This window comes from Symphalangus syndactylus, chromosome 10, assembly GCF_028878055.3.
Source record: "Symphalangus syndactylus isolate Jambi chromosome 10, NHGRI_mSymSyn1-v2.1_pri, whole genome shotgun sequence".
Taxonomy (NCBI): domain Eukaryota; kingdom Metazoa; phylum Chordata; class Mammalia; order Primates; family Hylobatidae; genus Symphalangus; species Symphalangus syndactylus.
Window position 1 is genome coordinate 130808150 of NC_072432.2, and position 67580 is coordinate 130875729.

The window sequence follows — 67580 nt, forward strand, 5'->3', positions numbered from 1 at the left end:
CCCTCCGGAGGCCACTACCTTTCATTTTCTTGCTCCCCAGTCTCTGTGCCCGGAATCACTGTCTGCCAGGCTCTGGCCAACCTGTAGCCTCTCCGTGCTGAAAACGACCCGCTAAAAAAGCCAAGTGGGAAGGACCCAGCACACAGCCGTGAACCACATATACACCAAGAGGTAACTCTAAACTCCAGAGCTGGGCCCAGGAGGAGGGGAAGGGTGGAGGGGGGATGAGGTTTTTCCACTTCCATTCGCAACTGTCAGGCGGGTGATTAATGACCAACAGGTTTGGAATCGCCTCTATTGCCAGATCAGTATTGTTGCCCGTGACAGCTAATGAGGTTGGACAGGCTTCTCCACACTGAGCTTTACGGGCCCGCTCCCTCCCCTGCAGAGCTCACAAGCCCTGCCAGCTTTTGTGCACTGGAATGTTCAAGCCCCACCCCCCTTCATTCCTTCAACACCACCTCCCCCCAACTCCCTGAACCACCATCTCACCCCAGAATCTTGCCCATCCACCAAGGAAGCTGGGTAGTGAGGCTTCAAGCTCCAGCCTGCTCAGAGATACCCATCTGTTACACCCACACCCCCAAAAGCCCCTTTCCCATTCCCAGGGGAGCTTGAACAATGGGGCTGGAAGGAAGGAAAAAGAACCAAAGCGAACACTTCGGCCCTTGGGTTTAAGATGACAGAAGGATCTCTGAACACTTGCTTTGGACAGTCTGGCCAGCAAGTTTAACAAGGCCATTCCACAGCCAGCTGTAAAATTCAAGAAGTATTTTATACACTCACGGCTTCAATCTGGCAGATGTGCTAAGGGGGTGAGGATGGAGGAGCGAGAGAACTTGGGAAAGGTGATTTAATAACAGTTAATAATGATTTTTAACCAACCACCTTACACCTACATACACAAAGCCAGGTGTCAGTGCAGAAATCAACCTGGTCCTAGGTCTAAGGGTAAGGAAATACTGGCTTTGTTTTCTGCTCTCTTCCAAATAATATTTACCTTTGTGCTAGTTCACATCTTGATACGGTTAAGCACATGTTTGCCTGTGGTTTAATCTTTGAAGGAGTTGAAGCAACATAATAAGCAAACAGCATAAAAAGCCCAGAAAGACCCCCTCAGCTTAAAAATCTATTACTTTTCAGTGTGATATAAATGTATTTTGCTTCTGCTCAGAGCAATTTCCTAGTTTACTCTTATTAAACCAGAAGACGGCTTAGCAGAGTTCTTGATTTATGAAACACATACTAGATTCATTAAAACCTTAAAAGATTTAATACATTTTATCAGGACATTAAATCTGTGCAGGCTTTTTAAATCAAATACCTGCCATATTTCATCCCCCACACCCTGCACACTTACTTAAGAACACTAAAATGTGGACTGACAAATATTATGGGTGTTTCAGGCCTGATTTCTAAGTGGCAGTAAAGTCCTCCCTTCCAGGATTTATAGCCTGGCTTCTCCCCAAGTCTGATCTTCCAAAGAACAACTGACGCTCCTCTTTAGAATTTGGTTCGGTAGGATGAGCTGAGATCTACATTTCACACACATACGCACACACATTTCTTCCTCTCCCATTGCATAGCCAACGTTCCTATTCTCATGGGTTCTCTAGGACCCCACCCTTCAACACCACTCGCCCGTCTTCTATCTTCTTCCAGAACTCCTACTGGCCTCTGCTTCCATGCAGACACACTCCTAACATCTCCTTCTCTCCCTCCCTACTCCCCTGACTCTTAGCCCATACAGAACTTCACTCATGGAACACCTGCCATGCTTTGGGAAGCAAAGCAAAGCAAAGCCCTCTTATTCTTAATCCCCTCCTTTTTAAGTCTATCCACACCACAGCGGTTCTCAGCTGGGGGCAAATTTGTCTCATGCACACACAACTGGGGACATTTGGCAATGCCTGAAGACATATTTGGTTGTCACAACGAGGTGGGGGTGTTGCTACCAGCATCTAGGGATAGAGGCCAGAGAATCTGCTAAACATCCTACAATGCACAAGCCAGCCCCTCTACCCCACATCGTGGAAAAAAGAAAGAAAAAGAAAGAATGAAGGAAAAGAAGGAAGGGCCAGGCACGGTGGCTCACACCTGTGATCCCAGCACTTCAGAAGGCCAAGGCAGGAGGATTGCTCGAGGCCAGGAGTTTGAGACCTGCCCTGGATAACACAGTGAGACCTCATCTCTACAGAAATAAAGCCGGGCATGGTGGTGTGCACCTGTAATCCTAGCTACTCAGGAGGCCGAGACAGGATGATCACTTGAGCCCAGGAGTTCAAGGCTGCAGTGAGCTATGATTGTGCCACTGCACTCCAGCCTGAGTGAGAGAGTGAGACCCTGGATCTCAACTAAGTAAATAAAATAAAAGAGAGAGGGGGAAGGAAGAAAGCGAGGGAGGGAGGGAGCGAGAGAGAGGGAGGGAGGAAGGAAGGGAGGGAGGGAGGGAGCGAGGAAGGAAGGGAGGGAGGGAGGGAGCGAGGGAGGGAGGGAGGGAGGGAGCGAGGGAGGGAGGGAGGGAGCGAGGGAGGGAGGGAGACTGTGAGTGTCTAGAACCTTACCAGGAATAAGTGGTCTCCTCTACTCTCCTTCATTGCTTTCACACTTAGGATTGTGGCTCATAGATAATAGTTGTTTCAATAAATGTTTAAAGAGTCAAACTAAATCTCTGTCCTAACACACTGACATTTTCCAAAATCACAAATGTAAGGAAAAAAAATATTGGATTTACAATCAGTTGATCTGCCTGTGACCTTGAGGAATAGCTGAAGTCCTCTCTCCTGTGTGTCCTTATCTGTGAAGTGGAGTTGTGGTGCTATTACCCTCATGGACTATTATGAGCATTCAGTGAGCTGGAGTAACTGACAGCGCTTTTACGTTCTAAAAGGTCATGGGATGTTTATTATTTTTGTTGACAAACACTTATTGAGTGTTTATTGTATGCCAGGAATTATGTTAGACCCTCGGGGGGTGGGATGGGTGATGAACAGACAAACCTCCTGCCCTCGCAGATCTTAGTCTTGCAAGAAGCACAGACAAAAACTAGAATGTTTCAGTGTATTATAATGAGTGTCGTATGACAAGAATGCACAGGATATTGTGGACACAGAAAAGAAACACCTAGAAGGGTCTTGAAAGATGAATAAGGCCGGGCACAGTGGCCCACGTCTGTAATCCCAGCACTTTGGGAGGCCTAGGTGGCTGGATCACTTGAGGTCAGGAGTTTGATACCAGCCTGGCCAATATGGTGTAAACCCCGTCTCTACTAAAAATACAAAATTTAGGCAGGCATGGTGGCACATGCCTGTAATCCCAGCCACTCAGGGTGCTGAGGCAGGAAAATCACTTGAACCCAGGAGGCAGAGGTTGCAGTGAGCCGAGATCGCGTCACTACACTCCAGCCTGGCCTGGGCGACAGAGAAAAAAAAAAAAGAAAAAGAAAAAAAGAAAGACAGATGAATAAGAGCTGGTCTAGCAAAATAAAAAAAAACTGCAGAATAAGATCATAAAAGCTGCAGGCATAGGTAGGGGATCACATTATTAAAAATCTTATATGAAAAGTTAAGAGGATTTGAACTTTTTTCAGTAGGAAATCTATTATGGTGTTTTTAAGCAGAAAAGGTATCCATCAAAGAACACATGGGGGGTACACTGTGGACAACACACTGATTTAAGGGTAAATGGAAGGTGGGGTGAGGAGATGGCTAACATTAGATTATTACAATAATCCAGGTGATAAAGCCCTGAACTGTCCGGAGAGGAAAGCACAGGGTCAAGGAATAACTACGATGGATGGGGAAGATTAAAACAGTGGCTGAGTGTCTAGCCTGGATGGTTGAATGAATGGTTGTGTCTTTAGTGGGACGAGGATGTTTGAAGGGAACTATGAGTTCCGTTTTAGAGATGATCTGTTTCTCCCTGTCCAAAATCCAAAGAAATGGTCTTCTAGTGTGTAGCTTGTGGTTATCAATATGCATTTAGGAGCATCACCAGCGACCACATAATTAGAATATGGAGAACACAAGAGGCCTTCCAGAAAGACACGACAGAGAAAAGAAGAGCAGTAGGGGCTGGGCGTGGTGGCTCACCCCTGTAATCCCAGCACTTTGGGAGGTCGAGGCAGGTGGATCACTTGAGGTCAGGCATTCAAGACCAGCCTGGCCAACATGGCGAAATCTCGTCTCTACTAAAAATATAAAAATTAGCCAGTCATGGTGGCGGGCACCCTGTAATCCCAGCTACTCGGGAGACCAAGGCAGGAGAATCACTTGAACCCAGGAGGCAGAGGTTGCAGTGAGCCAAGATTGTACCATTGCACACCAGCCTGGGCGACAAGAGCGAAACTCCGTCACAAAAAAAAAAAAAAAAGAAAAGAAAAGAAAGAAGAGCAGTAGGTCAAGGACACAAGGACAGAGTTCTGAGGAATAGTTGAGGATGAGCTCAACTAGAGATTAAAAATAGGAACATTCAGACAAGTAGACGGAAACCCAAGAGGGAGTGAGTCATTCACAGAGGCCAAGGGAGAAAGAGTCTAAGAATTCAGGGGACAAACCAATAGCACCACGTGCATCAGAGAAAGCAACTGAAGGGTTAAGAACAAGGGAATGGAAAGTGAGGAAGTAACGACATCAAGTGTAGGCTACTTTTTCCAGAAACTTTGCTCAAAGGGAAGGAGACAAATCAGGTAAGAACTAGAGGCTTACATAGGATCAACGGAGAGGCTTAGAGGGAAGGGTGTGGAGAAATTGCACAAGATTATAGGCTGTGGCTAAAGAACTGGTAGAAAGAAGAGATAATTAAAGGCTCTCGGTCCCTGAGGAAAGAGGAGGGATGCGATTAAGAAACCAAGTGAAAAAAGACTGGCCTAGAATAAACATGGGTTACCTTATCCTCTGAGACTCACATCGCCGTATACAAGGTAACTCCTATGTACAGCAAAAAAGAAGTCTATCAATGACATAGAGAGATGTGTAGATAAATATATGCAGACAAAATTTCATACAGTCTTTAAAAAAAAAATGCCTGTTACTATAAGTTCAGAGTTGGAGGGTTAGAGATGTCAAAGGAAAGATCATCCCAAGCAAATCAGGCCAAGCCAAAATGCAACTGCCAGGCTTGTTGGAACACAATCTCAGGGTCACAGGCTACTCTTCTCATCACCCCTCAAATGCAGTAGGAACCTTAGCCAAGCCCCCTTTCTGAAGACTTCTTCTCCTTGGACTTCCCTACAAGTAAAATAAATGGGTTGGATTACAATCATAGGCAATAACCTATCTGTCCATCAACAGGTGAGTGGATAAACAAATTGTTGTATAGCTACCCGATGAAACACTACACAGCAATAAAAAGGAATGAACTCTTGAGAGACTCAACAGCATGGATGAATCTCAAAATAATTATTCTGGGTTTTCAAAAAAGCCAGACCCTCCCCCACAAAAAAGGGTACATACTATACAATTCCATGCATATAAAATTCTACAAAATACACACTAGAGTGGCAAAGGCAGATCAGTGGTCTTTTGAGAATCAAAAAGGGGGTGTCCCAAAGAGGGGTAACAGGGAGAGATTACAAAGAGGCATGGGGAAATTTGGGGCCATGATGCATGTGTTCATTATACTGATTGTGGTAATGGCTTCACAGGTATTTGCAAGTCAAAATGTAAATTGTAGACTTTATGAACAGTTTATTACATGTCAACTACATCTCAATAAAGCTGTAAAAATATGTAATCACAAAAGGACTTTTAGGTGCCTTCTAGCTGACTTTCAACTCAATTTTTTTCCTGATGGCTCTTTGATCCCTTTACCCAATTGCCTTGAAGAAACATCATTAGCCCCAAGCAAATATGCTTTTGTTCTTGGAAGGCACCAATCCTGGTTTTTGCAATTGAAAAAAAAAGAAAAGAGGAAAATTTTCTGAGCCCCCTTAATAACTAAGGATACACTTCACTCCTCTTCCCATAAGCTCACCAAAATCTTACTGGAATCAAATGTTCTAAAAGATTATTTCTATTCCCTGTTTTAGGGCCTAAAGTAAAAAAGATAAACTTTAAATCAAACAGAAACTTTTTCCAGCAACTTCCACTCTTGTGATACTGAACTGAACTGAAGCAGAAGATTTTGAGTTGCCTGAATCCTTTGGAGTTAACCTGGTTATTGACTTAAAAAGTCTAATTGTGAAATTGACTTAAAAATCCCTAATTGTGAAAGAAGGGGTCTCTTCTCTCTTTGGAATGGCACTCTCACTAACAATTTTCTTGATAAGAGGACCCAACAAACAGCAATAGAAATAGAAAACTATGGATTGCTAGGTGAGAGTATTTTTTAACCTGCTTCAACCTACAACTGCAAAATGAACTGGTCCGATTTAATCAGAAAAATTTCACAATTTCTGACCACTGATCTACATTACTGAAAGGTTACATGTGAAATAAATGTGGGGGGTGTGTGTGTGTTTATGTGTGAAATTGAATCATTTTCTAACTCATTCACTATAAAAAAGAAATAGACTTGGGATCATTTGAACTCTACCTTTGCAATTTATCATCTTTGTGATCTTAGACAATCTCTTAATTTCTCTAAGCTTCAACTTTCTCCTCTAAAATGGAGTTGAACTCAAAGGGCTGACCTAAAGATTACATAAACTGAGAAAAGGTAAGGTACTGGGGCTGATTACATAGACAGTATTCAATAAAGCTTTTGAAATCTGTATTGTAAATATCCATTGAGGTATAATTTCAGAAGCCTTTATCTCTTCTGCTGATAAGCCTTCATTTGGTTATTATTTGATACCATACAACTTAAAGTTTATCATTCTCTCACCCTGTGTCACATTAATAATCTGCAATGATAACCTACAAACATGCAAGAATACATTAAGAGAATTTGCTATTTAAAACAGCAACAGCTAACACTTGGTGAACACTTAAAATGTTCCAAATGTTGTATATGCTTTTCACAACAGTCCTATAAGTTTCATACCATTATTACTTTAATTTTATAGATGAAGAAACTGAGGCAGAGATAGATTATTTTTCCAATGTTACAGAACTAATAAGAGGCAGGCTCCAGGATTTAAACGAGGCAGGCTGACTGTGAAGTATCTGAGCTAAATCACTACTCTATACAGCAAGGTTTTTTTAAAAATAAAATTTTAGCCGGGAGCAGTGGCTCACGCCTGTAATCCCAGCACTTTGGGAGCCCAAGGCATGTGGATCACTTGAGGTCAGGAGTTCAATACCAGCCTGACCAACATGGTGAAACCCCATCTCTACTAAAAATACAAAAATTAGCCAGTCGTGGTGGCATGTGTCTGTAGCCCCAGCTACTCGGGAGGCTGGGGCAGAAGAATCGCTTGAACCCGGGAGGCAAAGGTTGCAGAGCCGAGATCACGCCACTGCAGTCCAGCCTGGGTGACAGAGCGAGACAGGAAGGAAGGAAGGAAGGAAGGAAGGAAGGAAGGAAGGAAGGAAGGAAGGAAGGAAGGAAGGAGAAAAAGAAATTGTAAACATTTTTGTTAAACAAATCATCACAAATGTATCTGCTGGGTAACATAAAAATCACAGGTCTCTTAAGAAAGAGATTTTCAGAAGTACTAGATCATCATGTACTAGTACATCATGAAGTCCACCCCCCTGCCTTTAGGCACGTCCACAACTAAATAACTCAGGTCTGGTAAAATGACTCCTAAGAACAAAATCCCAAAACTTCTACCCACAATTCACTCCAAAGTTTAATGTGAGGAAATTTTTGTGTTTTTATTATTTTTAATTGACACATAATAATAGTACATATTTATGGGAAGGGGAGGGGAGACGGGGGTTGCCAGAGGTTGGTTAAAGGAAATTCTTAAATTATAAGTAATTTAAATACTTGATGCTGCAGGCTAGTCCCCATTTCATGGGTTGATGAACCCTAATATTTCCATTTTTTTTACTCAATTATTAAATGAACAAATAAATAAACTATTAAATAAGCATGCCCAGCTGAAGTTATATCACTGAACATGGAGAGAAAAAACTCAAGTTCTGATAGGATTGATCAAGAGATTGGCCAGCTGTGTCTGTTTGGGGTGGGGGATGCAGGGACAGAGTAGGGAGATGAAAGGCCTTCATTTATGGAGATGAGCACAGAGCTCCCAGGCAGCACCGTGTAACCCTCGTATGGGCTTCACCATGTAATGCTGAAACATCCCAACACCCAGATCAAACCCAGGAAAGGCAAACGGGCCAATCCCAAGCAGGCATGCCTGGAAAAAACCACACTTTCCTTTTCCTGAGTCTTAAATCTGTCTAACACCACCAGCTTGCCATCTTCCCAGTGTAAAAGTTTTTCTTCTACTGAAGGCTATAATTAAGTGGACTCTTTCTCTCCTGCAAACAAAATATTAATAACTTCAGTGGCTGAATTAGAAATGCCCCAATGTGATGCTGGTGAATAGGACAGGTTGAGGACAACGTGAGGCCCTTAGACTAAGAGACAAAAAGTCTGGATTCCGGGCCTGGTCCCACGTTGCCTTCAGTCTGTATTTACTGGGCACCCAAGCCCCGGGGGTGCGGAAGGAAAATCGGTCTCTGCTCTCCCGGTAACGTACAGTTTATCTAGAAAGACGAAATGCACTAGCCCCTGTGCACTGTGGCAGGAGTTTAAAAAGCAGTAAACTCAAGATACTAAGGAAACACCAAGGGAACTTTCCTTGGCTTTTACCCTTGAACCTCGCTGAACTTCTTAGATTCCGTTCATTAAAATTAGAATAATAATTCCTTGTTAATATACTTTGTGGTGTTGCAGGATCGCAAGGGCCAAAGCTCCCAGAAAAATATAAAGAACAATTCAAGGTAGGGATTTTTGATTAGTGAGGTAATGATGCTAATCTGTACACTGAAAAGACTGTTTAATTTCAGCTGTGCTGTAGGAAAGCAAACAGTTGCAACTCACTAGTACCTTATCAAGGCGAAAAAAAAAAAAAAAAAAGGCCGTGCGTGGTGGCTCACGCCTGTAATCCCAATAGTTTGGGAGGCCGAGGCAGGAGGATTGCTTGAAGCCAGAGTTTGAGACCAGACATACCGAGACCCTGTCTTTACTAAAAATAAAATTGTCAAGTGTCGCGGCGTGCGCCTGTGGTCCCAGCTACTCAGGAGGGTGAGGTGGGAGGATCAATTAAGCCCAGGAATTCGAGGCTGTAGTGAGCTATGATCGTGCCACTGCACTCCAGCCTGGGTAAAAGAGCGAGACCTTATCTCTGAAAAAAAACCAAAACGAACCAGGTTCGGCCTAATGCGGAGGGAAATCCGGAGCAATCCCCAAAGTCAACGTCTTGGAAAGGAACGCCCTGGGTCTCAGTACTCCGGGCCACGCGCGTCCTGCCGCCCCCTCTCGGGGCGCTCCCACCTGCATCGCCCTCATCCCCAGCCCCAGGCCGGATACCCAAGACCGAGGTCCAGGACCGCACCGACCAAGTCGCGGGCGATCCCTGGCGGCCAGCTACGGCCATTGACCGCTAGGAGCCAGAGGGGCGGGGCGCAGAGCGAGCGCGGGGCGGGGGTGTGGTCTTCTCGCGTGAATTGATGGCGTCATCGAAGCGACGGCCCGGAAGGAAGTCGCGTGCTGAGGGGTGTGACGGTTTTCTTGCTCGTGGGCTCGGACGAGTACGGAGCGCCTGCAGGGACAGCCTGGTACGCGGCCCCCGCCCCTTCGTGTGCGCGCTGGGCCTAACTACCGCTCCGGGTCGGGGCTGACCCGTCACCTTCGGGAACCTCAGTCCCAGCAGCTTCTCTCCCTCAGCCGGCCCGCGCCTGCAGAGAGACAGAAACCCTTTTCTGTCGCGTCCTCTCCTTGCGAGCCGCAGGGCTACCGAGCGAAGGCTATTGGAGCCGCAGCCCCAGACCAGGGCGCTTGACCCTCTCTCGGAACGGGGCGGGGAAGGGGCGCGAGTGACCTCGGGGAGGGAAGGGCACTGGCAGGAAAGGACGCAACTGCAGATCGGTAGCCGGAGGCCGCCACGGTAAAATAAGCGCCTCGCAGATGTCCGCGCCCCGGTTACGTTAGACCTGGGAGGCAGAATCCACGCCCTGCGCTCACGGGCCCACGCACGCACAGCTGAACTTTGCAGTCAGTCACGATAGTTCCAGATCATTCAGCGTTCAGGATCCAACTCCTCCGCGTCCTGGTGCCGGAACGCGGTTGGACCCAGGAGCCCAGAGGCTCGCAGTTTGGGACATTGCCTTTTTCTCTGACCACGGGCTTGGGGATCTGTCAGGTGCAAAGTGCCAAAGTATATGGGGGGGAGTGTGGCTTCAGGCTTGTTCAGAGCCCTGTCCTGTTTAGGGCCAAAGGAATAACTGGGAAGGTGGATGCGAGGCCAGCGAATCCTACCTTGAAATTCTGCTCGCCTGCTGGCTCTGCCACTCCAGCATCTGAAAGGAGTAAATAATGGTTTCGTTTGAAACTGCAGGCAATTAGAAGTGGGAGACTCTGACCAGAATTACATAGCCACAACTGCCTGTCATTTGGCATCCTCTGTAATTTGGGCCAAAGCTGCCTCTCTTCCCTACTACTTGTATGAAAGGTTCAATGACAGCACATTCGTGTTCACAGGAAGACAAGGCTGTGTTCTGAACCCTACCCAGCTGGCACGGGTTCTCCCTTGAGCAACGGCTGTATCCGGAGCCAGTGCTTCCTCAGTGCGGTGGGGGCTCTAATTTTACCCTTAAAGAAAGGCGAACGTTGACAGAGAACGAGGAGGAAGCGAGTTGTAGATCTAGCCTTGTGTTCACACGACACCAGGCTGGATATGAGTCACTCGCAGGGAGCTCAGCTTGGTGAGGTCCTCTCGCTGTTGTGGGCTTTTCTCCTGCACGTTGGACCACACACGTTTTCCCGTGTCTTTTCCCTAGGATAAAGGCTCACTGATGGCTCAGTTGGGAGCAGTTGTGGCTGTGGCTTCCAGTTTCTTTTGTGCATCTCTCTTCTCAGCTGTGCACAAGATAGAAGAGGGACATATTGGGGTATATTACAGGTAAGGCAGAGACAGGGAGAAGCCGGCAACTTCCTGTTAAATAGCTCCCTTTCCTGGTCATTGCTTTCCTAGCAGATTCTGCTGAACATCTCTGTTTATATTTCCTTGAATAGGGGAGCCTTTTCAGATGGAACTTTTTATGTCAGTAACCATGGGAAAGAGAATACACACACACACATATATATATATGTAAATTTAGAACTTCGCTTAGTAGTCTAAGATGATGCCATGGGTGGTGATTAATAAATGTGTATATAGATTTAGAGACAAAATCTAAAGGAAACTGGTGCTCCTCATTGATCATCCCTAAAATACTGTTTTCTCCTACATCCCTCTGGCAGTCTTAGCTCTACATTGCTAGGTTACCTTTACAAAAGCCAGCTGAGTCTCAGTTCTTGATGGCAACTTGAGAAGGTAGCCTACTGTGCTAATTTGGGATGCTCTTTTAAAATTAACATTTCAGCCAGCCTGGGTCACATAGTGAGACCCTATCTCTAAAAAAAAAAACAAAAAATAAAATTTTAATTTGCCGGCTGTGGTGTCACACACACGTAGTCCTAGCTACTCAGGAGGCTTAGGTGGGAGGATCACCTGAGCCCAGGAGATTGAGACCAGCCTGAGCAACATAGTGAGAGCCCATCTCTACAAAAAGTAAAAAATTAGCCCAGCATGGCGGCACGTGCCTGTAATCCCAGTTATTTGGGAGGCTGAGGTGGATCACTTGAGCCCAGAAGTTTGAGGCTGCAGTGAGCTATGATCACACCACTGCACTCCAGCCTGGGTGACAGAGCAAGACCCTGTCTCTAAAAATAAAATAATATTTCAAGAAAAATGAAAGAGGCTGCAGGTTGACTTATGTCAATCAAAGCAAGCCTTAGGATAGTGGTTCCTACAATAAAGGAGCCCATTATGTCACTGTTTATTTTATTGGTTTTTTTTTAATTCTTTGCATAATATAAAGCAAAGAAGCACTTATAAGTCTTGGGTTGCCTTCTTTTTAGTAACCTCCATGACCAAGTGTTTTGCTTTATGTCTTTATGAACTCTTCTTATATGTGCTGTTGTGATGCTTATTTCTGGATTGCTAACAGCAAGTTCTAAAACTCTGATTGGAATTCCTGTCTCCTTTAATTCTTTCTCCCCATCATCTGCTTACATGTTCCCCAAAGAGGCTTTTAACTTTATCATTTACATATAACTTGATTAGAAAGGTAACTCTATTGCCAAAACATATATTTCAATTATTTATAAAGTACTTCAAATTATTCTTTGGTTGGTCATGTCATTGGACTCCAGCATTAGTGCAGGTAGTTGATAACCATATTACTGGACTTAACTGCCCTAATGGATTGCCAGAAGCCCAACAGATATGACAAAGTAAAACAGACTTCCTCTTATCTTTTTTTTTTTTTTTTTTGAGACACAGTCTCACTGTGTTGCCCAGGCTGGAGTGCAGTGGTGCGATCTCGGTTCACTGCAACCTCCGCCTCCCGGGTTCAAGCAGTTCTCTGCCTCAGCCTCCCAAGTAGCTGGGATTACAGGCGCCTGCCACCATGCCTGGCTAATTTTTGTATTTTTAGTAGAGACGGGGTTTCACCATGTTGGCCAGGCTGGTCTTGAACTCCTGACCTCATAATCCACCCACCTCAGCCTCCCAAAGATTACAGGCGTGAGCCACCGCACCTGGCCAGACTTCCTCTTATCTAAATATACCCATGGATTCTGCTGTCTTTTTTTTTTTTTTTTTTTTTTTTTTAGACAGAGTCTCACTTTGTTGCCCAAGCTGGAGTGCAGTGGCAGAATTATGGCTCACTACAGCCTCAACCTCCCAGGCTCAAGCAATTCTTACATCTCATCCTCCCAAGTAGCTGGGACTGTAGGCATACAACCACCACACTTAGCTAATTTTTTTCCTTTTCTTTTTTTGTAGAGACGGGGTCTCATTATTTGAGACAGGTTGGTCTCAAATTCCTGAGCTCATGCAATCCTCTCACCTCAGCCCCCCAAAGCGCTGGGACTGCACTAGTGGATTCTGCTGTCTTTATTCCATTTAGCCTGTGTGCCTATTTTTCTCCTTGCAAAAGCATGAACAATGGTTTTATGTTTTACCATCAGGCTTCCTAGAATATTAGGATCTAGCTGAGAGGAAGAAAGGGATCTGTGGCCATGGCTCCAGCACATGTCACTCTCTATTATGTGTTTATAGTGCTGAAGGGAAAGTTGACCCTCATGATATTGATCTAACAAAGCCTTCTTGCCAAACTGAAGCTGCCTCTCTCTTCCCCCTCCTCTGCAGAGGCGGTGCCCTGCTGACTTCGACCAGCGGCCCTGGTTTCCATCTCATGCTCCCTTTCATCACATCATATAAGTCTGTGCAGGTATGATTGGCCTCTGTGGTATGGTTGGACAACTGCAAATTTGGGCTGTTAACTAGTGCATGATTTGAAATTATTTAGCCATTGGATGAGTAAAGTGCCATTCTAGAGAATGATACAAGGATAATATATATATTTTTTATATATATAATGAGGCTGGGAATTATTCCTTCAAGATAAAGCCAGAGAAGAACCTGTTCTGAGTATATGGAAAGAAAAGTCAGGGTTTATGTGTATGTTTTAAATCACAAGCTACCATGTTAGATGGAAAGAAAACGTAGTAATTTTGCTGATTCTTACTTGCATTCAGAAATATGAACATAATTTTTGCAGCAAGTGGGGAGGAGTTAAACTAAGTGAGGGGAAGTGACATCTAAACTAGGAGTGAGGTTAGTTGTGGCAGATCTAAAGCCTGGCTAAGTTAGACTTGCCATCTCTGAAGTATGTCCAGCTAAGAATAATAACAAGATTTTACACTTTACACTGACCCAGGAGAATGTCTTGGGATACCTGCTAGGCATTTTCCCTGTAAGTTTCGTGTGCTGTTTACCGGGCTTTGTGGCTTTCAAACTGCATTCAGGTACATTGTCTCATTTGAGTCTCGTAGTAATCCTGAGAATGGGCTGAGCATGTGCTAGGGTCTGAGACAGGTTAAGTAAGCCCTCCCCCTTATCCACTATTTCACTTTCCACAGGCTCAGTTACCCACAATAAACCATGGTCTGAAAACAGGTGACTACAGTACAGTAAGATATTTTGAGAGAGACCACCTTCAAATAACTTTTATGACAGTATATTGTTATAATTGTTCTATTTTATTATTGTTGATCACTTACTGTACCTAATTTGTAAATTAAACTTTATCATAGGTATGTGTTATAGGGTTTGGTACTCTCCCCGGTTTCAAGCATCCACTGGGGGTCTTGGAAAATAAAGCGGTGCCTACCATAAATAGAAGAGGTAGAAGCAAGTACAAGTCTTAAGATGCCCAATCCAGTTCACTAAACCATTGTTACTCAGCTTGTTCATGTGGTGGTTCACTTATAGTGAGGCTGGGGCAGGGGCCTTTGCTTGGCTTAGCAACCCTGTGAGGAAGTAGGATTAGGTAGGGTAATCATGTTTAATGAAGACAATGCTCAACCCAAACAGTTATCCCAGGACAAAGGCATTTAGGATTCTGAAAAGTAAGTTACTTTGTCACTGCCCATCTTCTAGCACTTTATGTTTCCTCTGTTTCCAGACCACACTCCAGACAGATGAGGTGAAGAATGTACCTTGTGGGACTAGGTAAGGTACCCAAAATAAAGCTTTTAAGCCCAAATAAGTCAGAGAAAAGGCTGTCTGGCTGGCTGCAGGAAGAGACAGTGAAAAGGGAGGCACCCTTTCTTGGTTAATTCCCTGTTTCATAGCTCCCTAAATTGATTTGACCAGGTGATGGAGTGCAGTAGAGGAAATCATAGAAGTTTCAGGAGGGGCTAGAATGCTGTATGTAAGAAGGAGTTTGCACTTACTGTATTAGAAGTGAGGATCGGCCGGGTGCAGTGGCTCACACCTGTAATCCCAGCACTTTGGGAGGCCGAGGCAGGTGGATCACGAGGTCAGGAGATCGAGACCATCCTGGCCAACATGGTGAAACCCCGTCTCTATTAAAATACAAAAATTTAGCCGGGTGTGGTGGTGCACACATGTAGTCCCAGCTACTCGGGAGGCTGAGGCAGGGGAATCACTTGAACCTGGGAGGCAGAGATTGCAGTGAGCCAAGATCACGCAATTGCACTCCAGCCTGGCGACAGAGCGAGACTCTGTCTTTAAAAAAAAAAAAAAAAAAAAAAGAAGAAGTGAGGATCACTATTCACAATAACAAAGACATGGAATCAACCCAAATGCCCATCAACGATAGACAGGATAAAGAAAATGTGATACATATACACTATGGAATACTATGCAGCCATAAAAAGGAACAAGATCATGTCCTTTGCAGGGACATGGATGGAGCTGGAAGCCATTATCCTCAGCAAACTAATGCAGGAACAGAAAACCAAACACCACATGTTCTCACTTAGAAGTGGGAGCTGAATGATGAGAACACATGGACACATGGAGGGGAACAACACACACTGGGGCCTGTCAGTGGATAGGGGGTGGGGAGAGGGAGAACATCAGAAAGAATAGCTAATAGATGCTGAGCTTAATACTTAGGTGATGGGATGATCTGAGCAGCAAACCACCATGGCACACGTTTACCTATGTAACAAACCTGCATATCCTGCACACGTACCTCTGAATTTAAACACTGGAAAATAAAATAAAATTTTAATGTTAAAAACAAAAAAAGAAGTGAGGATGCACAAAGGTTTTTAGCAGATAAATGACCTGATACAAGAAGATAACTTGTGCATAACTAAAGAGAATGTCATAAAGGTAGGGGAGACCTCCAGGGCAAAGAGATCCGAAGAGAACACTGCTACAGCGGTCCCACTGGAAAGCAAAGAGAATTTAAACTGGGATAGAGTAACAATACCACAAAGAAACACTCTGACAAATCTGGAATTGGAACATTCCACAAGATCACAGCCCTGATCTCTTCACAAAGTGGTTGTATTTAGAGGGATGCTGGACTGGACAGAGACTTAAAAGAAACATAAACAGAAGCAAGGGTGAGCATTGATTAGAACCTGGTTCAAAATTAACAGCTATAACAGATACGACGAGAACTGTGTGAGTCCACTCAGGCTGCCATGACAGAGGACTACACACCAAAGGACTAAAATAATAGATATTTTCTCACCATTCTGAAGGCCCAAAGTCCAAGATCAGGGTAACAGCAGGGGTAGTTTTGGTGAGACCTCTCTTTCTGGCATGCAGGTGACCACCTTTTTGTCATATCCTCACAAGGCCTTTCCTCTGTGTGTGCAAGAAGAGAGAAAAAGGTCTTTGGTGGATACCAGACCTTTTGGATCACAGCCCACCCTTATGACCTGTTTAACCTTAATTACCTTCTTAAAGGTCTAATCTCCAAATACAGTCACATTGGGGGTTAGGGATTCAACATATGAATCTGGGGGCGAGGCATACACGGGTCAGTCCCTAACACAAACTGTTGGGGAAATCCAAATAAGGACTGGGTGATATTACAGAATTATTGCTAATTTTCTTAGGCTTGGGAATGATATCATGAGTGTGTAGGAGAATGATTATTCTTAGACAGTGCTCACCAAAGTAAAGGAGTAAAGTATCCTAACTGCAGCTTACTTTGAAATGTTCAGAAAAAAAAAGGTCAATAAATAAGGTAAAATGTTATCAGTGTTGAATTCAGGTGTCTGGATATGGATGTTAGTTGTACTATTCTTTCAGCTTCTCTATGTTCGAAATCTTTTTATAATATTTGAGGGCAAAGGGCGTGTGACACTAAAGGAATAGTGAAGACAGTTTAAGAAACATTGCTCATAACATTCCACAGTAACCTTCTAAGTTCTGAAAACTTCACCTTGACCCTCCTTAGTCTTTTCCGTGCAACTGATTAATCAAAAGGCATTGCTGATTCCAAAGATATGAGTTACTCTTTCGTACTGGTCCCCAAAAGTCTCACTTGTGTCTTTGTAGAGATGTTCCTAGGCAGTGTGATTTCTCAGGAGAGTATGTTGTTGCCATGAGCCCTGCAGAACCTCCCACTTGGAGATCCAAGCTGCCTTCCAACTTCCCATGAACTCTTCTACTCCTTTTCTGCCAAGCCCCATATCTTACGCCATCGCCCTGGGGGACTGCACCATATTCTAAGGCTTCCCAGTGACTTCTTGTCCATTCTCCTTCCAATAGTGGTGGTGTAATGATCTACTTTGACAGAATTGAAGTGGTGAACTTCCTGGTCCCGAATGCAGGTACATCTTAACAGTTTATTCCCACCACCAGCTCACTTTCCCCAGCATGCCACTCCTGTGTCTGTTGTAGCACTTTGGAAAAGCAGAGCTGCTGTGTCTGAGGGCATTTTGAGTCTTGCCTTTTCTTATGTCAAGCCCTCTCCTTCCCTCTCAGTGTATGATATAGTGAAGAACTATACTGCCGACTATGACAAGGCCCTCATCTTCAACAAGATCCACCACGAACTGAACCAGTTCTGCAGTGTGCACACGCTTCAAGAGGTCTACATTGAGCTGTTTGGTAAGAAACTCTCTCCTGAGCATGCCATGCTTAAGCAGGGTTCCTGGAACCCCGCATCTCTCCACTGCCTAATGCCTGGCTGCCTGCAGGGTGTGATGGTCACTTATGGACAGGAAATGTTAAAGAATCTTGTGCTCAGGAGCTGGTCACAAAGGAGTTCCTGGAGAATGCTGATGGCAATGCAACAAGATCCTTAGAGGGCTGGAGCTTTGGGCACAGGGATCACAGTGGAGTAGAGTATTCACTTCTCGCCTCAATCAGAGGCTGGAGTGGAAATGTGTTCCCACTGTCCCTAAACTATCATTCTATAATGAAGACAAGGTCCATTCTAGAAGAACCGCAGAGATTGTCTAGATCAGCATCCTCATTTTAAGATGAGGGTACCGTGACCCAAAGCAAGAAAGTCGCAGAGCCAGGTGCCAGTTAGTAGTGGGGCTGAAACAGGAGCCTTCCTCTCCTGGCTCTTACTTCAGCATTCTTCTCACCATGCCACACTGAACGGAGGGCCCCCAGGAATGGGTGATGAAAAAGACATGATTCGTAGTTAATTCTAGAAGTGAAATGAGAACCATAGCTCCTTCCAGTTCTCAGAACCTTTGTGATTATTTTTTTTTTTTACTCTGTACCTGTAGCAACGAATAGAAAAACACTTTAAACAAAAAGATTCCACATGCCTAAGTAGATATGTTTTGTCCTTTTTACCTTTTTCAAAGTAAAGGCAACCTGACTTAGCAGCAAAGGAAGGACACAGTTGGGTAACTGTTATAACTTGTTTGCAGTCAAGTATTCTGTTTAAACTCGCTGCCAGAAATTCTCTAATAGCCAATGCCAAAAGTAAATGAATTTTTAACCAATAGTATAACTGTTCTTGACACTAGGACTGGAAAATGATTTTTCCCAGGAATCTTCATAAAAGGGACCCTGAGCAAGAACATTTTTCATAGCAGACAGGAGGTCTCATCCACATTGCCAGCAATCATAATTAAGCAAATTGCTTTTTGCACCATTTAAGATTTAGGAAATCATCCAAATTACTTTTAATGTTTCTGCAGTAGAAAATGAATCTAAATTCATTTTATAGGGTTTGTAGTCTTTTTATCGGTTTTGGATTCACTGTGCTTTTAAGAAAAAGTTGGTAAATTTGCCACTGATTTTTCTTTTTAACCTCAAACTAATAGAATTTTATAAAATATTAATTTTCTGTAGCCATTGTCTTAGGACTTGTGACATTACATGAACATTTCAAAGCACTGAAAAAAGACAAAGGATCCCTAATGTCCCTGAAGAGGAAATTAAAATACAAAGTTGTTTTTCATTAGAAAACTTATTACTTTCTTACAGCTAAACTTGGTAGTTTAGTGAAGTACAGCTGCTTGTATGGAGGAGCTGGGGAAATATATTTGCTTTGAAACTTTTTTATTTTTACATCTCAGTCTTGCTAGCAAGCACTACTTGGCTTAGAATCTGTCATATCCATAAAGGAGAAGCTCATGTCTCTAGTCCTGGCCCTTCAACTCAGAAGGTTCTTCTATACTTTCCTTCTCCCAGGACTCTCATAACCCAGACTTTAAACATGAAGCTGCATAATTTTCATCACTTCTTACTCTGCTGCATCCTCTTTGCCCATGTTGTTAAAGTATTATCTAATACTTTGAAGTTTACCTGAAGAACCTCTTTGTGTGTACTTAGTAACACAACTTTTTTTCCTGTCCCAACACCTTGTAATACAGTTGAATGGATAGAAACATGGATACAAACACATGGATATAGGTATCACTGAAGCAGTGTGACATAAAATAATACCGATGTATACAACACTCCTCTGCAAATAGCAAACGTAAAGTAAAAGATACACAACAGATCATTTTGTTTATCTCACTATCATTTATTAATCTATATGTCTCCCTCCCATGTATCCATGCAAGGAAGCAATACTAGCTGCCCGACTAGAGGGCAGCTCTCTTGGGTTACTTATTCAGACCCCATTTTCATTGGGATCTGTCCTACCCCCTCACTGCAATTTGGCTTTTCCTTCTTTGAATATAAAGTCTGACATGGGATGGCTCACCTATAGCTTCAGTGTGTTAAGTAAAGAAAGCTTTATGCAGATTCTGGCTTTTAATCGGTCTCCTCTGACAGTAGAAAGATTCAAACCACAGCCAATTCCAAGAACCCTTCTAAGAACAGAGACAGAGTCACTTCAAAGGATCTGACTTGCTATACCTAAATATAATTCACGCTGCTTTTCTCTATGACACACCATAATATTTTGTCCAAAAATCTTGAAACATGTTATTAACTTTGAAGAATAAAACCAGCCACTTTAGAAACCGGAGACTCTCAAGCACTGATCTATTCATAAAGTTTCTACATAGCTGAAGAAGTTTGCATCAAATGGACAAAAAATAGTAAAGAAAACCTAAATACAGAAAAAATTAGAGAAGAATCCATCTCCTAGAAAGCAGGTCAAATGGACTCAGTTAAAGGCCTCACTGCATGTAGGAGAATCAGTAGGAAACAACATAAAGCCTTCTGCTAGGACATAAATAGGAACCAGTCTATGTGATCAAGAAATTACTTTGTCTCCTGATCTACATGTTTGCCTCCAGTCTAGGGCTCAGAAAAAAGCCTGGTTATTTGAACTGGTTGTCAATCAAGGTCCCCTTCATTTTCACTTTCTTGGCTTCCCATTCAGCCAGCTCTTGCAGTCGCCTCTTGCTCATGCCTTTGCGCTCCAGCTGTTTTTCAATCACTTTGGCGTTCTGTGCATACGAGTCAGCAACTTCCCTAGCCTCAATCTCCTCTTCCTCTTCATCAATGGTAGACACAGTGACAGAACTGAACTTGCCCATGTCTTTGGTCCGTTTGGTCATCATCACCTTTTTAGGAGGCTCTTGTTTCTGAGTATATATGTTCGTTTTCCCAAAGCCCTGGCCAAACTTGACTACTGCTCCATCCACAATGAAGGTAACGGGAGCATTCTTCGGCTGGGATTGGTAGAAGAGCAGCAGTCCACACTTTGCACATTTCTTTCTGTACTGTAGTTCAATGCCTTCAGGTCTCCGCAGATACATAGTCTCTTCGTCTTCTGTGTTACAAAACTTATGGGCATGTTTGGCGGCATCAATTACACGGGACCGGTCCCGGGGCCTCATGGGCAATTTCTCTAACTGACAGTCCAGCACTAGGACCACCTGGCCGCACAAACAGTAGTACACATGGAGGGGCTTCTCACCGTCGTCATATTCCTCCCGGTCCCGAGTGTCAGAGCAGACTACTGACCGAGACACTACTTTCGGCATGGTTTCCAGGAGCAACCTAAAAACTCTACGCCAAGAAGAGGGTCGCGCCGAAATGACGTCACGAGCGCGCCTTGCGCCTTTTCCCTGCGGCTACCTTAGTAATACGATTTAAATGGCATTTATCAACATTTCCATAACATATAAACATCAATATTACTAAAACAACTTGAAAAGTATTTCTTTCACATTTTTCCGCTAAGCTACTAGCCCAGGGCCACAGGTTTCCACCTTGACTGAGATATAATTTGGTCTGATGAATGACGTTATTAACTTATGGAGGACACGGGCCATTTAAAGTTTGGTTGGTATTCTACTTAAAATATGAAATGTAATATTTAGTTCTAGTTGTTAAGTTGGTTGACCTCTAGCAGGTGTGAGGTGCCGACTTGATGGCATTTCTCCTTCGGTGCTCAGAGGCTTGTGAGAGCACATCCTGTATGTAGAAACGTTACCGTCCCTTGTTTACTGATAGTACTGTCTTAAAATCCTAATAATCAAGGCCCACCGGTTAAACAAGCTTGTTATTTTTGCTACTAGCCAGCTTCCATGGGCCTCCGTTTTGGCATCGTAAAGGACGGAGACTTTCTCTTCCTCAGAGGCTCTTATTCGAGCGCAGGTGACCACGAAAGGACCACTTAAAGCAGATGGCAGCTGACAGCAAAGGAGAGATGCAGTGTACAAGTCCCAGCCTGATTTCACTCGGTCTTTTTCTCTAAGCCCCTCCGGGATCTTATCGAGGATCTCATGGGCAAAAGGCAAGGAAGAGGATTCTAAAACCTGAGAAGCCCAGGCCAGAGAAGGCAGCTTTGGTGCTGCTGTTCTGAGATTGCAGCTGGAAAGGAAGGCGAGGGGGAGAGTCAGTTACAGCTGTTTCTACATTTGTCTGTGAAACAACTCATGTGGATTCCAGACAAAGAAATCAGGACCAAAGCAAACAGCACATCAAAAGCCTGGGGCTCGCTTCCAGAACTGTAAATTTTAATTTTCCTTTTGTGTTGTTTGATGGAGTTCCTAATAGAAACAGTCTTCCTTGGGGCTCTCCTTGACGTCAAAGTCTGTTTTTCTTTTAGAAACTTCTAAAATTACTAGATTTAATGTGCTCAGCTCTTTCCACAAAACCTAAATAGCCATTCCACCTTCTTTCTCCGTGGAAACTGTGAACCTTCCTTCTCTTTTGCTGCTATTGTCTAGGGAAAGGCTGCTGCCTCGCGCAAGAAATGTACTAGAATTGTTTGTTCTTCCTTTTTTTTCTTTTTAAGCTCTCACCCCCTGTAGGGCATGGTTAGTATTTTCAGAACAAAGGTTGAGTTTTATCTTGAGGCACAGAAAGAAAATGCCCTTGCGTTCACCATTTAGAGGGCTGCCTGCGCAGGCTGCTTCAGAAGTTGGGCAGGGGATCTTTAGATTTGTGGGCTTTGATAAGCACATTCCCTTGGGAAGGTACATTCTTGAGCTGGTGATTGAGCTTGCACTTTACCCTCATCCTGCCCTCCCTCATCTAGAAAGTGTAACAACTCCTTTTTCTCCATTTTTTCTTTATTCCAGATCAGATTGATGAAAATCTCAAACTGGCTTTGCAACAGGACCTGACCTCCATGGCCCCTGGGCTGGTCATTCAAGTAAGCGTTGCTGCATGGGAGCAGCCCCTCTCTCTCTGACACTGCTTCCCTTCTCCCAAGGGATGTCCATTTTATTCAGGAAGATCAAGGCCCAGTGGGAGCTGCGTGTGTCCCTCACTACCCTCACTTTCCCATCAGCTGCTGTTTTAATCTCTCTCCAGGCTGTGCGGGTAACAAAGCCCAACATACCAGAGGCAATCCGCAGAAACTACGAGTTGATGTGAGTATACCCTCCGCCTGGGCTGTGACCACCAGTGCCTCCCACCTCCCACCTCATCCCATCCCAGAGGTAACCGAAGCTGCCAGGCTTCTCAGTTATCCGCTTGCTGGAGGATTTGCCACAGCCCACTGCACTGTAAGATTGGGCAGGCGAGTCAGGGCCACCACTGGGGCTCCCTGCCTGTGATTGAGAACCCCAGGATGATCCCTGTAAAGCAGCAATGTTTTGAAAAGGGCCAGGAGGCCTTGTTTGTGTTCAGTGACTCATGCCCAAGGTGGAGACAGGAGCAAGAGACCAGTAAGTGGACAGGCAGGTGTATTTTACTAAATTATGTTTTATTTCCCACAAATGAGTTATTTGGGAGGAGAAGAGCTATGTTACTGTCGACAACAGATCAGCTTTTACCTGGGCCATGGAACAGCCTTCCAGGAGGAGTAGGAAATGGGAGTTTGCCTCTCTTCAGCAGAAGAATTTGACTTTCATGGGGATAGTGAAGCTCCTGAGTTTTCCATAGCTGCCTCATGGCTTTTTCTTCTCTTCAGGGAAAGCGAGAAGACAAAGCTTCTCATTGCAGCCCAGAAACAGAAGGTGGTGGAAAAGGAAGCAGAGACAGAACGGAAAAAGGCGCTCATTGGTCTGAATGTGGTTCTGTGATCCCCCTTTCCAGGCAGAAGGGCTGGGGGTGGTGGGAAAATGCAAGGAAGCTGAGGCCTGGTGAGACCCAATGGTCCTCCAAACCACTTCCACAGCGCAGGTGTGGCAGGTGGACTCCCAGAAGCAAAGTTGAAATTGTCAGATCATGGCCAAGGGTAATGAGTTTTTTGAGTTTCCACTTACCTCTTAAATGAAAGAAGCCCCACCTGTTAATTCTTTTTTTTTTTTTCTTTTGAGATGGAGTCTTGCTCTGTCGCCCAGGCTAGAATGCAGTGGCACGATCTCAGCTTACTGCAGCCTCCGCCTCTCAGGTTCAAGTGATTCTCCTGTCTCAGCCTCCTGAGTAGCTGGGATTACAGCGGGTGCCAGCATACCTGGCTAATTTTTGTATTTTTAGTAGAGATGGGGTGTCACCATGTTGGCCAAGCTGGCCTCGAACACCTGACCTCATGATCTGCCCACCTCGGCCTCCCAAAGTGCTGGGATTACAGACGTGAGCCACCGTGCCCAGCCTGTTAATTCTTAATAATAATGGCTAACAATTAAGCACTTACTGTGAGCCACATACTTTTCTAACCACTTAATATGTGGGTTAAGTCAACCCTCACAACCACTGTTTGAGGTAGGTACTGTATTATCCTTAACCTCATTTTATCGAACCCCAAAGCACAGAGGGGTAAAATACCATGCCCAAGGGCATATGGCAAGTAAGGGGTGGAACTGGGGTTCAAACCAAGGACACTGACTCTAGAAGCTATGTTCTAAGTCACTGCACTGTATTATCAACAACCAACCTGACCCGTCTACAGTGAAGGGCCAGGTAGAACCCTACTAGAATACTTCAGTCTTACAGAATATTCCTTTGGGAGAAGTTCCCTTGTGAAGTTAGGGCTCATGCTTCCTATGTTGGGCCCAGCTCTCCTCGGTTACCGTCTCACACTGATGGAAGGGGACTGTGCTCACTGGCATATCCCACTCTGCCCTTGTGTGTCCCCACAGCTGCCCTCTGGGGGCTCTCCAGCCAAGCTGGCCCACCAGGACACTCAGCTCGGGTGAAAGGTGAAATTAGTCAAACTCTGAAATGCCAGAATGGTAATCCTCACTATCATTTATTCAGAGGCAGAAAAAGTGGCCCAGGTGGCTGAGATCACCTACGGGCAGAAGGTGATGGAGAAGGAGACTGAGAAGAAGATTTCAGAAATTGAAGGTAAGCAGAAGGGGCAGTCATGCCTGAGTCCTCCTCAGACCCCGCCCTGTGGCCAGTGGGTCGGGGAGCCATTGTCTTTGCCCTTTAACTGCGCTGAAGGATGTCATGATCTCTGTGCAACAGCAGCATTTCTCCATGTGGAGACTTGAGTTTTGAGGCGATTGTGGCCAGGCTAGCATCTGTTTTCTACTTCAGAGAGCATTTGTTCATTCAGCAAATGTGGCTGAAGTGCCAGTATGTGCCCAGGATTTTGTTAGGCATGAGAAAAAGGAAGTCCCGTAGACCCTGCTGTCTTGGAGTACCCAGGCTAGCAGGGCCTTGGAGCGGTGGGAGCGTACTCTCAGCAGTTGGCTCTCCCCCTTGCCTTAGATACTTCTGCTCCAAAGTTGGTCAGCGCCACGGTTTTGGGCTCAAAGTCTGTTCTCCAGGTCTATGCAGATATTAAGCCAGGTTTGAAGAAGACAGATTTTCAGCACCTGTCAGACAGGAGCTGGAGAGAAAGGTTTTCTTTGCTGGCTTTTCTGAATATCATTCACCTTCTGTTCCTGCTCCTAAGCCTGCACCTCCTTCCCACTGCCCACCTCTTCTTGGGGTGGCTTATTTCAAGCAAATTCCAAGGCACAACTGGGACCTCAAGGCCCAGCTTCAGGCTACAAAGTGTTATGTCTAATTATACTCATTATTGGGCCTGTCAGGCTTTGCAGGGGCCCATAGAAGAGCCAGTTAGGATTTCACAGATCAGTGGCTCCTCATTAGGGAGCTCTTAGCAAAGCAACACGTTTTTATTTCTCACAAATACATGTCATCAAGTGCTCAGGCCCACTGAGGGGGCCCCACAGCAGCCATGGACTGCAGGTTCCTTCCACACGGGGTCACACTGCGGGCACTCAGTGAAAACCCACCCACAGACTGACCTTTCTCCAAGGCATGTTGCTACATATATTACTCACATGAGGCTGGCCCGTTCCCAAGACAAGGAGGTAAATATCAAAAATTTTCTATCAGCTTGACAGAAAGCTAGTCTCAGAGCTGATTAGGGAAGAATATGGCTTGCACAGAGGAATTAAATAGGTCTTAATCCAAACACGTGTTGGTCTTGACCATGGCATGTAATTCTCTCTCAGAATCACACCAGCTTAATCACTGTTAATTAGGACCTTTTTGAAATGATTGATGGAAATAAAAGGGAATTGAAGTTGGAGAGGGACTGAACTGTGTTATGTTCATGGCATTCAGTTTTAGGGTGGATCGACCTCTGGCCGTACTTAGAGCCACCTTTGAGCTTTCCTGCTTTTGCTGTGTAGCACAAGAGGGAGGAGTGGAGAGCTCTGGCCTAGAGCTTGAGGCAGGGTCCCACTGCTGTGCTTCACAGACATGGATCTCCAAAAGAAGTAAGACAGGAAGCGCTTCTGGCTAACACTGCTTTCTTCCGTAGTGCTGTCAACATGTATGTTTGGGCCATAGCCACAGACTTGCTGTCCTTGTCATAGGGAGATGCTTTCAAAACACTTTTTCATCTTAGGTGATCCTTACAGCAACTTGTACAATAGGGGAAAATGCACGTAAAACACAGAGGAAAAAGCAGTCTCCCCCAAGTCACAGAGGCAATCGGGACGAAGTTCCAGGGACCAGAACAGAGTCTTCCCATAGCCTCTGCACTTCCCGCAAAGAACTCAGTTTTAGCACTTCACCAAGTCCACTGCACTCCTTCCCCCTCAGATGCTGCATTTCTGGCCCGGGAGAAGGCAAAGGCAGATGCTGAGTGCTACACTGCTATGAAAATAGCCGAAGCCAATAAGGTAAAGACCCCGCACAGCCTGATAAAAAGGAGTCTTTGGGTCTGGGTCTGTATTGCGGGAGAGTTTCCAGTGTTGAGTGCCTGCCACCACCCAAGGCCCTTCATGGGCAGAACTGAGGACGCCTGTGCTGTGTGGTCCAGGTACTTTCCTTCTCCTTGGACATGCCTTGACAGAACTTTAGTTTAATTTTGTGTTAAACATGGAAACGTTTAACTTTTGCACCTCTGCTCCAAGATCTGAGATGACTGTCTCTTACAGAAATGTGACAATGAGACCACAAAAAGTAGGTAGGGGCATAAATATAGGAAAATTGAAGGGGCACCACCCCCCATCCTCTCTAATGTGGTTCAACCTAAGTCTTCCATACTTTTTTTTTTTTTTAACAGCTGAAGCTAACCCCTGAATATCTGCAGCTGATGAAGTACAAGGCCATTGCTTCCAACAGCAAGATTTACTTTGGCAAAGACATTCCTAACATGTTCATGGACTCTGCAGGCAGTGTGAGCAAGCAGTTTGAGGGGCTAGTTGACAAGCTAAGCTTTGGCTTAGAAGATGAGCCCTTGGAGACGGCCACTAAGGAGAATTGAAAAAAACTTGATACGACTGCAAATGATACTTAAGCAGATCTTTATTTTTTAAGATGAATCAGAATGTTCCTCCCTCCCCCACTACCTTCTCTGACTGTCTTCCAGTTACTGTGGTGAAAAAGAAGAAATGAACTTAAATCCACTTCCTTTCCAGGGAAGGGAGGGTGGGGACTGATGATGGGGGGTTTTATTTCAGGTAAGCAGTTTATATGACTTCCAATAAGATTTGTAAACCATGGGCTTGACCTTTGACCTCTAGACACTAATTTTATCCTTTAAGGCTGGCTTAATTAGGGATGCTATCATTAAGGAGAGGGAGAAATGTAGAGTGTTACTTCCAACTCATTTGATTTCCCTTACTTGGGAAAATGCATCCAGTGTTCTCACCTCTGCCTCCGAGGTGGGAGATGTCTGTGGGTGAGGCTCAGCAACTGAGCAAATATGTGCCTGTGAGTTTGCCAGTAGAGCTGTGAAGAAACAGCTGCAGAGAACGTTCAACCTTCCTGGCATTCTTGTCTGCATGTGTGTGAGTTATTTTAGAGGCGTGCTTTCTTGAGTCCTCATAAGGAAGTACTGGTGCTAGGTTTTGCAAGATTTTGTATACACTTTGCTCCTTGCCCTAGGGCTCAGAGTGGCGGTTTCTGACTACATTTCTAGAGTCAGAGCTTGATCACCACCACTCAATTGTTTCAGCATCTTTTCACCTATCCTGTGATTTGTTTTTTTTTTTTTTTCTTATCAAAAATTCTGTTCATTGGTTCCACTCAGCATCAAGAAGACAGGGACAAACAACTCAAGTGTCTTAACAGCTGCTGGAGTGGGATCCTTGTTATCTCTTAGCCACTGCAGGACCTGCCTGACAGGTTATGTGTGCACCTCGAGATGAAGTGTCTTTCTGTTATTGTAGAGATTCTGCAGTGAAGAGGTCTGACACCATGTGTGGAGGAGGAGGAACGATCAGTCAAGAGATGTCCTGGTCTTAATGCCTGTGGCTTGTGCTGGGAGTGGGTCTGACTTAGTGATAAAAGGACTCTATTCACTAAGTAGCCTGGGTTTTTAAATCCAGGGCTGCAGGCAGCAACACAAGTCAGGCTGAACATCCAGTCTCCAGAGACAGCTGTGTGGGGCAAGTCAGAGTTCATGCCCAAGTCCCCGGGTTGGAATGACTGTGCCAAAATCCATTCAAAGGGTTTTCTTTTTCATTACTAGGTCAGAACATTTTGAGTCACCTTGGGAGATTCAGGATGGGGAGAGCAAATTTGAACAAAAGGTTTTTCTTATATCCTGAGATTGAGGGGTAGGGGGTGTCCAACCTGTATAGCCCACGGGTTGTATCTAGAATTAAGTGGAGGGCAGCTCTCTGGAGTTAACTTGCGAGCATATTGGTGCCCTCCATGACCACCTCTGGCTTAGGACTCCAGCCCTGTTATGAGCTGAACCCCCCTCCAACTCCTGTACCCCTCTTCCCTAGGTGAATCTGTGAATGTCCTTTCTGGCAGCAATCCCTGCCTTCTTTTTGGGCCCATGCCCAGACTTCTGGTTTAAGGAATGGTCCCAGAGCTTGGGCCAGCTTGCTCAGGAGTTTTGGGAGCATTAAGCCTGCCTAGAAAGATACAGTGTTAGCTCCCCTTACTTGAAAGTTGCCCTTCTCTGTTCTGACTCCTGGGACTTCCGGTCCTGGGCACACTTTTTGCAGGCAACAAAATGTGCCTGGGAGTGATGGATTTTAATGTGCTCCACAGTCCTTTCAGAAGGTGGTCATTTCCCTTGGCTGGGCGCGGTGGCTCACACCTGTAATCCCAGCACTTTGGGAGGCCAAGGCAGGCGGATCACCTGAGGTTAGGAGTTCGAGACCACCCTGGCCAACATGTGAAACCCCATCTCTATGAAAAATAGAAATATTAGCTGGGCATGGTGTCAGGCACCTGTAATCCCAGCTACTTGGGAGGCTGAGGCAGGAGAATTGCTTGAACTCGGGAGGCAGAGGTTGCAGTGAGCCAAGATCATGCCACTGCACTCTAGCTTGGGCGACAGCGAGCCTCCGTCTCAAGAAAAGAAGGTGGTCATTTCCCAAGACTAGCATAGGGAGTATCCATTTAAAATACATTCGTCTTCCTCCCATTTCCATGCTGTTAATCACTTGTTAGAGCAACACGACATGCCCAGCATCCCACTTCCCAAAAATGTCTACTCCTTCTACTCTGAGCTCTTGTTGCCTAGACCTCAGAAAACACCAGTTCACCACAGTAGAACCGGGAGCAGGGATAGCTCAGCTTCTCTGAATAGCACACTTTGCTCAGGTCTTAACTTGAGGGCCTCTCCGGTACTAACATCCTGCGATAGCTTGTCCCATGACCACAGAAGAGCCTTAATGGAGTCAAGTCCTGCTGCAGCTGCCCCGCCCCAAGTTTCTATCATTTCCTCTTTAAACAAAAAATATGTTATCCTACACATTAGTGTCAATCCAATGGTTGTCTCTTATCTGTCAAAATAGCAAAATCATGGAAATCAGCTGCTTTATTTGCATAGGACAACTAACCCATCTGTCTGTGTAACTTTGTTTTTATTTTAACTCTTACTAGAAAATCTAATCTTAAAACATTTGAATTCTAAACATGTAAAATGTGACAGCCTGCAATTTTGTAGACAGTGAAGTAATGGCTGCTATTTATAAATGGAACGTCTATCAAAATAAGTAACTGTTTATAAAATTCAGTTTTTGTAGGATTTTCCAAGGGAAAATCACCTTGGTTGAATGTTTCTCACTCATTAAACTTTGCAGAAGTGATTCATATTCAGTACTGTTTTTAATCACTTTTTAAAATATAAGGACCGAATGTTTGCAAGGAAACCAAAGTTTATTAATAATTTTTATATAACTAAAATAAAATAGATGTGGAGGGATCTGTGATCATATAAAAAGGGAGGGTTACTGAAAGAATTTTAACAATATATTGATTCAGGAAAAGGAGCTGTTTTATAAATGATGATTCACTGTTCCTATGGTTCTATGTATCTTTCAAAACCGATAATATCTTTACTATTTAAAGAGTAAATAGTGAAAGTAAGATGGTCATACTTACTGACTTTATCTATTTAAGTTTGATGGAGATAAACTATATCTTGGCTAGTGGCTACTGTGTCTGTGAATGTAACCAGTACTTCTTTAAGCTCTATTCAGTAGGGTTCTAGCCACTGCTTTTTTGTTGTTTCTAGCCACTGTTTTTTTTTCTTGTTTCCTTATAAAAGAGGTAATAACCAATCATTTTGTGTTTGTATTTCTATTCCTTTCTATTTCTGCCTTTGTGTAGACTGATGATTAGGTAGTCAAACTACTTCTACTTTCAAAGGCCCCAAGGGCTTAATGACCCCATTTGTAACTGAGAAATGATTCTTGTTTTAGTAATCATTCTATAAATGATACTGCTGGATTGATTGCCGTGGGTTGATAGCTGGAGGAATTGTTTTGGACAATACTAACAGTCCCATGTGAATTTATGTCTTAGTTTTATTTGCAGTCTTGCTAAGTAAAATGAGTCTTTGTATCTACTTTTTTATTAAAGTGAAATTTAGCAATAGTTAATATTAGGTGACATAAAGAAATAAAACATCCCCGACTAGTGAGTTAAGTACAAGATCTCTCTAAAAATAAACTGAGATGAATATCCCCATTATCGATACAGAATTTGTGAACGTGGCATAATTCTTGGGTAGTGCTATAGAGATTTATCATTTTAAACAATTCACACACCACTGCAATTCTGCTCCAAAGGGCAAAGATATTTTCAAGTGAACCAAAATTCATTTTGATATCAGTTCATGGACGAACTCCCAGTCTTCACTCTGGAAAGCTGCCCAGCTTAGGGTTGCCAGATAAAACATAAGATACCTAGTTAAATATGAATTTCAACAATGTACAATTTTTAGTATAAGTATTATATGTCCTAAACACTGCATGAGACATACTCATACCAAAGTATTTGTTGTTTATGTGTAATTGATATTTAACTGGGTATCCTGTATTTTTACTTGTTAAGTCTGGCAACCCTAGCCCAGGCTTTCTCAGGTTTTTTTTAACAGGGATCCCAAGCTTTTTCTATTGGTTTGAGAGCCTGCTACACAAATAATATGATCTTAACAATTGAATAGTTACATTAAGAGTGTAGTTACTGGAGTTAGACTGCCAAAGTTCAAATCACTGCTCTACTACTTCTTAGGTGTGTGGTCTTGGATAAGTTTTTTGACCTCTCTAAGCCTCAGTTTCTTCATTAATAAAATGAGTTGCGTGGCTTATATGAAATAATGCATACGAAGGGCTTTCACACTGTTCCTTGCATGTATGTATTCAAAAACTTCAATCTGGAGAAACGGGCTAAAAAACATACAGCTATTAAATGGGAACCACTAAGTAGAAAGCCAAACACGTGAAAAAAATGGAGTAAGATTACAAACGGGATAGCACATAGAAGAAGGGAATGACATTGCAATGCAGCAAACACAGTATTGAGGACACATACCTCTACAAAAATTTTGTGTAGAAAATAACCTGGTTTAAAGAAAGAAAAGAAAAGAAGCCAGGCACGGTGGTTCACACCTGTAATCCCAGCACTTTGGGAGGCTGAGGCGGGTGGATCACCTGAGGTCGGGAGTTCGAGACCAGCCTGACCAACATAGAGAAACCCCATCTCTACTAAAAATACAAAATTAACCAGGCATTGTGGCGCATGCCTGAAATCCCAGCTACTTGGGAGGCTAAGGCAGGAGAATTGCTTGAACCTGGGAGGTAGAGGTTGCAGTGAGCCAAAATCACACGACTGCACTCCAGCCTGGGCAACAAGAACAAAACTCTGTCTCAAAAAAAAAAAAGGAAACAAAAGAATCTGATTTGGCCCTGTTGAGAGGAACTGTCCAGTTGTGGGCTCCAATTTTAAAAATGAAAAAAATTTGAAGAAGCTAGAAAGAAAATGTTAAAACCAAAAAGAAAAAAAAGTAATTAAGAAATAAAGCTCATAGGTTGATGCCAGAAAAGGCAGAAGGGACATTTAATGACTTCACGATTATAAAAGTTACATAATGGTAGCTAAAAAGAGGAAATTCGCTTGAATAAAGGAGGATTTGTAAAGAATTTACTTAAGGCTTGCTAAATTTTCAAATGGGGAGGAGTAGTTACTTGCAAATAGAAAATAAATATTCTCCTCTGATGGTCTTCAGAAACTGTGGAGACTCTGTGCTGTTTGGGATGGTTTAAATGTCATTCTTTCTGTATGAAACCTCCCTAAGTCCTCCCTAGGTCTAGGGATCTACTATCTATATAGACATTTCAAAGGCCAGATGTGATGGCATGTTTGCCAAGAGCTTGCTTTCATGGGCTACTCTACCTGAATTCATTTAAACTGGGATGGGACATGGGCATTATTTCTCCATTTCTCTTTAGAGCTAAGTAACCAGGCAACAGTAATTTTCTATTTTACTTTTTTATCCCCCTAAAAGACTCACAGTAGGCTCAGAAGTAAACAATTTTTAAATCCATATATGTTTTTCTCATAATTTGGATTTATTCCAGACTTTGAGGGTGTTTTAAAAGCTTGATGGCATTGATGGTGAATAAGTATACTAGATTTTAGATTATTTATAAAATCTGTTTCTCTGGGCATTTGGCTTTTTAATCTTTCTCTTTTCCCCTTTGTCCTTGCAAATTATTGGAGCAATTTAAAGACAATTACTGGTGATGAAATGCTTTTGGACTTGTATTTTTCAAGGATTAGGTAGTAGGGGAAGATGAAAGGTTAAATTGGATGGTTGATGTCCCAGGAAGAGGAAGAGAAGAAATTTAAAAAGCAAGTAAGGAAAAAAAGGGAAAAAGTGAAATAAAATTAATTCAAAAGTGCAACTCAGAAGAAATTGGAATGTGAAATGACCATGGGACTGGGGGCACCATGATCTTTTTGTCTCCATTTCCATTTTCATAAGACCACAGAATGTCAGAGATGAAAAGCATATTGGAAGTAAATCGGCAGTAAAGCCTGTCTTAGCCTGGTCTCTCTCAGGGTTCCTTTACAGAGTGACGCCTCAATAAATGTTCACTGAATGGATAAGGGGATGGGAGGATGACCTTGCCTTGTAGTTCAAAGAATAGAGGTCCTTGGCCGGGCACGGTGGCCCACGACTGTAATCCCAGCACTTTGGGAGGCCGAAGCAGGTGGGTCATGAGGTCAGGAGTTCGAGACCAACCTGGCTAACATAGTGAAACCCCATCTCTACTAAAAATACAAAAATTAGCCGGGCGTGGTGGTGCACATCTGTAGTCCCAGCTACTTGGGAGGCTCAGGCAGGAGAATCACTTGCACCCAGGAGGCAGAGGTTGCCATGAGCCGAGATCGCGTCACTGCACTCCAGCTTGAGTGACAGAGCGAGACTTCGTCTCAAAAAACACAAAAAAGAATAGAGGCCCAATCTAGTAAATGAAGCTACAACTACTTGTTGTCATAGTGACCTAACCCCTGGCTTATACATTCCCTAGATCTGTGAGGTATTTATGGTTTTAAAATGTTTTCCAAATAGCACATTATTTGAAGTGTTTCATCTCACTCAATCCTCCCTCTACACATCCCATCACCGTGATCCCCTCTGTCCTCCCCATCACTCACTGCTGGCTCGCTCCTTCCCACCTGTGTCTCTACAGCAAGCATCTATACTCACACCACAAAGGGCCATTCTGGTCATTTTAAATTTTTTTATCATTTTGGTTGGAGTACAAATGTATCAAGTCCAGAGACATTTTATTTGAACACAATTACTCCTAATGTCGGCAGTCTTAGTTTGCAGATAACCCAGTTAATGTGTACCAGGGTAAATGACCAGAGAATTCCCAAAAAGAAGTCCCTTATTTTAAGGATGTGAGGTTCTGCCTAATGTGATTTTCCCAGAGCAGAAGATGTGAAATTCCATCTCTGTTCCTGGGAGTCTGGGGAAAAATTCTGAGAGGAGAGAGTAAGAATATTGCCCCTTCTTTCAGGAAAGCTCTAATAAACCCCATCACCTCAAGACAAGACCACCTGAAGAACAAACATTAGCCATTTCTCTAACATAATAGCATCCCACTTCATTAAGTTGAAATAATGTTTGAAAATCTTTCAAAAGAAATTGCAGCCAAGAGTGCTTTCCTTAACAAAATTGATCTCCTTCTCCTTGCCCATAGCACCTACTATTTCACCATCTGACTATGTAGCATTCTGTGTTAATCTTTGTATGGCCTGGCTCCTCATCCAGTTTATAACCATATTGCCCACAGAAGGGGACTCAAGAATCAAACTCGGCGTTGTGGCGCGTTTGTAGTCCCAGCTATTCTGGAGGCGGAGGTGGGAGGATTGCTTGGGTCCAGGAGTCTCAGATAGTCTGGGCAACATAGTGAGACCCCATCTCAAAAAAAGAATCCAACTGAATGTGCTGAGCTCCTGCTAGACCATCTAAAGCTGTCTGTGGGCTGGGCGCGGTGGCTCGCACCTGTAGTCCCAGCTACTCGGGAGGCTGAGGCAGGAGAATCACTTGAACCCGGGAGGTGGAGGTTGCAGCGAGCCCAGATCGGGCCACCGCACTCCAGCCTAGGTGACAGACCGAGACTGTCTCAATAATAATAATAGTAATAATCATGCTGCCTGTGTCCCCTGATGAGACAGCACTGGCCGCAGATGGCCGTTAACCTCTTGAAATAGGGATGGCCCGAATTGAGGCATATGCAAGTCAACACTACACCGGGTTTCAGAAACACATACGATTTTCAAAAGAATTAAAATATCGCATTTAGTTTCTCTATTGATTGCATGTTTAAATCTTACTTTGGATATATTGAGTAAAATAAAGTATATCATTAAAATTTTTAAACTTATGTGCCTATAAGAAACTTCCAAATTACACAGGTAGATGGCGTTATATTTCTCTTGGACAGTAGTGGTCTGAAGGATGACAAAAATCACGATACGTTTGAATCACGCCGTGTCTTTAGGGAAAAGAAGAAGAGTTTCCTTTCGTATCGCTTAGGGGTTCCTCGCAAGAACCATCTGACAGAGAAAAGCCCTGGCTCCCGCCCCAGTGGCTTCTAATTCTGGTCCCCGCGCCCAGAAAGCCGAGAACGGGCAAGCCCGGAAAGGCGTTTTGAAAGGGAACAGGATCCCCCGAGTACAGGATGCGTTTTTGCCTCACAAAAGTCCCTTGGGGGTGGGGGGATGGCAGCGGCTGAGGCGCAGGAAAGAGGAGAGCACACAGGGAGTGGCCCTTGGAACAAGGCGCGCAAAACCTCGGCCCCTAAGCTCCATTTCCAGGTTCGCGGGTGACCTCCCCAAGATGGCCGCCGCCTGGGGGCGGGCCTCCGCGCTGCTCGGGTGTTGATTGGGTGAGACGACTAGGTGGTGAGCAATGATTGGTTCACACGAGGCAAGCTGGGCGGAACCGGAAGATGGTGTGAGCTCTGAGCTGCAGGGGGCCTGGGGCTCGGCGTCGGTCCCCGGGGTATGTGGAGAGCTGGCAGCATGTCTGCGGAGCTGGGAGTCGGGTGCGCATTGCGGGCGGTGAACGAGCGCGTGCAGCAGGCTGTTGCGCGGCGGCCGCAGGTGAGGAAGGAGGCTGCGTGGGGAAGGTGGGCAGCCGCCTTGAGAAGAGGGACACCTGCGTGGGAATGGGTCGTCATGGTGACGCAGAGGGGTCTCCCAGAGAGGAGGGACCGGTCGGCCGCCTAGGGCCACCGAAAGGCTAGCGAAGGGTTTCCCCAGCCTCCTTATCCTGAGTCTTTTAGGTTTTCTGGAGATTGGCTTCGTTGGAGCAGAGGGTACCGCTACCTCGGGAAAATGACTTAGTGTCGAGGTATCGTGGCCACTTGCGCACCGCGTCGTTTCGGGGTCGATAGCCTTGGCGGATGCGAGGGGGGCCAGGCCTGTGCCCACGTATGGTAAGGGGAGACGGGAGTACAAGAGCACCCCGCGGAGGCCAGACACGCCCGAGATCGCGTGTGTGGCAGCGTCTCACCTGCTAAGTGCCCAAGAAATGCCAGTGCCGTCCAGAGGCCGAGGTGAGGGTGGACTGGCCGGACTTCGCTGGCATCAGAGCGGCACTTGTTTGTGGGGCAGGAGGGAGCAGTCCAATCCCAAGCCGGTTAAGGGAAGCTTTCGTCTTTTGGGTATAAATATATTACCGCCTCTTGGACTTTGATTAGACCAAGAGTCAAAATCTGCCCACCTCAGTGCAAGTTTAAGCTGAATGGTGTGGAATGAGACGGACCTTAACAGAGAGGTCACGGGTTTCTCTGATCGAGCATTAATGCTGGCTGAAGACAAGACCTGTATTATAGTCTTTCCTTGACTATTCCTTAGACGTTACCTTGAACAAGTCAGGTAACTATTCCGGCCCTCAGCTCTGAAAGCTCTGAGATCTCTTCTGATGTTAATATTCTATGATTCTTGGTGATTCTCCAAGGAAAAGCTAGGGCTTCCCCTAATAAACATCACCCTGGAGGTTCTCTCAGGGGAACTCTCAGGCAGATGGGCTGCCTGTTCGGGTAACTCTCTGGAAAACGTCAATCATCAGCATACTCCCAGTAGTCACTACTTGGACTCAAACGAGGCTGGTTATGCATCGCTGTGGAAGGAAGGAAGAGGAGACATTTTTCTAATTGATCTGACTCCGTCACGTCCTTGAGAACACTGTGATTCTGTGAAAACTTCAGGGGGTGATGGATACAAGAAGACTGAATCGTGCAAGGATAAATGAATCTCTTCAATTACTGTTTCTATGTGGATTGGGTGGCAGCAGAACGCATAGAACCCCTGCTGTTTGTATAGTGGTCGTGAGAGGATGTCACACAGGTCTGATCCTGAATCCAGAATTTTTTGTGTCGCAGTCTTAGTTCTGCCACTGGTTCTTTTCTTTCTTTTCTTTTTTTTTTTTTTTGTTTTTTTGTTGTTGTTTTGTTTTGTTTTGTTTTGTTTTGTTTTGTTTTGTTTGAGACAGAGTCTCACTCTGTCGCCCAGGCTGGAGTGCAGTGGCACGATCTTGGCTCACTGCAACCTCCACCTCCCAGGTTCACGCAATTCTCCTTCCTCAGCCTCCTGAGTAGCTGGGATTACAGGCGCACACCACCACACCCGGCTAATTTTTTGTGTATTTTTAGTAGAGACAGGGTTTCATTATGTTGGCCAGACTGTTTTTTGTTTTATTTTGAGACGGAGTCTCACTCTGTCACCCAGGCTGGAGTGCAATGGCACAGCCTCAGCTCACTGCAACCCCCGCCTCTGGGCTTCAAGCAATTCACCTGCCTTAGCTTCCCAAGTAGTTCGGATTACAGATGCCCACCACCACACCTGGCTAAGTTTTAGTATTTTAATAGAGATGGGGTTTCACCATTTTGGCCAGGCTGGTCTCGAACTCCTAACTTCTGGTGATCCACCCACCTCAGCCTCCCAAAGTGCAGGGATTACAGGTGTGTGGCTCACCTGGCCATGCCACTGGTTCTTAATTCACAGATTGAATAATCAATTACTTAGTTACCTATGTGGGCCACTTTTAGAGTAAATGGGGCAGTGTTATTTTGGTGTAATGATACACCAGGACCAGAATGAGTCGCCAAAACTGCTAACGTTTGGGTTTCAGAAGCCAGAAGTGATCTCTCTTTTACTTAGAGTGCAGCCTTCTATTAATGAAGTGATTCTTAAGCCTGCAACATTAGTATGTCTTAGAGTCACCTGGAGAGATTGTTAAAAAGGAAATTCTCCACTGGGCACAGTGGCTTACGCCTGTAATCCCAACACTTTGGGAGGCCGAGGCAGGCAGACCACCTGAGGTCAGGAGTTCGAGACCAGCCTGACCAACATGGGGAAACCCTGTCTCTACTAAAAATACAGAATTAGTCAGGCATGGTGATGCTTGCCTGTAATCCCAGCTACTCAGGAGGCTGAGGCAGGAGAATCACTTGATCGCTTGAACCTAGGAGGCAGACGTTGTGGTGAGCCGAGATGGCACCATTGCACTCCAGCCTGGGCAACAAGAGTGAAACTCTGTCTCAAAAAAAAAAGGAAATTCTCACCCAGGTGATGCCGATGCAGTTGGTCAAAGACCACACTTACAGGAAATACTGCTTTAACTTGCCCAGCTCTCCTGAGAGAGACATTTCTTCTGCTAAATACTGACATCGCTAACATATTAGATTGAGATGCCATGCTCCTAAAAAACATTTGATCATGATCACCACTATTTGATATTGATCTGCCTACAGTGTTGAAAAAATGGATCTTACCTAATGCCAAGTTGAGATCAATGCCTGTCTATCCTACAGGATCTATCCTGTGGGATTCATTGGGATATGGTTCCCAAACATTCACTCATATGTCTCTTTCCCTCTTGGCAGGATCTCCCATCCATCCAGCCCCGGCTAGTGGCGGTCAGCAAAACCAAACCTGCAGACATGGTGATCGAGGCCTATGGACATGGGCAGCGCACTTTTGGCGAGAACTACGTAAGAGCCCTTTCCTGAAGCCCTTTGGAAGCATCGTGATTGCCAGGCTTCTGACTTGTTCTGTTTTGACCTTTTAGGTTCAGGAACTGCTAGAAAAAGCATCAAATCCTAAAGTAAGTAGATAGCTGAATTCTTTAATTTGTATCTAAATCTTGGCTCTTTAGTTGAAAATTAGACCCATCCTGGTGGTTGAGTTGTACAGCAGTTTTAGGGTGGTTGACTTTAGATTGGGCCAGGGATAGAAATGTCAACTTTCACCTTGAGCCCCAAGTAATCCTCAGCTAGATTTTTCTCTTTGTTCAGACTGTCGTTTTCTCCTTGGTGGCTGTTTGGAAATGGTGGTTTCAGGAGCTTGCTGTAATCTTGGATCTTTTCAAGATTTGAAACCTTGAATCAGTTCATCCCGGATGGGCAATATCTGAAAGATGGAGGGAATTGATGGGAACAAGGAAGGAAAACAGAACAGAAGCCTTAGATTTTTCTCTATCCTTTTACCTCATTAGGAGGCCGGGTGAAGATTGTGATAGTTTATTACATTTAAGGAACAGACAGTGGATATGAAAGGTGACAGGGAGTGCATGAGGCGTTTGAGCCAGCAAGGCCTCTATAAAATCTGAGTTACACATGGTTACCTTTTTCTCTTCAGATTCTGTCTTTGTGTCCTGAGATCAAATGGCACTTCATTGGCCACCTACAAAAACAAAATGTCAACAAATTGATGGGTAAGATAAAATTAAATGTGAAAACAAAATTGTCCTGTCATTGTATTGCTTCTACTACCCTTTGTGGAAGAGAGAGCAACTTTTAGAATACCCCCAATTCACCATTTGTTTTTGGAATTTCTTTAGGAAAGTCTGAGTTCTTAATAAAAGGAGAAAACATCATGCCAAGAACAGAATGAATTCACCATTTTCTGGGTTATATATACTTGGAAACCTACCCAACCTCATGTTTATTATTATTTGGTGGTCTTTCAGAAAAATTAAAAAGAATTGTAGCCCATAAATTTTTTTAACTAGCAAAAGAGACGTTTCTGTTCTTTTTCCTTTAAATAAAAGGCTACAGTAAATAAAATACAATACAGTAAAGTAAGTATAGTAAAGTAAAATTAAGAATCATAGTAAAGTAGGCCAGGCGCGGTGGCTGACACCTATAATCCCAGCACTGTGGGAGGCCAAGGCGGGCGGATCACCTGGGGTCAGGAGTTCAAGACCAGCCTGGCCAACATGGTGAAACCCCAACTCTATTAAAAATGCAAAAAAATAGCTGGGCGTGGTGGTGCATGCCTGTCAAGTCCCAGCTACACAGGAGGCTGAGGCAGGAGAATCGTATGAACCTGGGAGGCAGAGGTTGCAGTGATCCAAGATCACGCCACTGCACTCCAGACTAGGTGACAGAGCAAGGCTTCATCTCAAAAAAAAAAAAAAAAGAAGAATCATACTAAAATAAAATTAAGAAAGACATGGAGATCTTGAGTAACTGAACTTATTTCCCTTAAGGTATAAAAATTTAAATAACCTGTATATGTTTTGTAACAGCTTTTTTAGGGGGTAATTGACTTAAAATACATTGCACGTATTTAAAGTATAGAATTCGACGAGTTTTGGTGTATGTTTGCACCTGTGAAACCATCACAACAAACAGTGAGCATATCTATCACCCCCAAAAGTTTCCTCCTGTCCCTTGGTAATCCCTCTCTTACCTGTCCCACCTCTCTCCTCAAGAACCACTTACCTGCTTTCTGTCACTGTTAATGTACGCTAGTTTACATTTTTTAGAGTTTTATCCAAAGGGAATCATGAAGTATGTACTCTCTTTTTGTCTTCTTTCATACAGTATAGAGATTCATCGTGTTCATACCTGTATCAAAGGTTCATTTCTTTTTATCATTCAGTAGTATTCCATTGTATAAGTATATTACAATTTGTTTATCCATTCACCTGTTGATGAATGTTGGGTTGCTTCTGATTTTTGGCTGTTGCAAATAAGTTGCCATGAATATTTGTGTATAAGTCTTTGTATGGATATATTTCCCTTTTTCTTGGAATAACTATGTAGGAGTAGAATGGCTGAATCACAAGTTAAGTGTTATGTTTAACTTTTTATAACTGTGATAAAGCAAACATAAAATTTACTGTCTTGATCATTTATTTTTATATATATATATATATATATATATATATATATTTTTTTTTTTTTTTTTTTTTTTGAGACGGAGTCTCGCTCTGTCACCCAGGCTGGAGTGCAGTGGCGTGATCTCGGCTCACCGCAAGCTCCACCTCCCGGGTTCACGCCATTCTCCTGCCTCAGCCTCCCAAGTAGCTGGGACTACAGGCCCCCGCCACGACGCCCGGCTAATTTTTTGTATTTTTAGTAGAGATGGGGTTTAGTAGAGACCGTGTTAGCCAGGATGATCTCAATCTCCTGACCTCGTGATCCGCCAGCCTCAGCTTCCCAAAGTGCTGGGATTACAGGCGTGAGCCACTGCACCTGGCCTGTCTTGATCGTTTTTAAGCATACAGTTCAGTGGCATTTTGTAGTCACATTGTTGTGTGACCATCACTACCATCTATCCACAGAATTCTTTTCATCTTTTTTTTTTTTTTTTTTTTTTTTTTTTTTTTTGAGACGGAGTCTCGCTCTGTCGCCCAGGCTGGAGTGCAGTGGCGCGATCTCGGCTCACTTGCAAGCTCCGCCTCCTGGGTTCACGCCATTCTCCTGCCTCAGCCTCTCCGAGTAGCTGGGACTACAGGCGCCCGCCACCACGCCCGGCTAATTTTTTTGTATTTTTAGTAGAGACGGGGTTTCACCGTGGTCTCGATCTCCTGACCTCGTGATCCGCCTGCCTCGGCCTCCCAAAGTGCTGGGATTACAAGCGTGAGCCACCGCGCCCGGCCATTCTTTTCATCTTGCAGAACTGAAACTCTGTATCCATTATGTATGTTTAACTTTTTAAGAAACTACCAAAATTTTCCAAAGTAGTTGTGCCATTTTACATTTCCACCTGCAGTGTTCAAGTTCCTCCACATCCTTGCCAACACCTAGTATGGTCAGTCTTTTAAAATTGTAGCCATTCTTTTTTTTCCTCTTTTTGAGATGGAGTCTCACTCTGTCGCCCAGGCTAGGGTGCAATGGCGCAATCTCGGCTCACTGCAACCTCCGCCTCCCAGGTTCAAGTGATTCTCCTGCCTCAGCCTCCCAAGTAGCTGGGATTACAGGCACACATCACCACACCCAGCTAATTTTTTTGTATTTTAGTAGAGATGAGGTTTCACCATGTTGCCCAGGCTGATCTCGAACTCCTGAGCTCAGGCAATCTGCCCGCCAGCCTCCCAAAGTGCTGGGATTACAGGTGTGAGTCACTGCGTCTGCCCCAATTTTAGCCATTCTAATAGGTATATGGTAGTGTCCTTGCATTTCCCTAATGCCTAGTAATGTTGAACTTCTCATGTTTGCCATCTGTATATCTTCTTTGGTGAAGTATCTATTAAAAGTCTTTTGCCCATTTTCTAATTGGATTATTTTCTTACCGTTGAGACAAGAGAGTTCTTTACATATTCCAGATATGAGTTCTTTATCAGATACGTGCTTTGCACATATTTTTCCTCAGTCTATGGCTTGTCTTTTGAAAAGCGAAAGTTTTTAATTGGAATAAGCCCAATTTATCAGTTGTGGGTTTTTGTTTTTTTGTTTTTTTTTAAAGAATGTGCTTTTGCCATCATGTCTAAGAAATCTTTCCCTATCTTAAAGTCACAAAGATTTTCTCCTATGTTTTCTTCTGGCAGCTTTATAGTCTTAGGTCTTATTAAGGGTTCATGATCCATTTTGAGTTAATTTTTGTATATGGTACAAGATACGGATCCAAGTTCATTTTTTTGCACATGAATATCCAGTTGTTCCAGAACTGTTTGTTAGAAAGGCTATCCTTTTTCCATAGCACTGCCTTTGCATTTTTGTCAAAAATCAGATATCCTTTGATGTATTTCTGGACTATCTGTTGGTAGTGATCTCCTCTGTTAGTGAGTGATATATTTGTCTACCTTTATACCAGTAGCTTGCTACTTTGATTTACTGGAGCTTTATAATAACTATTGAAATCAGGTGCTGTTAACCTCCAACTTTGTTCTTTTTCAAAGTTATTTTAGCTATTGTGGGTCTTCTACATTTCCATATAAACCAGCTTTTCAATTTCTACAAGAAAAAAAGAAAAGCCTGCTGGCTTGTATTGTATCTTAGATTAACTGGGCAACATTTTGACATATAAAAATATTGACTCTCTTAACACATTAACAAGGTATACCTTAGTACTTATTTATATCTTTAATTTCTCTCAGTAATATTTTATAGGTTTCATTGTATAGATTTTCCACATCTTTTCTCAGATTTATTCCAAAGTTTTTATATTTTTTATGCTATTGTAAATGTATTTTTCTATTTCAACTTCTGATTGTTGCTAGTACAGGTTATAGGCATCCCAATTTCAAATTTCTGAAAATCAAAATGCTCCAAAGTCTGAAACTTTTTTTTTTTTTTTTTTTTTTTTTTTTTTTTTTTTTGAGACGGAGTCTCGCTCTGTCGCCCAGGCTGGAGTGCAGTGGCGCAATCTCGGCTCACTGCAAGCTCCGCCTCCCGGGTTCACGCCATTCTCCTGCCTCAGCCTCTCCGAGTAGCTGGGACTACAGGCGCCCGCCACCATGCCCGGCTAATTTTTTTGTATTTTTAGTAGAGACGGGGTTTCACCGTGGTCTTGATCTCCTGACCTCATGATCCGCCCGCCTCAGCCTCCCAAAGTGCTGGGATTACAAGCGTGAGCCACCGCGCCCGGCTCAAAGTCTGAAACTTTTAAGCACTGACATGACATTTACGAGAAATGCTCATTGGAGCCAGGCATGACGGTTCATGCCTGTAACCCCAGCACTTTGGGAGGCTGAGGCAAGCAGATCTTTTGAGCCCAGGAGTTCGAGACCAGCCTGGGCAACATGGCGAGACCCTGTCTCTACAAATAGTACCAAAAAATTAGCTGGGTGTGCTGGCACGCACCTGTGGTCCCAGCTACTTGGAAGGCCAAGGTGGCAGGATCGCTTGAGCCCAGGAGGTTGAGGCTGCAGTGAGCCGAGATCTCACCACTGCACTCCAGCCTGGGCGACAGAATAATACCTTGTCTCAAAACAAACAAAAAAAAAAGGCCGGGCACAGTGGCTCACACCTGTAATCCCAGCACTTTGGGAGGCCAAGGCGGGTGGATCTCGAGGTCAGGAGATCAAGACCATCCTGGCTGACACAGAGAAACCCTATCTGCTAAAAATACAAAAAATTAGCTGGGCGTGGTGGCAGGCGCTTTTAGTCCCAGCTACTCGGGAGGCTGAGGCAGAAGAGTGGTGTGAACCCGGGAGGTGGAGCTTGCAGTGAGCCGAGATTGCGCCACTGGACTCCAGCCTGGGGGACAGCAAGACTCCATCCCCAAAAAAAAAAAAAGAAAGAAATGTTAATTGGGCCAGAGGCAGTTGCTTATGCCTGTAAGCCCAGCACTTTGGGAGGTCAAGGCAGGAGGATCATTTGAGCCCAGGAGTTCAAGACCAGCCTAAGCAACATGTCAAAACCCCGTCTCTACAAAAAATAATAAAATTAGTCAGATATGATGGCTCGAAGCTGTAGTCCCAACTACTCAGGAGGCTGAGGTGGAAGGATTGCTTGAGCCTGGGAGGTCAAGGCTGCAGTGAGCCGTGATTGTACCACTGTACACCAACCTGGATGACAGAATGAGACCCTTCTCAAAAAAAAAAAGATTTTGGATTTCAGATTTTCAGATTAGAGATGCTCAACTGGTTAAGTATATGCAAATATTTCAAAATCTGAAAAAATCCCAAATCTGAAATGGAAACATTTCTGGTCCCAAGCATTTCAGATAAGGGATACTCTACCTGTATATAGAAATATACTTGATTTTTGTATGTTGATCTTGTATCCTGCAACCTTGCTAAAATTACTTATGTTCTAGTTGCTTTTTTGTAGATTCCATTGAATTTTCCACATAAATAATCATGTCATCTATGAGTAAAGACAGTTTACTTCTTTGTATATTTCTCTATTTACTTCTTTATGAATAGAAGTGCTGAGAGTGGGCACATAAGGAGGAATTTCCCTTCTAATTTTAGTTTGCTGAGAGATTTTATCAAGAATAGATGCTGAATTTTGTCAGATGCATTTAATGTATCAAGTGATCATACGGTTTTTTAGTTTGTTAACATGTTGAATCACATTTATTGATAATTCTTTTTTTTTTTGAGATGGAGTCTCACTCTGTCACCCAGGCTGGAGTACAGTGGCGTGATCTCAGCTCACTGCACCCTCCACCTTCCGAGTTCAAGCGATTCTCCTGCCTCAGCCTCCCGAGTAGCTAGGATTACAGGCACATGCCACTACACCTGGCTAATTTTTTACGTTTTTAGTAGAAACAAGGTTTCACCATATTGACCAGGCTGGTCTCGAACTCCTGACCTTGTGATCCACCGGCCTCGGCCTCCCAAAGTGCTAGGATTACAGGCGTGAGCCACCACGTCCGGCCTATTGATTTTCAAATGTTAAACTAACCCTGCATTCCTAGGATAAATCCTACTTGAAGGCTGGGTCTCTATTATCTTATTATATGTTATATAAACAAAATAACTGTGTTATGGGATTTATAACTATGTAAAAGCAAAATGCATGACAATGATAACAGAAAGAAGGGGATAAGCAGAGGCACACTATTGTAAAGTTCTTAAACTGTGTGAAGTAGTATAACACACCTTGAAGGTGGACTGTTGTAAGTTAAACCCCAAAGCAACCAATAAAATAACACAATAAAGAGTTATAGCTAATAAGTCAACAAAGGAGATATATTGGACTCAAAAAATATGTGAAATGGTATCTCCTTATGGTTTTGATTTTTTTTTTTTTTTTTTTTGAGGCGGAGTCTCACTCTTGCCCAGGCTGGAGTGCAGTGGTGCAATCTCAGCTCTCTGCAATTTCCGTTTCCCAAGTTCAAGCATTTCTTCTTCCTCAGCCTCCCGAGTAGCTGGGACTACAGGCGCCCGCCACCACGCCCAGCTAATGTTTTTGTATTTTTAGTAGAAACGCGGTTTCACCATCTTGGCTAGGCTGGTCTCAAACTCCTGACCTCGTGATCCGCCCGCCTTGGCCTCCCAAAGTGCTGGGATTACAGGCATGAGCCACCGCGCCCAGCAGTTTTGATTTTCATTAATAACGAATGATGTTGAGCATCTGTTCATGGGCTTATTGGCCATTTTTATGTCTTCTTTGGAAAAATGTCTAGTCAGTCCTCTGAATGTTTTTAAATTAAGTTGTCTTTTGATTATTGAGTTGCAAATTCCAGCTAGATTAAATAATCTAACTTGAAAATAAAAGCTATAAAAGTATTAAAATAAAATGCAGGAAAATATTTTTATTTTGTTGGGCTTTTCTAAGCAAGACATAAAATCTGGAAACCATAAAAAAACAACTAGGCCAGGCTCAGTGGCTCACGCCTGTAAATCTAGCACTTTGGGAGGCCAAGGCAGACGGATCACTTGAGTCCAAGAGTTTAAGACCAGCCTGGGTAACATGGCAAAACCCTGTCACTACTAAAAATACAAAAGATTGGCTGGGCATGGTGGTGTGTGTCTGTAGTCCCAGCTATCTGGGAGGCTGAGGTAGGAGGATCACCTGAGTCCGAGAGGTTAAGCCTGCAGTGAGCTGTGATTGTGCCACTGCACTCCAGCCTGGGTGACAGAGGAGACCCTATCTAATAATAATATTAATAATAAATTTTAAAAGAACAACTAGCAGATTTGATCACACAAAAATTAAAGCTTTCTGCATGTCAAAGCAAAAGGGAGGCACAGAGTGGAAGAAAAATGATATTTTTGAAGAGGGAAGAGGTTAATATCCAGAATACATAAAGAGCTACAAATCTTTTTGTTTAATCTATAGGGAAAAAAAAAATAGGCAAAAACTGAGGCAGTTTACAAGGGATAAAAATACAAAAGGCCAGTAATCAAATGAAAAATAATCATCCTCAGAGAAATACAAAATCACTAATCAGATTTGTGAAAAATCAAAAAGACCGCTAAGATCCAGTGTTTTGAGGGAGTGAGTAAATGAGTACTCCTTTGTCTTACCAGATTCTAAAACCGTGGAGTCTTGGAAAAACATAAAGATTCCACCAAAAACTATTATACCTGAAAAACAAATTCAGTAACATTGCAGGATACGAAATAAATATACAAAAATCAGTAGCATTTCTATATGCCAACAGTGAATGATCTGGAAAAGAAATCAGGAAAGTAATCCCATTTACAATAGCTACAAATGAAATACCTAAGAATAAACTTAACCAAAGAAGTGAAAGATTTCTACAATGAAAACTATGAAACACTGATGCAAGAATTTGAAGAGGACGTGAAAAAATGGAAAGATATTCCATGCTCATGAATTGGAAAAATCAGTATTGTCAAAATGTCCTTATTACCCAAAGCAATCTACAGATTCAGTGCAGTCCCTATCAGAATACTAGTGACATTCTTCACAGAAATAGAAAAACATAATCCTGAAATTTATATGGAACCACAAAAGACCCATAATAGCCAAAGCCATCCTGAGCAAAAAGAACAAAGCTGGAGGAATCACATTACCTGACTTCAAATTATGCTGTAGAGCTATAGTAACCAAAACTAGCGTAAAAATAGACACATAGACCAATGGAACAGAATAAAGAACCCAGAAATAAATGTGTACATCTACAGAGAACTTATTTTTAGCAGAGGTGCCAAGAACATACATTGGGAAAAGGACAATCTCTTCAATAAATGCTGCTGGGAAAACTGGATATCCATATGCAGAAGAATAAAACTAGACTCCTACCTCTCACCATGTACAAAAATCAAATCAAAATAGATTAAAGACTTAAATCTAAATCTAAGACCTGAAACTACTAAAAGAAAACATTGGGGAAACTCTCCAAGACATTAGTCTGGACAAATTTTGTTGGTTGGTTGGTTGGTTTGTTTGTTTTGAGACAGGGTCTCACTCTGCACACAGACTGGAATGCAGTGGCATGATCTCGGCTCACTGCAACCTCCACCTCCTGGGTTGCTTGAACCCAGAATCACTTGATTCTCCTGCCTCAGCCTCCCAAGTAACTGGGATTACAGGCACGCCCCACCGTGCTGGCTAATTTTTGTATTTTTGGTAGAGACAGAGTTTCACCATGTTGGCCAGGCTGGTCTCGAACTCCTGACCTCAGGTGATCCGCCCACCTCAGCCTCCCAAGGTGCTGGGATTTCAGGTGTGAGCCACTGCACCCGGCCATGTTAGAAATATGTAAAGGTGATGGGAGGAGGGAGGGGGGAAGGAGCCAGCAGGCATAGAAGGGGCAGGAAAGCCTAACAGAACTGTTGTTTTAGTGCCATTTTCCCTTCTGGATGATACATTACACTCATTCAACCTCACGGCTCAATTCATTTCCATAAAGGCTTCTTGAGGCCAGATGCAGTGACTCACACCAGTAATCCCAAAACTTTGGGAAGCCAAGGTGGAAGGATCACTTGAAGCCAAATACATACATGTATATTTCTTTCTTTTTTAGGCTAGTCTTGCTCTGTCACGAGTGCAGTGGCGTGATCCCGGCTCACTGCAACCTCTGCCTCCCAGGTTCAAGGAATTCTCCTGCCTCAGCCTCCCCAGTAGCTGGGATTACAGGCATGTGCCACCAGGCCTGGTTAATTTTTTTTGTATTTTTAATAGAGACAGGGTTTCACCATGTTGGCCAAACAGATCTCAAACACATGGCCTCAAGTGATTCGACCACCTCGGCCTCCCCAGGTGCTGGGATTACAGGCATGAGCCACAATGCCCAGCCACCTCCGGCTAATTTTTGTATTTTTTGGTAGAGACAGGGTTTCACTGTGTTGGACAGGCTGGTCTTGAACTCCTGGCCTCAAGTGATGTGCCCTCCTCAGCCTCCCAAAGTGTGGGGATTACAGGTGTGAGCCACTGCGCCCGACCTTGACAAAGATTTCTTGAGTAAATACTCCAAAAGCACAGGCAACCAAAGCAAAAATGGACAAATGGGATCACATCGAGTTAAAAAGCTCTTGCAGGCTGGGCACAGTGGCTCACGCCTGTAATCCCAGTACTTTGGGAGGCCAAGGCCAGCAGATCACGAGGTAAGGAGTTCAAGAACAGCCTGGCCAACATGGCAAAACCCCATCTCTACCAAAAATACAAAAATTAGCCAGGTGTAGTGGTGGGCGCCTGTAATCTCAGCTACTTGGGAGGCTGAGGCAAAAGAATAGCTTGAACCTGGGAAGCAGAGGTTGCAGTGAGCCAAGATTGTGCCACTGCACTGTAGCCTGGGCGACAGAGCCAGACTCTGTCTCCAAAAAAAAACAAGCTCTTGCAGAGCAAAGGAAACAACAAGTGAAGAGACAACTCAGAATGGGAGAAAATATTTGCAAACTGCCCATCTGAAATACTTTTACATAGCACCAAGTTCTATATCCAAGCTTTGTTTTTGTAATAAAAAATAAGAAACAATCTAATGTCCATTAACAAGACAAGTTATGTAAACTGTGATAATCTGTCCTGTGGATTGCTGCAGTTTTTTAGTAGAGATAGGGTTTCACCATGTTGGCCAGGCTGGTCTCAAACTCCTGACCTCAGGTGATCCACCCACCTGGGATTACAAGTGTGAGCCACCGCACCTGGCCAGTGTTAGGGTCACTGTGATGTCCTTGTTGGATAAGAATACCCTCATCCCAGAAAGTTGAAGAATGTGGTGCTATGCTGGGGAAGCATCTTGGCTTCCACTGGTCATCCTTTCTTCATTGTCATCCTGACCTGTTTCTCTCAGTTTGAACTGAGACATAGATCAAACCTTTTACTAGGAATCTGTCCGTTACTAGCTTCTTGAAGCATATGGATATATGTGCTGCCTGATCATGTATGTCAGCGTTTCCCTTATTTACCTTTGCTGATTAGCCAGGGATGGTCTGACATTTGAATTTGTATCTAGTAAAACTGTCACATTTGTGTTCTTAGAGGAACTGAGATTTAACCGTGTTTTTCTTTTCCTGGCATATTTTTTCCTCTAACAAGTCAGAGATTTGTTGCATGTTACTTGCTGCAATAGAGTGAATAAGGAATACTACCTTGCCTCTGTCTCATTACAGCTGTCCCCAATCTCTTCATGCTGGAAACAGTGGATTCTGTGAAGTTGGCAGACAAAGTGAACAGTTCCTGGCAGAAAAAAGGTTCTCCTGAAAGGTTAAAGGTTATGATCCAGATTAACACCAGCGGAGAAGAGAGTAAGTGACCAGACCTGAATTGTAGATTTTTCTTCCTTTAGGATGGTTGAAGCTTAGGGAGAATGGGTGGGCCCAAGTGTCTGATGGATAAGGTTATAGAAACAAATCACAGGATCACAGGCCTCTAAGTTGGCTGTTTTATGTGTGATCTAGGTAGCATAATGACATGCAAAGCAGTCTATATATCATTCTTTACTAAATCGTGGTTCATTATGTCTTAATTTTAGGGGAAGAAGAATGGATGGGGAGTTCAAGAAGGGGATTGTGACTTCGTTTTTTTTGTTTTGTTTTGTTTTGTTTTGAGACGGAGTCTTGCTATGTCACCCGGGCTGCAGTGCAATGGCACGATCTTGGCTCACTGCAACCTCCGCCTCCCGGGTTGAAGCAATTCTCCCACCTCAGCCTCCCAAGGAGCTGGGACTACAGGCGTGCACCACCACGCCTGGCTAATTTTTGTATTTGTAGTAGAGATGGGGTTTCACCACATTGGCCAGACTGCTCTCGAACTCATGACCTCTCAAGTAATCCGTCCATCTCAGCCTCCCAAAGTGCTGGGATTACAGGTGTGAGCTACCGCGCTCAGCCTTTTTTTTTTTTTTTTTTGAGACAGAGCCTCACTCCGTCGCCCAGGCTGGAGTGCAGTGACACTAGCTCAGCTCACTGCAACCTCCGCCTCCTGAGTGCAAGGGATTCTCCTGCCTCAGCCTCCCGAGTAGCTGGGATTACAGGCACGCACTACCATGCCCAGCTAATATTTGTATTTTTAGTAGAGGCGGAGTTTCACCATATTGGCCAGGCTGGTCTTGAACTCCTGACCTCAGGTGATCCACCCACCTCAGCCTCCCAAAGTGCTGAGATTAAAGACATGAGCCACTGCACCCGGCCTGGGATTGTGACTTTCATCTGAAAATCCCCAAAGGTCACCATCACTCCTACAAAGAGTATTTTAAATTAAGACCTAAGAGTATATAAATACTCTTAGATCTTAAAAAAATTACTTAATGTTGCATTGGGAGAGAATGGAAGATAATTACTGTGAGTGGGCCAGGTGCGGTGGCTTACACCTATAATGCCAGCACTTGGGAAGGCTGAGGCAGGTGGATCACCTGAGGTCAGAAATTCGATACCAGCCTAGCCAACATGGTGAAATTTCATCTCTACTATACATACAAAAATTAGCCAGGCATGGTGGTGTGCGCCTATAGTCCCAGCTGCTCAGGATGCTGAGGCAGGAGGATCCCACTCCAGCCTAGGTGACAGAGTGAGCCTCCATCTCAAAAAAAAAAAAAAAAAAAAATTACGGTGAGCACCAGTCAATGAATATCTTTATGGGGCTTGGATTAACAGTGTAACATAGTGTGAATAGAAGCATAGGCTTTGAAATCAGACAGACCTTGGGTTTCAGCTACACTACTTTCCAGTATTATAACCTTGGATAAGTTACCTAATCTCTCTGTACTTCAGTTTCCTTTTCTGGCAATGGTATCATGAGAATGCTTACTTCGGAGGGTGTGGTTAGGACTGAATGTGATAATCCAGGCAACGTTGTTAGCACAGAACCCTACACATGTTGTTAGCTATTCGTGAAGAATAAATGTATACAGATCTGGCATTTGATTGCAACCATCAAAGCACCAGTATTCACCAAATCTTAGTATGCAGGAACACAGTAGAGGCATCTGTTTTCTAGATAACGTCCTAGAGTTAGACTGCCTGGGTTTAAATCCCAATTATCGATAGAAATCTGAAATCAACTACAGGTCAAGTCTTTATTGTATCATTTCTTGATAATTAGCTATAATATGCCCTAAAGACTGAAGTAAATGTTACTAGCATCTCCGCCTAATAAATGGGGGCAAGACAATTTCAATAGCTCTTATAACTGTATAACAAATAATTGCTTGCTGCAGATTTCTCCTCCAGTTGTTAATTAGAAAGTTCAGTTAAACTTTGCAAATATATAGCCAAAAGTATTTAACATGTACTTTGTTTTAAATTTGTTGCAACTCCATTAAATTAATAAAACTATAAAAATTCTTGATTTAGAAAAGTAATTCTCAGGTTCATCTGGCATTTTGGCAATGCAAATCTTCCTGGTATCCCAAAAAAGCAAGATTTTTTCTTTTCTATGTTTCCTAGCTGTTTTCAGCTGAAATCCTGAGATGGAGGAAAGAGAATCCAACTGATAGCTCTTTTCTTGAGAAATTTAGAACCTGACCAGAAGCAGAGCAACATAGAAAACCCCAAGTATAAAGTTACTCTTTAGGACTTGAGGCTCTTTCAAGAGGTTCTCTTGTTGGGAGTCACCTCTTCTGTCATAAGGAAGGGAGGAAAATGGAGCCTTCCTCTGGCCATTTACGCTTGCAGTATATCTGTTTTCGGTTTCTTTTCATGAAGGTAAACATGGCCTCCCACCTTCAGAGACCATAGCCATCGTGGAGCACATAAACGCCAAGTGTCCTAACCTGGAGTTTGTGGGGCTGATGACCATAGGAAGCTTTGGGCATGATCTTAGTCAAGGACCAAATCCAGACTTCCAGGTACTGGGGGGTCGGGGAGATTGCTCATGTGCTGAAGAAGCAGGGTGCTGGAGTGCTATTGCGGGGCTGGCTGCAGTGGGGATTGCAGAGACATCCCAGACACTGCCTGTTGAGTGTTCTAGCCCTCTTTTGAACTCTTCTCAGAAGGAAAAGGGAAGAACAGGTCCCCAAAGCCCCACAAACCTTTATCAACTCAACTTGAACTTGGCTAAAACATAGTCTTTAGAGAATATGAGATTTCTTCCTCCCCAGTGACTAATAGTTTTCTCGAAAGTGGGATAGTTTGCAAAAAACCCTTTCAGTAACTTCTGGCAATTTTGACAGGCCTTGAAATCATAAGGAATACGTAACTGTTGTCAGAGAAGTTCAGATTCAGCCACTTTTGGGCATCGTTAGAGAAGGCAGGAATAAAATAGGTGTCATCTCTTTCTGTCAGCTGTTATTGTCCCTCCGGGAGGAGCTGTGTAAAAAGCTGAACATCCCTGCGGACCAGGTTGAGCTGAGCATGGGCATGTCCGTGGATTTCCAGCATGCAGTGAGTGTCCTGCCAGTGCCCTGTCTGCCTCGAGAGGTGGGTGTAGGGGGTCTGAGAGGCTGACACAAGAGCAGATCTTTGCTGTAGAAGCCTTGGAAATGCCTTGGGATGGCAGTAGGGTACCCAGTCTCAGCTATTCCAGCATCTCCCATTCCCCACACCCTTTCTTTTTTGAAAAGAGCCGGGTGCGGTGGCACACGCCTGTAATCCCAGCACTTTGGGAGGCCGAGCCGGGCAGATCACGAGGTCAGGAGTTCGAGACCAGCCTGACCAACATGGTGAAACCCTGTCTCTACTAAAAATACAAAAATTAGCTGGGCGTGGTGGCACGCGCCTGTAATCCCAGCTACTCAGGCTGAGGCAGGAGAATCACTTGAACCTGGGAGGCGGAGATTGCAGTTAGCCAAGGTCGCGCCACTGCACTCCAGCCTGGGCAACAGAGCAAGACTCCGTCTCAAAAAAAAAAAAAAAAAAAAAAATAGGAAAGAAATGTATAGAAATTATAGCCTGACATCTGAACTTTTAAAACAAAATATAATTTCATAAGTGTAATCTAAAGGAAATAAAAAATTAATTATAAATATAATTCCATAAATTATAAACACAATTCTGTAAGTGTAGTCTAAAGGAAAATAAGAAATTAAGCTATAATTTTTGGAAAGGCATTTTATTACATAAGTGTGTGGGCATGGCTGTATCACAACAAATCACAATGAAGCAGCCTAAGGCTTCATGTTTTTTTTTTGTTTGTTTTGTTTTTTTTGAGACTGAGTCTCGCTCTGTTGCCCAGGCCGGAGTGCAGTGACGCCATCTCAGCTCACTGTAACCTCCCCCTCCCAGGTTCAAGCGATTCTCCTGCTTCAGCCTCCCAAGTAGCTGGGATTACAGCTGCCTGCCACCATGCCCGGCTAATTTTTGTATTTTTAGTTAAGACAGGGTTTCACCATATTGGCCAGGCTGGTCTCGAACTCCTGACCTCAGGTAATCCACCCACCTCGGCCTCCCAAAGTGATGGGATTACAGGCATGAGCCACTGCGCCCGTCCCAGGCTTAATCTTATGTGTAGATTCACCAACAATCTTACGTGTACATCAACAGCTGTAAATATCAACTGGTACAGGTGTGCTGGATTGGCAACGCAAATACATGATTTTCTGAAATAGCAAATAACTTGATAAAGTTTCAAAAATCAAAATATAAACTTGCATTCCTAGAAAATTGTATTTCTTAAAGCAGTACAAAAATACATTGCATTGATAAGTAAAATGGAATTTGATCAGATAATTATAAGGATATTTTTTTCATCTACCTGACCGTGGCACATTGGAAAGGTAGGTGGGCTGTGCTGTGTCGCTGCGTCCCACACTGGACATCTAATGTCCTTGACCCCCTCCTAGCTGACTGCCAGCCACACTCCCCAACCACTGGAAATCCAGAGAAACCAAACTTGTTTGGGTTTCGTCCTCAGAGGCAATTTGACCTCTGAGGAGAACAATCATCCTGAAGCCATCTTCGGCTGTGTTATTATTCATAGAAGGTGCGGTTTTTTTTTTTTTTTTTTTTTTTTTTTTGAGTTGGAGTTTTGCTCTTGTTGCCCAGGCTGGAGTGCAATGGCGTGACCTCTGCTCACTGCAACCTCCACCTCCCAGGTTCAAGCAATTCTCCTGCCTCAGCCTCCCGAGTAGCTGGGATTACAGGCATGCGCCACAATGCCTGGCTAATTTTCTATTTTTAGTAGAGACAGGGTTTCTCCATGTTGGTCAGGCTGGTCTCGAACCCCTGATCTCGTGATCTGCCCACCTTGGCCTCCCAAAGTGCTGGGATTACAGGCGTGAGCCACCGCGCCTGGTCCATAGAAGGCTCTTGAGAGCCAGAATGGGGGCACAGCTTCAGCACTGGCTCCATTTTATTATTTTAAACCTGGTCCTCGATACCTTCTCTTTTTTCCCACAGATTGAAGTAGGATCTACAAATGTCCGAGTAGGAAGCATGATTTTTGGAGAGCGGGATTACTCAAAGAAACCCACCCCGGACAAGTGCACAGCAGACGTGAAGGCCCCGCTGGAGGTGGCACAGGAGCACTGAGCCAGGAAATACTGAGAGCACTAACTATGCACTAACCTAGATTTTCATTTCGATATTCCCTGTATCCCAGCACAGTCCTGCTCTCCTGTGACCTGTGGAGAGCACTAATGATCACGTGTGTTGATGGAAACCATCTGTGCTTAGTCTCTGACATAGGAAGCTTGCTTCAGGTAGTGGCTTTGGATTGAGTTTGAGAAATTCAAACATTTCTGCAGAACAGATACCAAATCAATAGCTAGGAATCGTGTTCAATATTGAATTCTGCCCGGGAGCATGAACTGATCCATGAATGCCTTTTTCAGGTTAAAATTTGGTCACTGATGCCTATAATCGTGGAAGTCAGAGGGATTCCCCTTTTTCATCTCATTTTAATAGGAAATTCCTTATGGTTAACATCTCCCTACAAACTCCTACTATATCGTCTAAGTTGCTGCTCTGGAATAAGGTGATTTCTGCCCCTAGATTCTTCGCTAGCCGGTAGATACGTGAAGATATTCCCAACTGTGAAATGGCAGTATAGGTAGCTTCAGGAAATGGCTCGGGTTAATTCTCAAAACACAAATTGTTGCTGGCCAGGCATGGTGACTCATGCCTGTAATCCCAGCAATTTGGGAGACAGAGGCGGAAGGATCACCTGAGCCTAGGAGTTCAAGACCAGCCTCAGCAACATCAGGAGCTCCCCCATCTCTACAAAAAAATTTAAAAATTGCTCTCTCCGGTCCGTGCCTCCAAAATGACAAAGAAAAGAAGGAACAACGGTCGTACCAAAAAGGGCCGCGGCCACGTGCAGCCTATTCGCTGCACTAACTGTGCCCAATGCGTGCCCAAGGACAAGGCCATTAAGAAATCCGTCATTTGAAACATAGTGGAGGCTGCAGCAGTCAGGGACATTTCCGAAGCGAGTGTCTTCGATGCCTATGTGCTTCCCAAGCTGTATGTGAAGCTACATTACTGTGTGAGTTGTGCAATTCACAGCAAAGTAGTCAGGAATCGATCTCGTGAAGCCCGCAAGGACCGAACACCCCCACCCCGATTTAGACCTGCGGGTGCTGCCCCACATCCCCCACCAAAGCCCATGTTAGGAGCTGAGTTCTTAAAGACCGAAGACAGACTATTCTCTGGAGAAAAATAAAATGGAAATTGTACTTAAAAAAAAAAAATTTAAAAATTAACTGGGCTTGGTGGCTGAGGTGGAAGACTCACTTGAGCCCAGGAGTTTGAGGCTGCAGTGAGCTATGATTGCACCACTGTACTCCTGCCTTTAAAAAAAAAAAAAAAAATCCCAATAGTCCATCAAGGCTTTGATCTCTTGGGGAGTTCTTCATAGATGCTGTCACATTTCTTAAAGCAACCTTTAAATATGCAGATAATACCCCCCACCTTTTTTAGAGATAGCCTGTCTCTTAAAAAAAAAAATTAATTTGGTAGTGAGAGCTTGTGTCACTGCCATTCTGTGGTATCCCTGAAATTAAGGGATAACATAAGCAGGACTTGGGTCTTTCTGACATCATCCTGAAGAGACAGGACTTTGCGTTTTTCCTCTGGGACCTACAGTGATGAGAGTTTAATGATTATCTCCTCCACTATAATCCTCTTTAGGGTGATTTTTTAAATCAAAACCCAGTGAATCTCATTACTCCTAAGAAACGAAAGATTCCTTCAAAGCCTTTTCAGGCACATGGTTTCAACAAAGCCTGGCTTTGACGTTCCTTGTCCTGAGGAACACTTTCCAGGCACAGTTACAGCTTCCCCACTGTATTTACAAGCCAGAATTGTGCACCTCTTCTGGATCATTAATAAGGTAGCAAGATCTTCAAAAAACCCCAAAACACCGTTCTCTAATAGTCATGACAAATGGCTTCAGTATGGCTTGTTTTTTATTTTCCAGATGGCTTTTTCTCTTATTTTTTCAAGCCCCAGTCTTTGATTTTACAAGTAACTTTCAAAACATGATGCTGCTGCTGAATATACTTTTGTAAACTTAAACATTATGATTCCTGTATTATTTCAGTGAGAGCTATAGTGTGATATTTCAGTCTATTAAATAAAAATGTGAGTTTGAATTATACCATCTGTGCCAATTACAAAGCAATTAAAAGATTTATTTTTTATGGTCTGGTGTAGTGAGTGAATATAACGGGAGGGGGCATTGGAACCGACAGGAAGCAGCTGTGCTGGTGCCTTGGCATTGTGCCAGCCTGGCTTTGGAGGAGGGCTTCCCTGGGGTCACAGATGCAGCCAAAGCTACACCATGGGTGAGAGGGATTCTGAACTTAAGGACAAGAAAAAGGACATTTCAGGAATTATAAAAATAGTTACCCCTTGCTGCAAGAGACTTTTGAATTGCCTCTAGATGGCGACATTGGCTAACCTGAGGGACAAGCACTGGCTCTCCACTGTCAATAGTTTACCTTGTGAGGGACTCCTGGTTACTCAGTCTGGTGGAGGCCAGAGGGGACATGACTCTCTCAAGTGATAGTGTGACTTGCAGAGCCTCAGGGGTTCGATACCAGCCAGCCTGGGCAACATGGTGAAATCTTGTGTGTACCAAAAATTAGCTGGGCATGGTGGCACGTGCCTGTGGTCTCAGCTACTCCAGAGGCTGAGGTGGGAGAATTGCTTGAGCCTGGGAGGAAGAAGTCACAGTGAGCTGAGATCGCACCACTGCACTGCAGCCTGGGTGACAAGGTGAGACCCCATCTCAAAACAAAACAAAAACAGCGAATAAGGAGGAAAGCCAGGGAAGGCTCAATCAGATCTAGATAAGGGAAGGACACCAAAGTGTGTCCAGGGTGTCCCCAGCAGGATGGGATATTTTGCAGAGAGAAAATTGAGCCAGGTTGTGAGTTTGTCTTTCGTTACGCATGATGGGTGGCAGGTTCGGTTTCTTCCGGATTTTCATGAAAGCCAGTTCCTGGAGTTTGGATGGCTTGCTCGCCTGGATTGGACCCACCTGTGCAGCCTCACAGTCTCTGAAGGCGCTGGGCCCTTGTCTTCCCTGAAGCCAGCCTCAGAAGGCTTGAGACGCCACAAAACCTCCCAATAGTCCATCAAGGCTTTGATCTCTTGGGGAGCTCCTCACAGATTCTATCACAGTTCTTAAAGCAACCTCTTAATACTCAAATGGTACCCCCCCCCCTTTTGTTTAACATTGATGGCATATTCAGCTCTATTCTCTATATTCTCTCATTTCACCATCACAACAGCTGGTAGACTTGTGTAGGCTGATAGGCAATGTCCCTTTGTGGACGGGGCACTGGGGCCCAGAGAAGTTTCCGTGTTCTCCTTGTCTGAGGTCACAGTGAGTTGGTGGCAGGACAAGAAATAAACTCAGGACTTGACTTTCTGGCCCAGAACATGGTCAGTACTCCACACTGGTATCTTCTATCTCTACCTTTAATAATTGATAAGTGGCATATTCTTAGATGTGCAGCTTTCATTTAAATGAGCCTTATTACCATAAAATAAGTGTGTGTTTCTATTCCAGTGGAACAGTTGAGAATTGACTCATCTTAATGCAGAATAAACTTTGAAACCACAGGCAGTGGGGGTGAGAAGGAAGGAGAGCATTAAACCCAGCCATGAGTGGGATTGGCCTCCCCTCTCGTCATCCCATCTCCCTCCCAAGCTCATTCCTCATGATTCAAGCTAATCTCACAGGCTGCAGGGCTCAGAGTGTGCAACCCTGTGCCTTCCCCCTGAAGCTGGACCAGCAGTGAATTCTGTTCCCCAAGGCTAGGCACACAGGAATGAGGTCAGACAGGACATTCTTAAAATCCAGGACATCTTCATCCTTCAGAAAAGAAGTGGCCGTGTGCATCCCACCAAAGCTTTGAAAGAGGAAGGACTCGCTTACCAATTCCTGAAGGGCTGCAGTAGGAGTGCAATGTCACCAGTGGTGCAAGGGGAAAGAATTTCTCTGGGAACTGTGACTGTCTTTACCATGAAATCAGTTGAATGCTATTACATCAGCCTCATGACTAAGGACAAAAGAATCCAGACTGTCTACCAAAATGTTTTACTAATCTGTCTTCCCCTCAAGGAACACATAGGTAAAGAAAAGGGCTTCCTTTTCCACCCAGTTTGCACCAACGTGTGTAAACTGTGGCTCTGTGTGGTTAAGCAGCTACTTACAAGGTAAGGGTCCTTAAACTTAAGTTCCTCTTCTATAATCATGTTGAAGCCTCAAGGGACTGCAGAACTAACACTTTTTTTTTTCCTTTAAAGTCCAGCACAGAGCAGCTGAAACGGCACACAGTGGGGACAGCAGGAGGGGCTTTTGGCACTTTTCTTGTATTTAAAATAAATTTTACAAGCCCACACTCCTGAGCCTTGAGATCACAGGGAGCAGAGGCCACTCTGAGTGCTGGAGTGCCTTCTCAAATGGTCCCATCTGCACCAGCTGCCTGGAGACACCGCCTGCTAGCTCCGTGCTGTTCCAGGCTAGTGTCTCCAGCACCCGCCTTCCTAGCAGCCGTACTGCTCTCCAGCCTCAGAGCTAAGCCTGACCCAGCTGCCAATCTCCAAAATAAAATCAGTGTGTGACCTTATTCACCAGATGTACCGAAGAAACAAGCACAAACGAAGGCCAACTTTGAAGCCAAAAAGGGAAGATGAGAAGTGGGAGAGAGAGAGAGAAAGAGGAGGGGAAAAGAAACTTGGCTAGACATGAAAGATGTCTTGTCTGTCTGTTCCCTATTAGGCGCAATTCTCTTGCAATCTGCAGCCTCCACATAATTCTCTTGACCAGAAACTCTCTGGAGAGATAGTGTCAGAGGAAAAACAAACAGAATAGCATCTTCTGACAGCAAAGTCACTTAAAAACCTATTTGGGAGGGAAGAAGAGAGATGTCAGCACCTCAGGGGAGGGCACTCCTTCACAGCAGGCCACATGTGGAGTTACATTTGCCCTGGGATTGGTCAAGGACAGGCAGGGGCCCAGGAGAGGGTTGATGTGCGAGGGCAAGGCAGTCCCAGGAAGCAAAAGCCCAAGGCCTCTACCCTCCCAGCCCCTCTGATGCCCAATATCTACCTCTCTGTGGATGGCACACTAAATCCCACAGTGCGGGGCTTTCTACAGCCCCATGGCACACTCAGAGGAATTCAGAAGAACTGCCTTAGAGAAAAGCGGTTCCTTGGCCAGACGTGGTGGCCCCACGCCTGTAATCCCAGCATTTTGGGAGGCTGAGGCAGTAGGATTGCTTGAGGCCAGGAGTTCAAGACCAGCCTGGGAAATGTAGCAAGACCGTGTCTCTAAAAACAATTTAAAAATTAGCTGAGTATGGTGGTGCACACCTGTAGTCCCAGTGACTCAGGAGGCTGAGGCGGGAGGATCGCTTGAGCACAGGAGAGTGAGGCTGCAGTGACTGTGATCACACCATCACACCAGCTGTGATGCACTCTAGCCTGCGTGACAGAGGGAGACTGTCTCTTAAAAAAAAAAAAAAAAAAAAAAAAGGAAGAAAAAGAAAAAAAAAGGTGGGGGGTTCCACTTTGTCAAAACTCCACCTTCCCACTGCTGCTGGGCAGCCACCAGCCAGAGGCTGAGAAGTCAGCTATTGCTGTAAGCCTGTGAGCCAGCAGCCAACTCCCCAGGCAGCAAAGGCCTCTTCTCCCCAGCCCCTTTGACCCGCCTTTGAGCTAAGCAGTCTAGTCCTGGGGAAGCCAGGCCCCAACCCCCACCCAACAGGAGCCCAGTGGGGAAGGTTCTGGAGGAGTGAGGGAAGCAGGGCAGGAGAGGGTGGCCTTCTGTGCTCAAGTTTCTGGGGCAGGCATCCTGTTATAGGAGAAACTTTTTTTTTTTTTAAAGGAAGAAAAACTAATCAGAAGAAAGAAGCAAGCAAGAGCTTTTCCCTGCCTTTCGGACTTGTTTATTACCAAGATATCTGATTTCAGCAAAGGAAACCGGCACTGGAGCAAGGTTTTTATTGGCCGTGAGCAAGAGGAATTCAGGGTTTGCCTTTGATTTAGGCTTCCCTAGAACATGAGGCACTGAGGGCTGCTTGCTGCTTTGATGGAGCAGCCCAGGACTTTGGGGCCCCTCAAATTCCCTGTTTTCTGCAGTGTTGACTCAAAGTCCGGTTGGAAGCTGAGGGTGGAGCAAGCAGCAAGAGTGGAAGGCGGCCTCAAAAACGTTTCAGAGGGATCAAAATAGAGGACAGTAGTTGCAAAGTTCTGAAACTAGAGCCTGAGCAAGGGCCCTGGCCCGCCCTCCCTTCCCCAGGAGTGAGGGGCTGGAGGAGGCCAGGTCTGGTTTGCATGAAAGCGCCGTGTTCCAGACTTGTCTCTGACCCACGGAGCTAGGCAAGCTGCAGTCGCAGGGCCGGGGCCTGATGGCTTCAATGTGTGGGGAGGATAAAGCCAGAGATTTGCAGGAGCGGCCTCTGACAGCCGCGCTCCTCAGCTGGGAGGGGTAAGGGCTCTGGGGAGAGGTGAGCAGCTAGGCCACCAGCTCACAGAACTGCAGCTGATCCTCCAGGGCCCCCAGACACCGTCGTACAGAGAGAGCCGCTGTGCAGGGCCTGGAACCCCGGCCAGCCCATCTCTCCCTCAGCTGTGTGGCTGCCTTCCTCTACTGGTTTCCCCAGGAGCATCTCCTGCACAGAGGAAAGGGGAAGGTGCCCTCCTATTTGGGACACCTTGGGTGAGCCTCTCTCTCTTGTTCTCTTTTTTTTTCCTCTTTGTATCCTGTCTCTGTCTACTTTCCCTCTCATCGCCCTTCTCATCCACCTCCCACAAACCACTGGTGACAGTAAGATCCCCAAACCAAAGAGCTCTAGGTGGCCCTGCCTCGCTTTACTGCTCTGGCCAGCCAGGAGTGTGAGGCAGGAGCTGCCTGAACCCCAGGGCGGCCAGGACAAGGGGCTGGGACTTTGGGGCCTGCGCCATTGTAGAGGGCAGCCCCTTGGCAGAACCCTCTGGTGGGGGACGGTGCTGCCTGCGTACAGCTCCCGCCCTGCTCCAGGTTGGTGAGTGGGAGGCCAGGCCTGAAGGAGACACCTCTTCCCCTCCCAGGGTGTAGGGCTTCGCAGGCAGCTGTGTGTGCCCCCTTGTGACCGGTCACGGGCCTGTCTCCAAGACTGCTCACAGGCCCCAGCAGCGGAGTGTGCTGTCCCCAGCAGGGCTGGGCTCAGCCGTGAGGCCCAGGCCCACGCTGGCAGCCAGAGTGCTGGTTGGGCCTCTGAGCGGAGGCCCAGGGCCTGGGGCAGGGGTGGGGATGGGGAACAGGGCTCTCACTGTGTCCCTGTCAAGGAACCAGTCATCAAAAGGGCTTTATGCAGTCACTTGGAGAACACGTTTACAAGGATAAGGGCTGCAGGAATAAGGAGGTAGCCTGTGAGGGGTGTGGGGAGCTGCTACACACACACACACACAGATATACACACATACAGATACACACACAGATACAAAGATCCAGATACACACACACAGATACACAGATACAAGTATACACACAGATACAGATACACACACAGAGGTACACACACAGATACACAGATACAGATACACACACAGAGGTACACACACAGGTACACAGATACAGATACACACACATAGATACAAAGATCCAGATACACAGAGATACACACATACAGATACAGATACACACACACAGATACACAGAGATACACAGATCCGGATACACGATACACAGATACACACACAGACACACACACAGATATACACGCACAGATATACACAGATACACAGATACAGATACACACAGAGATACGCACAGATACAAGCACATAGACACACACAGATATACACACACAGATACAGATATACACAGACACATATACACACAAAAACACATATGCACACATACACAGACACACATACACATACCTACACATACACACACATACACAAATATACACACAGAGACAAACACACCTACACACACACACACCCATATACACACTCACACACACACGTACACAAATACACATACACATGCAGCCACACACATACACAAATATACACACATACACATGTAGGCACACATATACACAGAGACACAGCCACACACATACAGGCACACATATACACATACATGCAAACATATACACATATGCACACACATATCCGCTTTGTCCGGCTTTGAATCTCAAATCTGTAAATCTGTTCTTTATCAGACAAATTATCTTAGGCCAAATACTTAGCCGCTTTGGTGCCTTAGTTTCCTCCTTTGTGAATGGGAGTGATCTTAAGGGTAACTACTCATGGCATTGCTGTGAAGATTAAATGTGGCCATACATGGAAAGTTCCTCACACAACGCCTGGCGCTGGTGAAAGTTCAGGTCGGCTGTTCTGCTGGTCCCAGCTGTGTTGGGCTTTGCAGTCAGCTTGAACCTCCCTGGAGAAATGGGGTGGAACTCTGATGGCCCAAACAGATAAGGACTGTCAGAAACACCGCTGGGCCTTCAGACATGAAACCTGATCTTCTAAGGCTGGGGAGGAAGGAGGACCCTCCACAAGGCAACTGAAACTCCAAGTCCTCAAGCCAAGCTCCCTTCATGGCACTCACAGAGCCCCGCTGACATAACCAGCCTGGACACGGAGAGGGGGAAAGGCCCTGCTTTTCCCCTTAATGCTGCCCAAACATGGACATCCAAGCCTTCCTGAGTGTTCCCCAGCTTTCAGCTAGAGACCTAACTAAAGACTGAGGCCTAAAAACAGCAAAATCAGCCGAGAGTGAAACCAAAACCAAATACTCTGGCTCACACGCCCTGGGCATCCAGACTCCAGCACACACCCAAACTCCTCAAAGTGCAGGCACAGGACAGGGGCCTGGACAGAGGGGCTCCTCTTGCTTCCCACATCTCTCCCGACCTCAACCCAGGCCTTCCAGGGCCACAGGGCAGCTGACAGGGCTTAGGAAATAGAGCCTACAACTGCCTGCACAGAAGCCTGGCCTTCTCCTTCTGGGTGAAGACCCAGGGCCCCCTGAGGCGAGAGAGAGAGAGAGAGTGTGTATGTATGAGAGAGACAGAGAGAGAGAGAGCAGGAGAGGAAAGGAGGAAGGAAAGCACCAAGCAAGGTGGAGGAGCGGGCGTGGTGTCTCACGCCTGTAATCCTAGCACCTTGGGAGGCCGAAGTGGGCAGATCACCTGAGGTCAGGAGTCCGACAACAGCCTGGCCAACATGGTGAAAACTTGTCTCTACTAAAAATACAAAAAATCAGCCGGGCATGATAGTGGGCACCTGTAATCCCAGCTACTGGGGAGGCCAAGGCAGGAGAATTGCTTGAACCCAGGAGGTGGAGGTTGCAGTGAGCCTAGATGGCACCACTGTACTCCAGCCTGGGTGACACAGCAAGACTGTCTCAAAAAAAAAAAAAAAGGTGGAGGAGAGAGGGAGATGACAAGAGAGACACACACAAAAGGACCAGCGTGTCCCACACGGTGGCTTACACCTGTCATTCCAGTGTTTGGGAGGCCGAGGCAGGAGGATTGCTTGAGCCCAGGAGTTCAAGACCAGGCTGGGCAACATAGCAAGACCCCTGTCTCTACACAAATTTAAAAATTAGCCAGGGTTGGTGGCACATGCCTGCAATCCCAGCTACTCTAGAGGCTAAGGCAGGAGGATTGCATGAGTCCAGGAATTGGAGGCTGCAGTGAGCTATGATGGCGCTACTGCACTACAGACTAGGTGACAGAATGAGACTCATCCCTAAAAAACAAAAAAAAAGATCAGCCCTAGCGAGCCATCAAGAGTCCAGCTGCTGCTAGGAATTGAGGTTCTGTGCATGGATGGACTTTTCCAGCAAATTAAAAATCCAAGCTGCCATCAGCCTGGGCTGTGTGCTAATGAGGGCACTTCTCAGGCTGCAGCATGACGGGGTTTGGGGTCCGAGTGCTCCAGGGTGGGTGGAGTGGTCTGTGGGAAGAAGGCAACAGTGACTCCGAGAAGCTGGTGGGAAATCTGCGGAGAGCCACAGCTCTGAAAACCGGGAGGCCTGGTGGGCAGCTCCTACATGCTGGATTGGAAAACCCATCCTCAGACAGGGTTGATCTCTCAGGGCACTAAGCCCGTTCCGTGACTGCTTCAACAAAGAGCAGAAAACTCAAAGCAGAAACTGTCCAACTCCACCGCCTCTGGGGAGCAGGACTGGGAGGGCCCGCGGCCTTTTCATCACAAGCTCTTCCAGGCTAGTCCACGTTTTAGCCACATGTGTGTGTTGCTTCGATAAAAATGAGTTTCTTAAACAGTGGTGAGAGCTGGAGGCAGGCACACTTTTGAGGTTGGCCTCAACCTCAGGCTCCCCGCCACAGGCCCAGCAGAGGGGGCTCCCACCCCTCACTCGCACCAGCCCCCACCTGGCCCAGTGCCCTGGGGATGACCCCAAACTCTCCAAGCTGCCCGGGGTGTTCCCTACCCCTCCTCCTGCCTGGAAGAACGCCTGCAACTTTCTCCACCAGCCGGCTCTGCGCTCCTCTCTGGTTCCCTTCCATGGCGGTTCAGGCCTCCTGCAGGGTATGGGGGTGCAGACGGGTCAGCAGAGCAGAGATCCGCACCTGCCGACACTCACCCACAACAGGGCACCGCAGCAGGGGGCATGAGCAGGGTCATCGGGGAGCAGCAGCCATCGGGGAGCCCAGGCTCACCCCAGCTCCTCCATCAAGTGACCCCATTCCATCACAGAAAGAAGCGAGACCAAATGAAGCCCCCACCCAACACATGTGCACGCATGCACGCACACATGCACACACCCTCTCTCCCCACCCCAACACGTGCACGCATGCACACACACATGCACACATCCTCTCTGAGTGCCAACGTCCTCATCTGTGAAAGGCAATAGCCACATATGGCATGGTGTGAGGGTTAAACCAGACACCACACGTGATGGGCCTTACGGCCTCTCCCTCATCCTCTATATTTTCTTTTCTACAACGTGAAAGCCACACATCCACACACCTGTGCAAAAATGCTGGCCTCGTAACCCCTACTCGCCCCTCTGTCGCCCCCTCTCCCCACCCCACCCCCCATGCTCGCACACACCCTTCTCTTGGCCAGAGCCGCCTCCATCCTTCTGAGACCTGAATGTCTAACCCCATGGGGCTCAGGGAAAGGGGTGCTGGCCTGCGGCGGGTACTCATCATCTTGGCTGCCTCTGGGGAAAAATGGCTGGTGATGGAGCAGCCCCTTGCATGGGCCTGGAACAGGTTATAGACCATGCCCCCAGGAGCCCCGAAACCAGATGGGAAGCCAGGCCTGCATGGGCATGGCTCCCTCAATTCCCCGAAAGGACCCTCCCTATTGTGGCCTGGTAAGGCTGCAGATGAGAAAGCCTCCTGAGTCCTTATCCATCCATAAGACCCTGGGCAAGAGAGAGCCACACTTTCCCCTGAGCTCCGAGGAGCCTGGGAGCTACCAGGGGAGGAACAGGAGGAGGAAGGGAGGGTGAAGGCCGGGCCTGTAGCCCTCAGCGGCTCTCTCCCTCCTTCTCCCCTGTACTCCCTCCAGCAAGGCAGATCTTGCCTCTGTCTAAGGTGCCAACTTCTTCCCTGCCCAGAGTTTGGGAAGGCTCCCTGCTGCTCTCTTTGCCCGGCTAACGCCTGTTGATCCTTCAGGTCAGCTTAGCCATTACATCCTCAGAGAGGCCTTTCCTGATCCTCATAGAAACAAGGCTTCTGCCCCGATCCTCTAATGCCCCCTTTCCCTTCACAGCACTGACACAATGTCGAATTATAGTCACATGTGTCCGTGTTTGCTCAGTAACTGCCTCTCAGGGCCAGGCGCAGTGGCTCATGCCTGTAATGCCAACACTCTGGGAGGCCGAGGTGGGAGCATTGCTTGAGGCCAGGAGTTTAAGACCAGCCTGGGCAACATAGCAAGACCCCATTTCCACACACAAAATTTGTTTAATTAACCGGGTGTGGTGGAGTGTGCTTATACTCCAAGCTACTTAGGAGGCTGAGGCAAGAGGATCACTTGAGCCCAGGAGTTTGAGGTAACAGTGAGTCATGATCACACCACTGCACTCTAGCCTGTGAGACAGAACAAGACCCTGTCTCTAAAAAAAAATAATAAAGTAGCTGCCTCTCCTGGACTGTCAACTCCACAAGGTCAGTGACTGTGTCTTTCTTGTTTACCATGAAATCCATAGCACCTAGCAGAGCGACAAGTCAAACTCTTTGATTTCCTCCCGAAATCTTACCCTTCCCGAGTCTTCTCCAGCTTAGGAAATGGTCATTCTATTCTTCTCATGGCTCATGCCAAACACCCAAGAGGACGTTCTTGACCAATGCTTCTGACACCCCTCTTCCCAGTGTTGGAAAATCCTGTGGGACTCCACCTGCAGGCTACATCGGGATCCAGCCCCTTTTCACCTCCTTCCCCATCCCCTTTGTCCAAGAGCCCTCCACTGGCCTGTGGGCCTGGCCTCCTCACTGTCTCCTGTTCCCCCACTGGTCCCATCACTCTTGATCCTTCACAGAGACAGCACAGAGGCCATTTATTTATGTATTTATTTGAGACGGACTCTTGCTCTGCCGCCCAGGCTGGAATGCAACAGCACAATCTCCGCTCACCGCAACCTCCGCCTTCTGGGTTCATGCGGTTCTCCTGCTTCAGCCCCTTAGCCACTGTGGTCATCGTGCAGGAAGTAGTCCTCATCAGCAGGACTGC

At 45.2% G+C, this 67580-nt stretch overlaps 3 protein-coding genes, 1 long non-coding RNA gene and 1 pseudogene across 12 annotated transcripts in view; 4 read left to right on the plus strand and 1 right to left on the minus strand.

The window, feature by feature from the left end:
• The window catches only part of LOC129491513 (uncharacterized), a 15911-nt gene extending 9458 nt beyond the window's left edge, over positions 1 to 6453 (plus strand). The window contains exons 2-3 of the long non-coding RNA XR_008660568.1: positions 41 to 171; positions 6029 to 6453. This is a non-coding gene — a long non-coding RNA (uncharacterized lncRNA). The remainder of the gene's footprint in view (positions 1 to 40; positions 172 to 6028) is intronic.
• A 2975-nt stretch (positions 6454 to 9428) lies between these two features.
• On the plus strand, positions 9429 to 30201 carry ERLIN2 (ER lipid raft associated 2). Of its 3 annotated transcripts, none has more exons than XM_055295955.2 (12): positions 9429 to 9677; positions 10899 to 11020; positions 13316 to 13397; positions 14634 to 14680; positions 17210 to 17271; positions 17426 to 17551; positions 22399 to 22472; positions 22634 to 22692; positions 23235 to 23326; positions 24464 to 24553; positions 26273 to 26352; positions 26739 to 30201. In XM_055295955.2, exons 1-12 carry the CDS (start codon positions 9570 to 9572, stop codon positions 26937 to 26939), a joined length of 1143 nt encoding a protein of 380 aa, XP_055151930.1. In that variant the 5' UTR covers positions 9429 to 9569; the 3' UTR covers positions 26940 to 30201. The 3 variants fall into 3 exon arrangements, with proteins under 3 accessions (XP_055151930.1, XP_055151935.1, XP_055151933.1); XM_055295958.2 differs by lacking the exon at positions 9429 to 9677 and adding an exon at positions 9694 to 10006; XM_055295960.2 differs by lacking the exons at positions 22399 to 22472; positions 22634 to 22692; positions 23235 to 23326; ... (1 more) ...; positions 26273 to 26352; positions 26739 to 30201 and adding an exon at positions 18430 to 19413 and having other exon boundaries at positions 9508 to 9677.
• LOC129491511 (STING ER exit protein-like) lies at positions 19416 to 20901 on the minus strand. The gene has a single exon (XM_055295968.2). It carries the CDS (start codon positions 20851 to 20853, stop codon positions 20185 to 20187), a length of 669 nt encoding a protein of 222 aa, XP_055151943.1. The 5' UTR covers positions 20854 to 20901; the 3' UTR covers positions 19416 to 20184.
• Positions 30202 to 35362: 5161 nt separating the features above from the next.
• Positions 35363 to 57055, plus strand: PLPBP (pyridoxal phosphate binding protein). 7 transcript variants are annotated; one of them, XM_063610932.1, is made up of 8 exons: positions 35363 to 35545; positions 38332 to 38439; positions 38517 to 38552; positions 39086 to 39161; positions 49650 to 49784; positions 52182 to 52324; positions 52761 to 52895; positions 54813 to 57055. In XM_063610932.1, the coding sequence occupies exons 1-8, from the start codon at positions 35447 to 35449 to the stop codon at positions 54942 to 54944; spliced, it is 864 nt and encodes a 287-aa protein (XP_063467002.1). In that variant the 5' UTR covers positions 35363 to 35446; the 3' UTR covers positions 54945 to 57055. The 7 variants fall into 7 exon arrangements, with proteins under 7 accessions (XP_063467002.1, XP_055151937.1, XP_055151939.1 ...); XM_055295962.2 differs by having other exon boundaries at positions 52761 to 52859; XM_063610930.1 differs by having other exon boundaries at positions 35381 to 35545; positions 52152 to 52324.
• On the plus strand, positions 55678 to 56104 carry LOC129491512 (small ribosomal subunit protein eS26-like; annotated as a pseudogene).
• Positions 57056 to 67580: the final 10525 nt, after the last annotated feature.

Excerpts from the sequence above, each read along its gene's own strand:
- LOC129491511 (XM_055295968.2), bottom strand. The coding sequence starts at position 20,853 with ATGCCGAAAGTAGTGTCTCGGTCAGTAGTCTGCTCTGACACTCGGGAC.
- PLPBP (XM_063610930.1), top strand. The coding sequence starts at position 35,447 with ATGTGGAGAGCTGGCAGCATGTCTGCGGAGCTGGGAGTCGGGTGCGCA. Across the intron at positions 52,325-52,760 it reads GACCAAATCCAGACTTCCAG|CTGTTATTGTCCCTCCGGGA; the intron begins GTACTGGGGGGT and ends TCTTTCTGTCAG. Across the intron at positions 52,896-54,812 it reads TGCCCTGTCTGCCTCGAGAG|ATTGAAGTAGGATCTACAAA; the intron begins GTGGGTGTAGGG and ends TTTTTCCCACAG.
- ERLIN2 (XM_055295955.2), top strand. The coding sequence starts at position 9,570 with ATGGCGTCATCGAAGCGACGGCCCGGAAGGAAGTCGCGTGCTGAGGGG. Across the intron at positions 13,398-14,633 it reads CATCATATAAGTCTGTGCAG|ACCACACTCCAGACAGATGA; the intron begins GTATGATTGGCC and ends CTCTGTTTCCAG. Across the intron at positions 17,272-17,425 it reads CTTCCTGGTCCCGAATGCAG|TGTATGATATAGTGAAGAAC; the intron begins GTACATCTTAAC and ends CTTCCCTCTCAG.